Here is a 72,089-nt window from a genome sequence, read left to right as displayed (position 1 = left end):
AGTTGGGATGTAAAATAGTTGTCCCTCTCGGACTTGTTTTGTCAGTGTGAGATCACCTTCTGGCCTCAGTTCATCGGGATGATCTTACACTGTAACACCGCGTCCTCATGGGATAGCTATTATTTACATGTTACTCTATCACTAAATTATCTGAATTGGACTATGATTAGTATTGTACAACTTTGCCCCCCAGCAGAGCTATAGAAAAACTGTACATTAACGAGTGTTACACGGACACTTTTTATGAATAGAGTCACTCGTGCATTCAGTGAGTTCATAGGCACTTTGTCGTACACCTTGTGACCTAATTACGTGATCTTATAAATATAATTCATATGAAAAGTGTTCATAAAAGTTATATCTATAAAAAGTTAATTATGTCCCAAAATGCTGAAATCAAATAAAGTGACTACGAATTTACTGACTGCAAGAGTAACTGTAATCATAAAATGTTTCCATTTACAAAACTCTCTTCGGTTTGCTTAGTGGTTAAACTGAAATCTTCCGAATCGTCTATATTTAACTTTACGGAAGATTATCTTCCTCTTCAACGAATACGTTCAAGTCGAATTGTAAAAGCGCAAAATCAGTTTTAAATTCAAAAAAACTATCACCCATTTTGGACATTGGATAGGTAAATTAAGAACATACTTACAAGTTCTCGTTCAATCAAATTGCTTGAATTTGCCTTCTAATTTTCATAGTACATACTTTTCCGTGTACTAAGTAACTACGCATGCATGAACACAAGGGTAATAAGATTTCATTGTATCGTAATAAAGATATTAAAACAAAAACCACCTGGCTATTTTGAAATAAAATGATGTGTTCCAAATTAAATTAAATAGTTTGTAATTAGTTTTCACATTGATTTTTGAATATCCTGCTATTAAATCTTTGGATCTAAAGAATATTTTTGACAATTGCAAGGTTCTTTCATTCAAAAAAAAAGAATGCAATACAGTAATTATAATCAACTTTATATATTACTATATAGTATATACTCTTTATGAGCCCCGGATACAATGTTTAAATATGTTAAATTAACAGAGAGTTTGTATCTAGTCATCCTGGTGTTGGGATATGATTCGTGGCTTCATATGCTTAAGGTCTTGAGTTTGATTCCCCGCATAGACACTGGAAATTTAGTGGAATTTTTTCTACATAAATTTTGAAAATTAGTCTTTATTCCGAATAAATATTTCTAAGTTTTATTGTGTGTCCAACATTCCCGCCAAAATGTTACAGAACAAAAAAAAGCATGCGGAACAAAGAAACTCAAGTTGGGGTGATCTGGTAGGGATGATCCGACTCAGATCACCCCTGTTAGAACAAAGGAGTTGGGATGTAAACAAGACAGTAGTACAATATATAAAAACAAGTTTTGATGTTGTATATTATCAATATAATACTTCAATGGGCAGACTTAGAATTTGTTCGCCAGATATGGAAGTATTTTTATACTGGACATTACTTCATGGTCAGAGTAAAAGTTTAACATCGACAAATTTTTGGAATAGCAAACGGGTGCTTATTGCGGAGGTGTAATTTTTTTTCTGTTATGAATTTTGTTTTCAATGAAAATCCTCAAAAAGCGAAAAATCAAACATTCAGACAAATAAATAGACATATTGCATTTTTGGAAGGTCTTTAATGGGCTTCCGTATAGGATGAACAATCATACGACTAAGATGCTTGCTTAACAGATTATCTTAATTATGAAAATAAGCCCTACCCTACATTCCCAAAGACTACTTTTTTGTCTTTTTCTACATTTCCGACCACTTCATCATCTAAGTTAAATATATGGGTTCATGTGTCAATTAGTCCTAACATTTTCTCATTTTGTTGACTAAAGATTCACAACATTTAATAAAATAAATCAACCAAATATTTACTTAAAGAGTTCTTTTGAAGATAAAAGGAAATGCATTCGCGTATTCATAATTTCGCATGAAAAAAAAAATTCAAAAATACTATCATATGTTACACCACGATAGAACGACATGATATCACGATAATAGGTGTAAAATTATAAAACCTCTAAAGTGGTGGGATTTCTTCAGTGGGAATCTTTTTAAATACTCTTAAATATTTTAATCGTAGAACCTTTTTTACGTATTTATTCATAGTTTGAATTGCTTTTTACACTCAAAATGTTAAATGTTTGCAAAATTTCTATAACAACGATGAAATGAAAACAACATGTCATGTAGCTTGGTCACTATGTATTTTGTAATAAACAAAGGTTTGACAATAATTTGTCATTTTTATGGGAAAACAAATGATATTAATGAAGTCAGGACGAAAGGGGTAATATAAGGAGATTGTTTTCTCTAAAGTGGAAGATTTCAACTCTCTATCAGGAGTGGTATTTAAAGAGGATTTTTTTTTTTTTGGTAAAAATATCCATTTCTAGTTTATTATTGATTGATATATGGAGAGTTGACACCTATGAGAAATCGTCACTCTTAAAACACAATTCAACAGTCAATAAAGTAGATTTAAAGTAGTACATTGAAAAACTGTCGGTAGCTTCCAATTGGCAATTCAGTAAGGTATGAGTTCCTGATAGGAAAGGAAACAAAAATACAAAAAAGGAAATATTTTCACAAACACAAATGCATAAGATCCAATAGAAACGACTGAATATCCCACAAGAGCAAGAAAAAATATGTATGTTGATTTGCATGCATAGAATAATGAAATCATGAACATAATAGTAGATCGAAGATTTCTATTAGGTCAAAAGGGTTTTATCCCTCGAAAATTCCCCTATTATTTCATATAGTACACATGTTTAATTTAAAGTCATATGAAATGAGTTTATTTTAATTGTAATGCTATCGAAAGTATTGAAACAATGCATGCATATATACTTAACTAAGTTCTATATGCATTAAAAAAAAATTATTACGAATGTATAACGCAATATCGACATATAATATTTCATTCAGTGATTGTTGATCGCAAGCTAATTATCTCTCGAGTTTGTTGTCGAAGTTTACCGGATCATCACATTGATAAACAATCAATACAGAGCATGTGGAGCACATAAAGAATAAGAGAATTGATAGAGTCATGATATTTCATTTCTATATTTTCCCTGCGTTCCCATTTTATTTAATAGTTGTTCAAAGATTTAGTGTATTTAATTTTTTCTGTAAAAATAAGTTTTTACTATTAAACTTCCAGTACACGTTAGTTTACATTCTTTCATCACGGTATACCCCCTCGCACTTGCGAGGTGGGCAAACGGTGGGGTGGTTAAATTCTTACGAGAGTTCATGTAGTTAAAGTATACATTTTCTCTCACAGTTGCAGACGGAAACAAACTGTCAATCATCCATTCTAAAAAATGTTTGGATGTATTTGTAATTACTGAGAGCGGCAAGGGGCCAATGGAATAGAGTCTAGGAAAACAGAATGCCCGTAAATCGATAAGATCATCTTCTAAATTATAATTTTGCACAATCCTATAAATTGACTTTGGTTTATTTATCCCTTTGATTTCACAAATTTGGCATGATTGATCAGTTTTAACAGTCACCCTTGTCTGTATCTAAACACACTAAAATTGCAAAGTACTTCTAATCTGATAAAAAAAATGAAAAAAAAGGCAAATTACCCCTGTGTTTGTTTAACCCACAAAATCAGAAAAAGATTCTACATATTTCGATAGTCTGGGTTCCCGACACAATATTCTCAATACCGTAAGCGGACATCTGAGTTGAATATAGTTATATTTTGAGTGAAGCTCTCGAAATTGAAAATATTTTACCAGGACGCCAGGTCACTTGTTTTCATAGAATCAAAGTCATATTTAGGACTACATAGCATTGTTGTAACCGATTTGTGTACGTTTTAACGAAGTTTACATGTTTTGATATATCAGGGACAAAGGATGTCTTTATACATATGAATTAAGTAAACTTTTTTCTGCAAGACACTATTTAATTTTTCTTTTCTTAGTATCAAAAAAATATTAATTGTGGTTAAGAATGATATTTCCCATTTGTTTACTAAACTTTTACTTAATAGTTGTTCAAAGATTTTGTGTATTTAATTTGTTCTGTAAAAATAAGTTTTTACTATTAAACTTCCAGTGCACGTTTGTTTACATTCTTTCATAATTTACCAAATAATATAACAATTCTATAATATTAAAAATATAACAAAAAGGTCATGGAAGACATATGGAGCGAAATCATATTCAAAAATATTTTTTTATGCTTAAAAATTATTTCTGTAAGCACATAACTCGTTTTATGCATATAACGGAAATCAAAAGGCTTAAATTATGCAAAAATAGTTACATATATGCATAAATCGGAATATAAATGTATATAGTTACAGAAGTTATCATTTCGATATCTAAATAGTTTCTGTATTTACATATGTACGTTATGCGATTTACGTTGTTTGGTAATATTCGTCGAAACTGTCGAAAACTTATTGATTAAAATTGCTAAATGTTTGTCCGTTAATCATCAGTCAGAGGAATTTGAATTTCTGTTGTGCTAAAAATTTAGATTCATTTTCTTACTGAGGATAAGTATAGTATATAGCTTATAATTTCTCTTTAGTTTAGTTGATTATTTGAAATCATTTATTTTTAGTCTTGTTTCAATTTTCTTCTTTAAACATGTATATTTAAAATTCTAAATTCAAGTCAAGTGAAATATACATAAAAACGAAAACCTATAAAACCAACACCAATTGCATACTTCATCAGTAATCTTAGTACATTTTCTGCACTTTCCTACAGCAGTTACACTTTGTTTGTAAATATTGACCCTTGAAAATATGTAAGAATTGAAATAACTGTTGTGAATTATAAAAATATACAGGTGACACACTTGTAACAAAAGTGTCTTTTTGACATATAATCCCATATTATGAACTTTTGTTATTATTTATGGAAAGATTATAACACGAAATGGACAACATCTGAAGTGACGTGGTTATTGCTAACCAGAAGTTGTACTAATGAGTTTGATTTATTTACCTTTTCCTCATATCAACCCTTATGGGATGCGTTTGTACTCAACCTTCCCAATTATTTTGTTTAGGGATTAATTGACTAAGAATTACAATTGTGATCAGATGATGTAGCTCCATAAGTGTGTCAAGAGTTTTGTGGTTACTAATATGTATATAAAGTCGCAAACATAAGCTAAGGTCACTCCAGTTTTCTGTTGTCTTCAATACTAGTATATACGCTACAATATGAAAAATGTGTTTGTTCTTTTGGTGGCTGTCCTGGTAGCTACAGTTGCTGCTAAAAAGGGATGGAAACTCCGACAGCGACAACGTAAGTCTAAAGTTGAACAAGCATTTTAATTAGTTTAGTAAGCATTAGATTTTCAACTACTTTAACAACCATTTTAATAAGTTTAACAAGTATTCAAATTACTATAAGTTGCATTTCTATTATTTTAACAAGCATTTCAATTAGTTTAACAAGTATTCAAATTACTATAACTAGCATTTATAAGTTAAACAAGCATTTTAATTACCGAAATTACTACATTGTGCACAAGATGGTCAGTTCAGGGAAATAGGCAAGACTGTCTTTCATTACAATTTGTCAAATAATTCAATATCAAAAGCAGCTGTCCTTAAAAATATATAAAATAAAATACTATCAATAAAGAAAATATTCTGATTTGATTTTTCAGATGAACAATTAAAATAACACTTTATGAGTTTGAACGCTCAAACCAAAGGCTTAAAAAACATGAATACACGAGATGCTGTATGACCAAAAGGGGAATACAAAGAATGGTTTAATGTTTCATGAGTCATCATTGCTGGAGGGATTTTGGATATTTGTTTCTTAAAAGTTTCGAAATTTATTAACGGAAAATTTAAGAAAAGTAGGTTATACATTATGTCAGTACCGAAAAACTCCAATAAGAACTCATTTAATGCCAAAAAATAAGAAATGTATGTAAAATCCATTTTTTGCCTGATATGTAAAAGATCTGGTTAGAATTATTATAAAGGATAAACATCGACCATGTAGTATGTCAAAATATTAGTAATTAAACAAAATAGGACTTTTGTTTACTTATAGTTTATATATGAAACCTTGAAAATGAACAAAACAACTTTTCAGGATGCAAATATGATAAAAGTGCATGGAGTGAATGTGACACAACAACAAATACCGTCAGCCAAGTTTTGACTCTGAATAAAAAAAAACTTTAGGTTTGGAGCGTCCAGGAAGCTTTTCAGTAGTTAATCAAATTATAACAACTCAGCCATGTTGGTTTAAACTGTTTACATCTAGCATTTATAAGGTATTACATAAAATTACTTAAAACTATAACAATATAACTTTTTCACTACTTATGCTTAAGCAAATACAAAATCAAATGGTTTTAAAGTGGCGGCCAGTTTTTATTGGTGGAGGAAGCCGGAGTGCCCGGAGAAAACCACCGACCTTCGATAGGAAAACTGACAATCCTAGTCAATTAAGATTGATGTCGAGTGCACCCGCACGAGCGGGGTTCGAACTCACAACCCCAGTGTTGACTGGCTAGTGATTACAGTAGTAACTACTTAGACCACTCGGCCACCGAGGCCCCCTTTAAAGTAATGGCAACTTATGTTACTACATTACATTTATTTTGGACCTTATAATCTTCGTACTAGATCTGAGATTTGTGGTAATAAGCATTTGTATAAGTTTCATAACATTTGGTTAAGGCAAACTTAAGTTAGAGAACGGAAACGAAAAATTCAGCAATTTTTCCATTTACAAAGGGTCACAACTCTAGAATGGTAAAAGTGACATCACCAAAATTCAAACTTGATCTGAATTTTGTGGTAATAAGCATTGTCTATAAGACTCATAACATTTGGTTGATGCAAACTGAAGTAAGGATAGAACGGAAACGAAAAATTCAACAATTTTTCCATTTGAAAAGGGGCATTACTCAAGACAGGTAAAATTGATGCCACCCAAATTCAAACTTGATCTGTGGTTTGTGGTAATAAGCATATAAGTTTCATAACATTTGTTAGAGTTAGAGAACAGAAACCAATTTCGGGACGTATAGACGTACGGACGTAAACTTACGGACGTACAGACGGGCAAGGGTAAAACTTATTGCCCCCTCCGCCACGGCGGGGCATACAAAATTCTCTAAGGGCCACCTCTGTACCAGCTGGTTAACAAATTTTTAGATTTTCCTATCAAATTTTATGAACTGCAGGCTACTCGGTTCCTGTTCATATACATCCCTTAATGTCAGTAATGATCTGACAGAATTGATATAGTTACTTCAAACCTACCAAGTATGAGCTGTCATCTCTGTGGATTTGGAACTTATAGCATCCATTCATTCCTTCCAAGAGACCGAAGCCTTGCAAAGGAACTTTTGAAGTACCAGTTACAAATTGTAAGAATTGGACTCTGTCTACTTGATCAAAAGATCTCAAAGCTCTCCAAAACCACTGAACCTTAAAATATATTTTATGGTACAGTCATTTTCAAAGAAATGAAAATTATGTTTTCTATTCAAGATAGATAATTGCTTGAGTAACTGAAAAATTACTATTCTGTATACTGTGATTACTGAATTAAGATAATTTAAACTGTGGGCTTATAGTTTTTAGATTGGAAGAAATAAAGAAATGCTGACTTAACGCCCCTAAATTTGCTGTTGGTAGAGTTCCCTCAAGTGGATATGGATGGTATGCAGGGTTATTGAAAACAAATTTATTAAATACTGCTTAATTGACAACACTTTAGTAAATTGCTTTTATTGGTCGACAGGTTTAACTGATTAGACCGGCGTCTTCAGGCAAGGTATACAGAAATTAGAATCCCTGAAGTACAGAATTATGGCATCAAGTATGTGACTAATTTACAAGTTGTCCATTGTTCATGTTGTTTATATTGGACACATTTCATACCAAAATATTTCAACGAAAGTTATTGTGTCATTTTTGTTTAAATACTTACAAAAGCAAAGAATTTATTAACAAAGTGAGCCATTCAGAAATCTTGAAACAAACAATATTCATGATGTGTGTAAACAGTAATACTGTCACTGAAAAGCAATCGATCCATGATATTCATAATTAAAACAAACAAACACTATACATGCTATAGGAATGTAGGATTTAAATTAAAGGGGCATTAGCTGTCAGATGACCTCCGAAGACTGCCGACGGTCACATCACCCGATATAAACATAAACATAAATATAAATAGATTGCGACCACCTGCAATTGGATTTTTCTAGGTCTGTTTGAATTCATGTTATAAGTTAATAAAAAATGCTCCGCAGGGCGCAGCTTGATACGACAGCAGAGGTCGAACCCTGAACAGTTGGGGCAAGTATGGACACTACATTCAAACTTGATGCAGCTCTGAATTTGGATTGTGATTAAATATTTGACACAATATAGGTTTCTGATACAGAATAAATGTGGTGAATGAACTAAAAATTTTGAAATTGAACTTTAACTTTTATGGTCCAATATCCAAAATCTAATACACGATTAGATTCAGCATATCATAGAACCCCAATAATTTTAATTTTTGATGTAACCAAAAATAGTTATATTTTAGACCCTTTGGACCTCAATGTGATCCAATTTGATAACAGACCCTAAAATCAAAAATCTAGATACATGGTTAGATTCAGCATATCAAAAAACTTCATATAATCAATTTTTGTTAAAATCAAATAAAATTTAATTTTGGACCCCAATTTTGAACAACTTGAAAACTGGGCCCAAAATCAAAAACCTTAGTACATGTTAGATTCAGCATATCAAAGAACCCCTTGAATTCAATTATTGTTAAAATCAAACAAAGTTTAATTTTGGACTCTTTGAACTTTAATGAAGACCAATTTGAAAACCGGTCCGAAAATCAAAAATCTAAATACACGGTTAGATTCTACATATCAAAGAACCAATCTAACCATGTATCTAGATTTTTGATTTTAGGGTCTGTTATCAAATTGGATCACATTGAGGTCCAAAGGGTCCAAAATATAACTATGTTTGGTTACATCAAAAATTAAAATTCTTGGGGTTCTATGATATGCTGAATCTAATCGTGTATTAGATTTTGGATATTGGACCATAAAAGTTAAAGTTCAATTTCAAAATTTTTAGTTCATTCACCACATTTATTCTGTATCAGAAACCTATATTGTGTCAAATATTTAATCACAATCCAAATTCAGAGCTGCATCAAGTTTGAATGTAGTGTCCATACTTGCTCCAACTGTTCAGGGTTCGACCTCTGCTGTCGTATCAAGCTGCGCCCTGCGGAGCATTTTTTATTAACTTATAACATGAATTCAAACAGACCTAGAAAAATCCAATTGCAGGTGGTCGCAATCTATTTATATTTATGTTTATGTTTATATCGGGTGATGTGACCGTCGGCAGTCTTCGGAGGTCATCTGACAGCTAATGCCCCTTTAATTTAAATCCTACATTCCTATAGCATGTATAGTGTTTGTTTGTTTTAATTATGAATATCATGGATCGATTGCTTTTCAGTGACAGTATTACTGTTTACACACATCATGAATATTGTTTGTTTCAAGATTTCTGAATGGCTCACTTTGTTAATAAATTCTTTGCTTTTGTAAGTATTTAAACAAAAATGACACAATAACTTTCGTTGAAATATTTTGGTATGAAATGTGTCCAATATAAACAACATGAACAATGGACAACTTGTAAATTAGTCACATACTTGATGCCATAATTCTGTACTTCAGGGATTCTAATTTCTGTATACCTTGCCTGAAGACGCCGGTCTAATCAGTTAAACCTGTCGACCAATAAAAGCAATTTACTAAAGTGTTGTCAATTAAGCAGTATCTAATAAATTTGTTTTCAATAACCCTGCATACCATCCATATCCACTTGAGGGAACTCTACCAACAGCAAATTTAGGGGCGTTAAGTCAGCATTTCTTTATTTCTTCCAATCTAAAAACTATAAGCCCACAGTTTAAATTATCTTAATTCAGTAATCACAGTATACAGAATAGTAATTTTTCAGTTACTCAAGCAATTATCTATCTTGAATAGAAAACATAATTTTCATTTCTTTGAAAATGACTGTACCATAAAATATATTTTAAGGTTCAGTGGTTTTGGAGAGCTTTGAGATCTTTTGATCAAGTAGACAGAGTCCAATTCTTACAATTTGTAACTGGTACTTCAAAAGTTCCTTTGCAAGGCTTTGGTCTCTTGGAAGGAATGAATGGATGCTATAAGTTCCAAATCCACAGAGATGACAGCTCATACTTGGTAGGTTTGAAGTAACTATATCAATTCTGTCAGATCATTACTGACATTAAGGGATGTATATGAACAGGAACCGAGTAGCCTGCAGTTCATAAAATTTGATAGGAAAATCTAAAAATTTGTTAACCAGGTACAGAGGTGGCCCTTAGAGAATTTTGTATGCCCCCGCCGTGGCGGAGGGGGCAATAAGTTTTACCCTTGCCCGTTTGTACGTCCGTAAGTTTACGTCCGTACGTCTATACGTCCCGAAATTGGTTTCTGTTCTCTAACTCTAACAAATGTTATGAAACTTATATGCTTATTACCACAAACCACAGATCAAGTTTGAATTTGGGTGGCATCAATTTTACCTGTCTTGAGTAATGCCCCTTTTCAAATGGAAAAATTGTTGAATTTTTCGTTTCCGTTCTATCCTTACTTCAGTTTGCATCAACCAAATGTTTTGAGTCTTATAGACAATGCTTATTACCACAAAATTCAGATCAAGTTTGAATTTTGGTGATGTCACTTTTACCATTCTAGAGTTGTGACCCTTTGTAAATGGAAAAATTGCTGAATTTTTCGTTTCCGTTCTCTAACTTAAGTTTGCCTTAACCAAATGTTATGAAACTTATACACAATGCTTATTACCACAAATCTCAGATCTAGTACGAAGATTATAAGGTCCAAAATAAATGTAATTTAGTAACACAAGTTGCCATTACTTTAAAGGGGGCCTCGGTGGCCGAGTGGTCTAAGTAGTTACTACTGTAATCACTAGCCAGTCAACACTGAGGTTGTGAGTTCGAACCCCGCTCGTGCGGGTGCACTCGACATCAATCTTAATTGACTAGGATCGTCAGTTTTCCTATCGAAGGTCGGTGGTTTTCTCCGGGCACTCCGGCTTCCTCCACCAATAAAAACTGGCCGCCACTTTAAAACCATTTGATTTTGTATTTGCTTAAGCATAAGTAGTGAAAAAGTTATATTGTTATAGTTTTAAGTAATTCTATGTAATACCTTATAAATGCTAGATGTAAACAGTTTAAACCAACATGGCTGAGTTGTTATAATTTGATTAACTTATCAGGTTCTTCTCTTGAATATATTTATTGAAATGTGCTTATAGATCTGACAATAATGTTGTCAGTAGCAAACAAGGAAATTAAAAATTGTGATTTAATGGATAAGTTTCTTTTAAAATAAATGTTATCAGTGTTTTGTTTTGCTTTTTGTTTGTTTGTTTTTCTTTTCTTTTCAATTGATGAAATGCAATAACTAGTTACCTCTTGTATTACAAAATTTAAAAGAAAATATGTTTTCTTTTGTTATACAGTTTTAAACAGTTAGATCTACCTGCCTATGAAACAGACGACAAACTAAGAAAGATGCTATTGTTGGCAACCAATGAATGTTCTGAAGGATTTGGTATGGCGTAGAGGACAATAAGTGTCCCCTGAAGATTAGTTTGACATTCATGTAGAGGGCCATGATGTGTGCGTTACGAGTGAAGTTGTGGTTGACATGGAAACCACAAGAAGTACTTTTGTTAGTGAAATTCTTAACGATACCAGAATTCTGTCTGAACTAGTAAAATTAAATGGAACACTTTATATGTAAATATTTATATATTTGAACTTGTAAAAAGAAAAGTTATTCGTAGCATATGTGGAATACATATTTACGAACTTCAAAACATTGACATTACTCACTGTATGGAGTATAAAACTTTTTGTTACGTGTTACGTTACGTATGTAATTATATGTGTATACGAGTTATTTAAGGATGAATACTTTTATGCAGTAAATATTTTACCAGTATTTGAAAGGAATTTGACTTGAGTGTGGTGAAAGGGAAAGAAATAGAGTCAGACAAGAGAATTTTGCTTCATTAAAAATAAATTAATGGGCAAATGTTGCTATAGTTGTTATTGTAAAAGTTGTATCATGCACTGTCTTCTCAACAGAATGGTTACGTTTGCAGCAGAATTGTAAAGTTGATGTGTTTTATTTCACACACAGTGTATACTGATAAAATTCATCATGTTGTGTGAACAGTGCTAATTATCTCGTTTCTTTATTTCCTTTTACATTTATTTGCTTGGTCTTTGTAAGTGTCCACAGTATAAGGCATAATTTGTTAGGACTGATTTTTATGTGTGTATTGCATTATTTGTGGTGCAGTTGTAACTTATTTATTAAATTGCTGTTACATGCATAATGTTCCACATGATTGGATATGTAAAATGATGAGACTGTTTCATTTGTTTTTCAAATGGGACCATGCTTCTGAGAAATTGATTTAGTTGTTCAAAAATTAATATAGAAATATGTGTAAAAATGGGTCGTGTATTCCATAACTATTGAAGTGCTTTACATGGTTTGTTCAAACTGTTCTGGATTGGGCATTTGTTTTCCTTCTGTTTGATTCGTTGTTTATAATTTATTTTCTGTTATATAAATGTATACATGTATACCTTATATATAATTTGCTTGTAAAATAACAATTTTGTGTAGCGTGTTGTTAAATGTTCTTCAGACTTCTAAAAGTAAATAAAAAGTAAAAAATAAATTGCACGCTTTAAGTATGCTTATTGGTTATAAAGGTGACACAATATGCCCATATTTTTACCACTATTCTGTGTCTCTTTTCACAAAAAATTTTACAATCAAAATTGATTGTAAGTTATACTGAAATGTGTATGACTTATGAGTAATTTTACTCTTAAGATTTTTCGTGAAAAGAGCCGCAGGAATTTTTTGCTGTCTGACCATATGCCATGACATTGATGAAAGTTAATTCTTACACTTCCAGCTTTTTAAGATATACCTATCCCAGGAAATTAATACAGAATGACACTAATAGATGTTATTTTTTGATTTTGATTGAAATCATATGTTATTTATGTACATTTGATATCTAAATAATATCTAGTTTATTGCTGTTGCAGGTTGTTTTGATTTTGAAAACAAAATCATTGTATCTTTTTTTTTTTTGATTGGAAGCAGAAACCACTGTAGTTTTGGAATGGTAAAATTACTCATCTCAATTCTTTGTTATTAATTTTTGACAAGTTTGTGGGTTCTTATTGCTCTCACTTTAGTTTTGTGTCTTTTGTATATTGTGATATTTATTTTTCAATGTCTTGTGTTGTTTCTGTACGTAACTGCTCTTGTGAAAATCCTTTGTGATGAAACAAATTATACTATTTTTACAATTGGTCATATATGTTTGTTTTAGACTATACATGCGCTGATTATGTATAACGGTGGCCGAGTGGTCTAAGTAGTTACTGCTGTAATCACTAGCCAGTCAACACTTAGGTTGTGAGTTCGAACCCAGCTCGTGCGGGTGCACTCGACTCCAATCTTAATTGACTAGGATTGTCAGTTCATATCGAAGGTCGGTGGTTTTCTCAGGGTACTCCGGCTTCCTCCACCAATAAAAACTGACCGCCACGAAATAGCCCAAAAGCGGTGCTTAAAAGTGACGTTAAAACACCAAAAATCAAATCAATCAATTATGTATAAATTTTGATATGTATGAGGTTTCCACTTGAGTGTTTTAACGTCACTTTTAAGCACCGCTGATTGGATAAAAATGACAGGCTGTCACACGTCTCAATTTTTATACGACCGCAAAAAAATTTTTGTGGTCGTATATTGGTATGACGTTGGCGTCGTCGTCGTCGTCGTCGTCGTCGTCCGAAGACACATTAGTTTTCGCACTCTAACTTTAGTTTAAGTGAATGGATCTCAATGAAATTTTACCATAAGGTTCAATACCACAAAAGGAAGTAGAGGATTGATTTTGGGGGTTATGGTACCAACAGTTAAGGAATTAGGGGCCAAAAATAAGCATTTTTGTAACTTCCAGACATAACTTGTGTGTAAGTGTATGGATCTCTCTGACATTGTACCACAAGGTTCCATATCATAAAGGGAATGCTGGGATTGATTTTGGGGGTAATTGCCTCCAAATTTTAGGAATTAGGGGCCAAAAAGGGGCAAAAAACAAGCATTTTTCTAGTTTCATGACAATAACTTGTGTGTAAGTGTATGGATCTCTCTGACATTGTATCACAAGGTTCCATATCACAAAGGGAATGCTGGGATTGATTTTTGGGGTAATTGCCTCCAAAATTTAGGAATTAGGGGCCAAAAGGGGGCAAAAAACAAGCATTTTTCTAGTTTCATGACAATAACTTGTGTGTAAGTGTATGGATCTTTATGAAATTGTACTACAAGGTTCCATATCACAAAGGGAAGGCTGGGATTGATTTTGGGGTAATTGCCTCCAAATTTTAGGAAAAAGGGGCAAAAAACAAGCATTTTTCTACTTTCATGACAATAACCATGATAACTTGTGTGTAAGTGTATGGATCTCTCTGACATTGTATCACAAGGTTCCATATCACAAAGGGAATGCTGGGATTGATTTTGGGGGTAATTCCCTCAAAATTTTAGTAATAAGGGGCCATAAAAGGGCTAAAAAAACAAGAATTTTTCTAGTTTCAGGACAATAACTTGTGTGTAAGTGTATGGATCTTAATGAAATTGTACTGCAAGGTTCCATATCACAAAGGGAAATACTGGGTTTGAGTTTGGGGGTAATTGCCCTAAACGTTTAGGAATTAGGGGCCAAAAAACGCATTTTTCTAGTTTCCAGACAATAACTTGTGTTCAAGTGTATGGATCTCTCTGAAATTGTACTGCAAGGTACCATACCACATAGGGAAAGCTGGGATTGAGTTTGAGGGTGATGAATCATAAGGGGGTTCAAAAAATTTGGGGGGGATTTTTTTTCCTTTTTTTCCTTTAAAATTTTCCATTTTAAATTGTTTATTTCTGATTTATATATAAAAGCAAATAATAATGATATGGTTTGAATAGGTAAATTAAAAAAATTTAAGTTCTTAGACCACTTTCATTCTGTGTCAGAAACCTATGCTGTGTCAAATATTTAATTACAATCCAAATTCAGTGCTGTATCAAGCTTGAATTTTGTGTCCATACTTGCCCCAACTGTTCAGGGTTCGACCTCTGCGGTCGTATCAAGCTGCGCCCCAGCGGAGCATTTTATTACCTTTTGTATTTAAACTAGCCTTAAGTAATTTATTTTTATTGCCAAGGAAATTAAACCTTTCACTGTATCAGTTGATGTTAGTCAGTGTAATTTATAAAATAATTTTGGATAGCTATTGTATTTAATCAATGGGACAGTTCTTCCAAGAGGTAAAATATCCCAGCTGATATTTTTGAAAAGCTTTGTAACTTTTACAATACAATATGTTCTGAATGATTATTAGTTTACAGTTTCAATTGGCATTGCAAATGCAATGAAGCCACGGAAAATGTATTTAAACAACATTTTTAAAGATGACCTCTTTGACTGTTTAAACCAAACCATTAAGTTTTATTATCACAGGATTTTCTCACCTATTCTGAGTGAAAGGTAAACTTTAGCTGGTGTATGGACTCATTGAAAGGTCTGCATGTCTGTCATGTAAGATTCCCCAGATTTTGACCTCATTTAATGGTTGGAAAATTTTTGGTCAAGTAGGTTATTCAGATACTATAAGTTACAGGTCAACTATATTCAGTGTATGAAATGATTGTAAAGTACACATGTTAGCAAGAATAATCTGACCTTGACCTCATTTGTATGGTTTATTGGTCCAAGTTAAGTTTTCGTGGTAAGGTTTTTTCTCAAGATACTGTAAGCAGTATGTCAACTATATTTGGTGTATGAAATGTATGTGTACATGTCCATCTACTTGGGTTTGTCTTACCATGACCTAATTTTCATGAATCCTTAATAATCAAGTTTGTGTGACACCTATAGCATAAACACACGAAGACTCCACATAAAATTCAATCATGATCAGTAAAGCTGGTAAGACATTCCAGAATGTGCACACATTGTCTTCCTATTGGAGGTTTATATAAATATTTTATGTTTTCATTAAACCAGGGATTTACTTAACAAGATCTTATTAATCTGTGTTTAAACCTTTATTCATTTGAATTTTAAATTTTGCAAGTAAGATTGGGTTCATTTTCTTTAGACTTGTTATTTTGAACTTGGACATGCTATTCAAGGTTCCTATTGCCTATGTACATAGTTAAAATAGATACCACATAGTCACATGTGTAGATGCTATGCTATCAGCTGTGTAGGACTGGTGATTTTTTGGAACCCCTTTAGTGACTTAGTCTAAAGATTTCTTATAAAATAACCCACCTACATATTGTCTAACCTGAAATGAAGGTCGTTGAACAGTGCAAGACGAGTATCAAATCTAAATCTATGAAGTCATTAACCCAAAGTTGGTCACAAAATGAATCAACTTAATTCTGTGCTAGAACCTTTCCTGTTATGTTTAAACTGTTGTTCAAGTTTCAGCTGACCAATCAACATGATCGGTTGTGTTATTAATGGTTTAAACAGTCATTTGATTGCTATAAAAAGAAAAAAAATATAGACAACTCTCCACCAGAGACCAAATGAATTAGAATCTACTTTTGTTAACAGGCTCAGTTGAGACCATGCACTGTCTATGACAATGAGGGATATTGTGTCTTCTGGTATGTGCATCCGTTTGTTTTCGTCCCGTATCATGTTAAATGTTTTGGTTATTTAGTTCCAAATTTCACGATTCACTGAACATGGAAATGTGATGATTCTCAGCTTAAAGTTAGATCTAAGTTTAATGTTACTTTGTAGATAACCTCCAGGTCATGGTCAAATAAATTTTTGGTATGCATGTTTATTTTTATGTGTTTTAAGGGTTCACTCAACATGAAGGTACAAGCGGGCTAATAAGTCATGTGGACACATATTCTTTTTAGTAAATATTCTTTAATATTTCAACTTATTTTCCTTTATTTCATGTGTTCTTGATTTTTTCCATACAACATTGAAGAAAGAAGATTAAAGGGGCAACACGAGTAAACTATACAGTTATTTGAAATTTTATGGATAACAGCAAGCACACATAAAATAAGGGATCTTAAGTTGAAATGTTAAAGATAGACTAAGTTTAAAAAAAAACTTGTACACAAAACAAAATATCGAGATAACGAAAGTCCATACCCTAAGCGTCTGTTAATATTATAATGCAGCTTGCTGACATTGTTCGGCCTTGTTTTGTTGACACTGATATATTGCATCTACATGCTTGGAATAGTATACCATAGATAAACTACTCAGAATATTTCCCACTAAGTAGTCCCTTTGAAATATCAAAAGCACGGCTAAAATATGTAAGTGTATATATGAGAAAGCAATGAAAATTGAAAGGCTGTAAAAGTTGTTTAATTGAAATTTATTTGGAGAACATCGGTATACAAATAAGAAGGTTATGCTGCTGTTGAAAGAACGAAATAGATAAATCATAGAAATGGAAATACAATAAACTGCTTCGCCGAGCGCAGCTGGATACGACCGCAGAGGTCCAACCCTGAACAGTTGGGGCAAAAATGGACACAATATTCAAGCTTGATACAGGTCTGAATTTGGATTGTAATTAAATATTTGACACATTATAGGTTTCTGACACAGAATAAATGTAGTCAAAGAACTTGAAATTGGTTGTATGATTTTAATTTATATTCAATTGAATATTTCTTGCTGTTGTGCAATACACTGTGCTGTAGCCTGTTGCGCAATACTCAGTAAATCTGTTTTCAGACTATATACAAAGAATTAGCAAAATAAATTGTGACCCCCAATTTTTTTCTTTGGAAAATTGACAATTTCTTAAATCTTGTGGGAAAAAAAATTGACCCCCCCCCCCCCAAAAAAAAAAAAATATTTGAAGAGAATTTTCTTTTGAGGAAAAAAAATTGCCCCCCCCCTAAAAAAAAATTTACCCCCCCCCCCCTTTTCCAAAAAAAATAATTTTGAAGAAATTTTCTTTTTGTAAAATGTGGTACAAATGAAGAGACATCCATACACTTAAACACAAGTTATTGTCTGAAAACTAGAAAAATGCTTGTTTTAGACCCTTTTTGACCCCTACTTCCTGAACGGTTTGGGCAATTACCCCCAAAATGAATCCCAACCTTCTACTTGTGGTATTGAACCTTGTGGTACAACCCTGAATAGTTGGGTCAAAAATGGACACAATATTCAAGCTTGATACAGGTCTGAATTCGGATTGTAATTAAATATTTGACACATTATAGGTTTCTGACACAGAATAAATGTAATAAAAAAACTTGAAATTGGTTGTATGATTTGAATTTATATTCAATTGAAGATTTCTTGCTGTTGTGCAATACACTGTGCTGTTGTGCAATACTTAGTAAATCTGTTTTCAGACTATATACAAAGAATTAGCAAAAGAAATTGTGACCCCCAATTTTTTTCTTTGGTAAATTGACAAGTTCTTAAATCTTGAGGAAAAAAAAAATTGACCCCCCCCAAAATTTTTTTTTTTACCCCCCTCCAGAAAAAATAATATTTGAAGAGAATTTTCTTTTGAGATAAAAAATGCCCCCCCCCAAAAAAATTTTTTTTTTACCCCCCACCCCCCTTCCAAAAAAATTAATTTTGAAGAAATTTTTCTTTTTGTAAAATGTGGTACAAATTAAGAGACATCAGTGGCGGATCCAGTGGGGGGGGGAGGGTTCCGGGGGTTGGCACCCCCCTTTTTTTTGACGATCAATGCATTTGAATGGGGACATATAAATTAATTTTGAAGAAATTTTCTTTTTGTAAAATGTGGTACAAATGAAGAGACATCCATACACTTAAACACAAGTTATTGTCTGAAAACTAGAAAAATGCTTGTTTAGACGCTTTTTGACCCCTACTTCCTGAACGGTTTGGGCAATTACCCCCAAAATGAATCCCAACCTTCTACTTGTTTTATTGAACATTGTGGTACAATTTCAGAGCAATCAAAATACTTATACACAAGTTATTGTCCTGAAACTAGAAAAATGCTTGTTGTGGCCCCTAATTCCTAAACGGTTGGGACCATCACCCCCAAAAACATTCCCAACCTTCCTTTTGTGGTATTGAACCTTTTGGTTAAATTTCATAGAGATCCATACATTTTAACTAAAATTATTGTCCGGAAACCAATGTCTTCGGACGACGCCGACGACGACGCTGACGACGACGACAACGACGACGTGATCCAATATACGACCGCAAAAAATGTTTGCGGTCGTATAAAAAATGAAAGCCATACAAGAGCACTGTTTATAAATGATAATGATAGGCACAATAATAAGCTAGATGTTAAAGCACATGCAATAAAAGCTGATATAGCCAAACATTGGTAAACTTTGAATATAAGACTAAAGATGGGTATGATCTAAATTGGTAAAATACTTTGAATATAAGACTAAAGATGGGTATGATCTAAATTGGTAAAAATTTAACAAATGTATTACGGTATTTACATTGTAGGGTTGAGACCTAAAATCTAAAAGGTTAACTTAATGTGTTGTTGGTGTGCTGTCTCTTATTCCATTCATATGTATACGATTTTAAATAAAGAAACTAAATGTCATTCACCCAGATGACGTAAATGCAGTTTACTTTTCAAGATTTATACCCAGTCAGTATTTGTTGAGAGTACAAAGACCTAACACAAAGGATACTACGTTGTTATTAGGGTGTGTTTGGGGCTGAGGCGCTCACAAAGATATTACTCAGGGAAGGCGTTGCTGGCTTTAAATCGGAAAATATGTTTTTGCAAAAACAAATTTTGAAAAAAAATGAACAACAAAAGAACAAATGACAATTACACCAAAAACCTTTTTTTTATTAAGATCACTTTCCAATACAATAATTGTGTCACTCACCAAGACGGTTTCTTGAAAACAAAACTTTTAAATTGATTTTAACACTGCCAGCGTCAATATTTATTTCACAGCCATTTTTCTCATGTTTGGGTGGTCTCCTTTAGCACCAATTTGGTTGACAATGCTCGTTGTAAGTTTTGTTTTTGGAGCTTTTAGGTATTTATTTTTGAGAAAGATTTTTGATCTCGTCCGTCTTTGGATATAAAAATCCACATCTGTGTTGCTCTCATTCTTCCTAACATCATTTTCAGCTACAACGAAAATGAAAAAAAAATAAAATAACGCTTCTAACGCTTGATAGATCATGCCGCAATACGTGGACCGCAAGTAAAATAATTTTATTATCATAATTAGGAGAAATCGTTCATCTGATGACGTTGTTTTACTAAGTGTTGATGTGAAAGCCACAGATTGTTCCTTGGACAGAATAGTTAATTACGAATTTGATTAACAACCTAAACCTCATCCCGTGTACAAAGTGCAGATCGAAAACTTGCTTCATGAACTAAGGGGCTACACATTTTTTTTTTAATTTTCAGATGTCGTTGATAAGCGTTGTATTGTATTATATTCCTATACAGGCAATAATATCAGAATTTTCAATAAAAGACTAGTAAATCAACGCCGGTGAATATAAGACACAGAAAAAAGGAACACGTAACCACAAGTTAAAGAAATCAATCGTATGTCCGATTCGCACTTTGTTCGTAGTGATCCTTTTTTTTTCTTCAGAAAACGATGTAGTATCTTGAAATTAAATAACCGTAGGTGCTAGATTAAATCATATGTTTGTTAAATAAGTTTTTATACAGTTTGTAATTGTGTAAAATTTTTTTAACAAAAAAACATTTTCTGCATTGAATTGAGTAAAAAATGGGGAGTTATTAATAAAGGGTATTTTTACTATGAGTATATATAACATAAAAATACGAATTACATTTGTTTCCTTCCAATGTATTTATAAACAGTCTCAAACACATACGATCTCAAAAGTAAAATTGATTGTCAATGAGTACAATAAATATATATTAAGCACAAAAACAAGGATATTCACACTTACAATGCTTTGTTTTGAAAGAAAAAAAAAAGAAAGCATTGTTAACATGGGGAAATCGAGGGACAAAAATAATATTTGTCGGTACTAAACATGAAAAAAACGACAGCAATACGCAAAAAAACTATAAAATGAGCGACACGAACCTTGCAGAAAAAACAGGAAAGGGGGGTCGGGGGTATTCATGTGGTCCGGTTTAGAGCCTTCTCGTGGGGTTTTTGATTATGTGATTACTAGGCCGTTTTTATAGTGATTATTTGATTACCAGACCAAATATTTCATGATTATTTGATTATTTGATAATCTAGGACTGTATTTTTGATTATTTGATTATCTTGTTTCAAAAAATAATTAATGATTATGTGACTATATTGGCAAAAAATTTGTGATTATGTGATTAGGTAAACAATAACTGTCTCTTGCAAATAATGGAGGGGATATACAGTTATATATATAATGTTTATAAATGTGGTCAGATTATGTTTGTATGTTTATGTATAGTCAATGTTTATTGTCTTGGTAACAATCCTATAATTTTGGATTTTGAACCAATAAAATTATCTTATCTTATCTGCAAGACAACCGCCGAGTTAAAGTCAATTTCTGTGAACGAGGAAGAAAGAGGGGCGGGGGCCTTCGTCATACGGGAAAATAATGAATCAATATATTTTTTTCATGTATAGTAGGTGAATACGTCTGATTGATTTCTTGATCGCCGGATATTTCATGGCAATGAATTTAGATATTATAACTATATTAATTCATTTTTGCAAGTAAAATATATAATATTTGGATCATAATTCTCTAATAATTCATTGAAAAAAGGTGGGAATCCCAAAGAACAAAAAAAACAAAATTTAAAATTGCTTGCATGCTTGTTATATCTTCATGTGCGCTCATTCAGTATATTTAATAGTGTTGTATTTGAAATAAAACCGACTGCGGTGTACTCGATATGGTTGAATCTTTTTCTGCAACGTGAACCTAATGAGAAATAAAACCCAGAAGGAATAAGGAAGTGATAGGAGAGGGCTTATCACATTTTAAGATATATATAAAACTTGCCATTATTAGCTGCTATAACTAAATCCTCCTCGATTACCGCACAGCAATCGTTAATATTTGAACACAGATTTGAATTTAATCCAAAGTTTGAAACAACAAAATAACTATATTCGACATCCCTATCTTCTTGTCGTAAAGAATTTTGCATTGAGAATACTTTCATCGTCTTAATCCATTTTTAGACACCAAATGCATGTGAAGGAATTCACGGATAATATATATAATGTATTTTTAGCGCACGCAAAAAGCATGATACATATGTACTAGGTTTTTATGTACATGTAGCTATACATTTAGTATACTTTCAACTATACTCTATCTTTTTCTATTGTTATGATGAGCTATTGTTTAAAGGGGCCAACATGTAGGATGATATTAATAATGTTTATCCAGAACAATTTACAGACTTGATAAAAATAAATCTTTACAAAGTTTGTATTTGTTTACTTTTTTTACCTTCTTTGACAAGTTAAACAATGTTTTAAGTAAGATATAAGCCTCTAACAGTCCATTCTGTCAAATATTGAACAGAATGGACTGTTATCGGCTTATATCCTTTACTTTATAAAAATAAGGAGTTGTGGTATGATTTCCAATGAGACAACTATCCACCAAAGTTCAAATGAAGTGGATATAAGCAATTATAGGCAACCGTATGGCCTTCAACAATGAGAAAAACCCATACCGTATGGTCGGCTATAAAAGGCCCAATTTACGAAAAACAAATATGACTTACATGAACCAACGACAACCACTGAACTACAGGCCCCTGACTTGGGACAGGCACATAAAGAATGTGGCGGGGTTAAACATGTTTGTGAGCGCTCAACACCCCCACCCCCCCCCCTAACCTGGGACAGTGGTGTAACAGTACAACATAAGAACAAACTATAAAAATCAGTTGTAAAAGGCTGCAACTCATCAGATGGATACAAATAGAAATGCATCTAAAAAAAACACAGAGTGGACGTGGACGGGTACTTATACATCCCAAAAACACAAAAAGACACTAAGTACATATCTGAGAGTATTCGCAGTTACTGACAGCTAGTTCAAAGCCAATAAAAACTAATGGAAAAAAAATCATGTATCTAAGACTAAAATATCAATCAGTACACATCCAACATCCAAGGGATTTAGTGTAAAGACGTCATTAACAATCAGAGAAAAACATGACCTTGTGCAATGCCAAAGGTCCAATGGAGGCAATTTTAGCGGAGGGGGCATTAAGTTTTACCCTTGTCTGTCCGTCCGTACGTACGTACGTCCCAAAATTGGTTTCCATTCTCTAACTTTAGTTTGTCTCAACCAAATGTTATGAAACTTATACACAATGCTTATTACCACAAAACTCAGATCAAGTACAAATTTGGGTACCGTTCTTGAGTTATGACCCTTTATAACGTTATATACAAGCGGGGGGCATCATCTGTGTCCCATGGGCACATTCCCGATTTATTTATTTATCATACCTGAACTCGGATGTTGTCCATCCACTGCAACTGTATCACTACCAATCGTTTTTTATACATATATAAAAGAGAGGCGAAAGATACCAAAGGAACATTTAAACTCGTAAGTCGAAAATAAACTGACAACGCCATGGCAAAAAAAAAGAGAAAAAGACCAAAAGATAAACAATAGTAAACAAAACACAACATTTTAAATGAAAGACTGAGCAACACGAACTCAACCAAAAACCTGGGATGCTCTCAGGTGCCCCGGAAGCGTAAGCATGATCCTGCTCCACATGTGGCACCCGTCGTGTTGCTCATGTACATTTGTAAATACAAACCCAGTGCATATGTCTAATTCGGTAGGTCACATTCAGGAAAAAGAGAATAGGGTTGTGGTAACTACAGTATTCCATAACGGTCAACCAACTGGTGATGATGTCCGTAAAATTTTCGCAGGGATGATTGAACTTCACTAATTTCTTGGTTTAATAGCTTCCTTGTGAACATCAACCCTCTATCAAGGAAATCATGATAGGAAATGCAAGCCCTGGAATATCGTACCAACTGGAAGATATATACTACATATGCAGGCGCTGCTGGAATGTTGCTACATAGAAATTGGATGTTAAAAATTGGGAAGCTGAAATCATCTCTTTGTGGTAAACTCTCATATCGTCAATTTCTATATGTAGGTCAAGATTCGAAGTATAAAGAATTATTAATATTTCTGGTACCTTGGGTTGATCATTTACTACCTGTCTATCTTCACACAGTTTTATATTATTAGTGGTAAATTTAGGAGATAGCTGTATTGCATTTTAAACTTGGCCTTTCGTAAAACATAGATTTTACTGTCGCAAATTGAGTTTACCTCGCGACGCGTAGTCAAGTTTTACGAAGGCTAAGCTTAAAATACAATACAGTGATCTCCATTCTTATGCCACATATTAAAATAAATTTTATTTAAGTAAATGTTTTGGCTTGAAAATGCCACAAATGAAAAAAGTCCGCGAAACTGTTACATCATCTTTGGCATCTAAACAATGTGACATCATAGGTGTACTCCCGATGTCAAACATTTATATATAAACCCCATAGACGTATTTATACTTTTCGTACGTTTATGAATTATTTAAATATTGACAAAAAGAAGATTTTGACACAGAAAAATGTGACTTTTTTGTTTATTTTTTTGAGAAATAACATACCAACAAAATTCGGAATTCAAAATGGTGGCTTTCCTTAGTTACGGACTGGTAGAACGTGGAATCTAACCCTTCAAAATCTTTGTCAACGTCCAATGAAAATTATCGTTCCAAACGAATTGCATTAGAATGTTAGATTTTGTATCTTTATTCGACAAATATGGTCAGATACCCGTAAACATGTTTAACCCCGCCACATTCTGTATGTGCCTGTCCCAAGTTAGGAGCCTGTAATTCAGTGGTTATCGTTTGTTGTTGTTTATCATATTTGTTTTTCGTTCATTGTTTTGTACATAAATCAGGCTGTTAGTTTTCTCGTTTGAATTGTTTTACATTTGTCATTTCGGGGCCTTTTATAGCTGATTATGCGGTATGAGTTTTGTTCATTGTTGAAGGATGTACGATGACTTATAGTTGTTTTAAAAACTTCTATGTCATTTGGTTTCTAGTGGAGAGTTGTTTAATTGGCATTCATACCACATCTTCATATTTTTATATATCATAGCTAGCAAAAAATCATCGGATTTTGGTCCCACAATAAATTAAAAAAAAAAAATAAAGCTGTATTTGTCCCAGATTGTTTTAGATTTAAATTTTATTAAACACATTATGTAACTTTCTCTTCTTGAAGATTTCTTTACGTAAGGTTTTGTTCTTGAAATGGGTGGGGTGGTGCTGATTTCCTTTATCATTGGAATATGTTTGTTTACGATTAAAAAAAGGGACTTTTAAAATTCTCAAAAGTACTTTCTATACATTTTCATATTCTGGGGCTGCTTTTGAATCGCTTTTAAATTTAATAGCTTGATGACACCGGAAGGGGGGGGGGGGGGGGTCTCTTCCTATAGAAAGACCGGTATTCACAGACGTGTCTTGGCATTGATTGAAAATATCTAGTTTTCATGTAACTTATATAAGTTGTAAAACCAGTTTTAATTTTAAGTATAGTACCTATAATCATTTCAGATACTGTGGCATCAATAAACAATATACAAAATTTAATGATATTGTTTTATCTTTTTCGTATATATCTTTTATCACTATCTTTGCAAAAATCTTTAGACTTATGTATATCTATAAAATTTCTAGATTTTTACGCCTTGAAAAGTAGTTAGTCAAGTTATAATCTTTGACACTGTTTACTGAGAAACAACGTACAAGGAAGTAATACACGTGACCACTTTGTTTTTTCACTTGCAGTAATGGCGACATCAATGAAATCATCAAGTATTAGAAAAGCCCAAGTGCCAGTTTCATGCTATTTCTGCAAAGGACAAGAAATAAAATGGAGATGTGAAGAATGCAATGTTCGCATGTGTAACTCCTGTAAAGTTACCGTCCACCAAGGACTTCCGTCTACACAAGATCATGACGTTATTTCTATTCAGGATATCAGCACCAGGTCATCACCAGGTTCCCAGGAGGTAACATCAATAGTCATTTCATCAGTGTTCAATTCATACACAACCACTTTGCCTGCTGTTAATACTTTACTTTGCACGAATGACGATTTACTAATCTTCAACTATTGCGGTAATACGTGTGCCAAACATCAAGTTATGAGCGGAAAATTATTAAAATCATCAATAAAGATATTGCAGACGTTAAAGAAAAGTATATTTGACTTTGCAACAAATAAAGACGGCGAAATACTTTTCATTGAATATGATACCAACAAAATTCAACTTTTATCACCTGCGGGTGAAGTCAATACTGTTTTAGATATTTCTCCAATGAAACCGTTGGCCATACATGTCAACAAAGATAATGAAGAAATAGTTGGAATCAGAGAACAAGGACCACCGTTTCCGGTCCAAGATTTTTCGGTCAGACAAGTTATAATTTTCGGCAGTGATTATCAACGGAAAATAACATTAGAATTTGACAAAAAAGGGAATAAATTGTTCAGATATGCATTACGCATTCACACTGATTCTAGAAATGTTGTTTATGTTATTGACCGTTTTGACAATGACAACAACGGTAGAATAGTAGCTGTAGATAGAAACGGCCGATTGAAGTTTACCTACGACGGGAAAAAGGATTTAGGAAAATTCACACCAGATGGAATTACTATTACGCCAAGTGATAACATTGTAGTTGCAGAATGCAATAACGATACACTACATGTTATAAATTCGAAAGGAGATTTACTTGGACTGCAGTTCATTTTCAAAGACTTGGGCATCAATAATCCATGTAGTTTATGCTTTGACAGCGAAGGATATTTATTAATTGGATGTGCTTATGGCGAAAATGAAGCATACGGAAAAATTCATGTCGTTAAAATGGTAGATAGTCTGATGTAATAAAAGCTCTGTTGCAAATGTTGTACGAGACAAAATTTATAAAATATGTTTAAAGTAGTATTTTGCTTGTTTCCTCAAATTCCCCCACTCATTTACTCCGTCAACTCCGGATGGGTTGTATGTTCATACAAGAATTTATTAATTTGGCTCGTTTAATTTTCATAAAATTTTGACAAAATATTTACTTTGACCCTTTGACAAAAACATTAAAATTTCAAAAAACTTTATCTGAAAAATTTCAATGGATATATAGCAGTTTGACAAAAACTTATTTTGATCATTAAGAAGCTTTATATTTCCTTAACAATAGAACGTGATTAAAACCTTCAGCTGATTTTTACAGAGTTATTTCCCTGTAGTGTTATTTACCACCTTAAAAAGCACTAAAAGCAAATATATTTTCTTTTCTATAAATAATTTTTATCGTCTTTTATGTTACCAAAAACCCACATGTGTTGGAATGAAAGTGTTCAATTCTTATGATTTATATGAACGGAAAACGTATAGTTTTGTTTTCGATCAAAACAATCGGAGTTACCGAGTGGTTTCAATACAACGAAAGTTACTAGTCATAACATTTTAGTTTTCTTTTATCTTTATCAGGTACAACAAATCTACAATTGTTGCTTATAAGCAGTATCGAACTGTAAACAATTATATCCCTAACTGGTTATTTTTTCAATTAGATTTCTGTTTTTTGCTTGCTATATGGAAGTGCAGACATAATGAGGAAATATTTCAGTTTATAATTCTATAATTTAATTTTGGATGTAACGCGTCTTCTGATTGGCTGACGTTGTTTTGTTTATCAGCTCATAGACATAATTTTGTCATGTGACCGTGACGTCAACAACGTTTTTTCATGGTTTACGCCGGTTTAAAATGGAGTTTAGAATTAAATTATAAGAAATGACTGTAATATTTTTTCTGTCTATTCGAAATAACATAAAAAATGTGGTGCACACTTTAAAATAACCCGCTACGAGGGTTATTCAGTGTGCACCACATTTTTTATGTTATTTCTTCATAGACAGAAAAAATATTACAGTCATTCCTTAAATGCAATATTTACCGTGAAAAAATTACCGCTCAAAAAATCATATTGAGAATTTTCTTTTATCCAGAAATAATAAACAATGTTTCTTAATTATGCCTGAAAAGATTTAGACTGCATATATTCATGAAGAAACTTAAATTTCTTTTGAAAAATGTAAAAGGGAAATCATTTGATTTTTTCGATCTGACTTATATAGCCCAATGGAGCTATATAAGTACAGAAGACTTTATATGCGCATTATACCACAGATGATTGGTGCATTAGAATTCAATAGCACTTCATCATTATTTCAGCTTATTGAACTTAATTTAATTTGTTCTTTTTTTTTTTATTGTATATATACTTTATTGATAATTTTGACATTTGTTAGTAGGATTAAAAAAATACCGGTACCTTATCCCGGACTCGTTAAAAGGGGTCGCCCCGCTATTCCGACATCCCATTGGTCCGACACCCCATTAGTTCGACACCCCATTTGTCCGACACCCCATTAGTTCGACAACCCGATAGTCTGACAAATGTGCAGGTCGTAATTGAAAATCTAGTTTATAGAATCGATAGACGTGGTATTTGAACTTGTTTACGTCTACCCTCCCTTTAGAATTAAATGTAAAAGACAGCACTTCCCGTCTGGTATGTAAGAAAAACCATAATATGTTTTAATTATAAGGCAATCTTCAACCTTGCAATATTTTGATTTACTACTACAAAGTGTGACCTAGCTGTTTCATAAAAAAAAAACAATCCGCTAAAGAGTGAATTTGATTAATTGATCGCTTTTTGCTTTACGTCCAGTGGCAAATATTTCATGCATGTTCAGGACGAGAAATAGATTAACAATTAATACAATTGTAGGTCTTGAAATAGGATATTGCCCGAATTAAAGAGAGACAAAATTGGACTGCTTTTGGAAAATGGGGGTATATTGAACAGAATTCTGACCGGACGTGTCTGTTTTTTTATGCTTTTTTATACATCCTGCAAAGCCAAAGGGACGCTCCACATTTGCAAGGATTTTTACTGCCTTCCAAAAAATACCACTCAAAAGTGAGCATATTTCTATACAATTATCCCAGTTACCCTTGGGGTGAAGAGAATTTAAAGAAGCGTCTTAAAGAAAAATGTTCAGACCACAATATTCTCCCCAAATCGGTCAAAACTGATTTGCAATGAAAACACTTCTTTTATCCAAGCATGTTGGTTTCCATTCATCCACAGTGCACTTGAATTCAAAGATCAAGAAATTAAATGAAACACAAAATATCCATAGTAAAAGTGTACAAGCGATATTGCATATTCATTCAAAATCAAACTCTTAAAATCAAAATAATACTTTATTGGTGCTCTGTTCTTTAATGAAATTAACGTTTGTATGCGTATAGAAATGAACATACACAATACGTTTTATGCATTTTAACGTGGTAGTGATAACGGGCATATTATTTACCAGTCTTTGTTCTTGTTTGGGATAGAAGTAGTAAATATCAAAGTCATTTATTTGAACCGACCGAATATCGACCTGACGTACTCCAGTACTATGCAAGACGAGCAAGACACCACTGATACGGTAGTTTACGGAAATATTCTGGACCATGAATAGGACAAGGTAGCCAGAGAAACCACAAAAAACTAGAGTCATGTCTGTCTCCTATTCAGGCAAGAACGATATTTAGTAGGGTGTCCAGTGTCCAAAAAGTCCTCTAGTTAACAAGTTTAAGTTAACGGAATAACACACGGCTACATTGTTTTGCAAACTATAGGAAAATCATTATATTTTACAATCATGATTATCGTCGTAAGTTCCCGTGGTCGCGATTTTTTAAATTTCGGGTTTTTACAGGGTACCCACGGATACCGTATTGTACGGGGAAGGGAATCTTTAACATGAAATATAAAATTATTGCGCTCTTTGTTGGTTGTTAAAATAGTACTCATAATAAAGTTTTTATACAAAATATATCACATAACGAAAGCGGAAAGTATTTAAGTGATTTTAATATAAGTATTTCAGCATTTTAGTACGACTAAAATTATACCCGAAATTTACCACATTTTCATCAAAAGCAAAATTATTACGTGTATCATCACGATATTTTTGTACTCTGATTAAAGCAATAAGACACAGTGCATGTGTGTGCCAAATTTCAAGGATGAAATAAAACTCGTTTTGAAGAAATTAACAATTAAAAACACAAATTAAGTCAACATTTTGGCATTGATTAAACACGGATTATCTCGTGCCATTAATCATTTTGTTGCTTACACTATAAGGTCATTAACAAGGACAGTGGTCACTCAATATATTTTTCATTTTTGCATTTTGTGTGATTGATTTATTTGTTTTAAATAGCCAGCTAACTTTGTAGATTGTAATTTTCTTTGGAGGAATATGTTTTGTGTCTGTTTTTCAGAACTTTAAACTTTTTTATTAATAGATATTTTTGTTATAATTGTAGTATAAGAATCAAATCGATCGGTTTCGTTTCACACCCGGAATATGGCACATCAAGTTTATGTTATGGTTTTGCATGGTGTTTTCGACCTAAATCCCCCTTTGTGTGAACGACAACAAAAATGTACCACCGTTCGTGCTATAAATTATACACCAGCAGACACAACTGCAGTAATTTCAAAGCTGAAAACCACTGAAGCCAATGACTAATATGTGCCCAGCATGCATGTTCAATCTATCTACTATGTTTCAAATTGGAATGGTTTTTTTTCTATGAAAATAATATAAGTGAAAAAAAAAGATCGGTAGTTTAAAATTATATGATCAGCTATAAAAGCCTCCGACAAGACAAATTGTGAAACAACCAAAACGAAAAAACTAACGGTCTCATTTATGACCAAAAGAAAACAGATACAACAGACAGCGACCAACGACAACAACTGAATTGCAGGCTCCTAATTTTGAATTGACACATACAGAATTTGGCGGGGTTAAACATGTTTGTGATCCTTCGACCCTCCCCTTACCTGAACAATGATATAACAACACAACACAATAACAATCTGCAAAAAAACAATTGGAAATGGCTTGATTCATCAAATCGGTATGAAGCACAAAAACAACTAACATAAAGACAAAAGACACAAAGTACCGATCTAATAGCACTCGCCGCTATGGTACGAACATTTTATATTCAGAGAAAAAGGGGTTGGGGGATGGCGACAGGAGGATTTTTTTTCCGGATTGACCATTTATTTTCACCTGTTGCTACGCATGCTTATTTTTTTCCGCCACTTTGCTGCGCGAAAATTTATTTTTACTTTTGTGCACATTTGTATCCTCAACTATCCTGCATTCCATATTGCTGAGTATTTATTTTCAACCCGTCTTGTGCAAAGTCATTTATTTTCAGTTCATACTAGGCCAAGTTATTCATTGTCAAAATCCTCCTCCCCTCCCCCCTTTGAAATCAAACGGTCATCCCCTTACAGAAAGCTAATGAAAGGACGTCATCAATAGTCTGAGAAAAGTTTGATCATAAAAATCATTAGTGTAAAAACTAAGATTATACTGGTAAAGCATGCTTTACTAACTGACAGTCTTAGAGAAAAGGATTATACATTCTTTATATGCCTGTCCTAAGTCAGGAACGAGCGGGTATTTGAGTGATTGTTGTTGGTTCATGTCTGCCATATTTTTTGGGTTTAAATTGTTTTGTTATAAATTAGACCGTTAGTTTTCTCAAATGAATGGTTTCAAATTTTTCATATCGGGGCCTTTAATAGCCGACCGTACGGTGTGGGTTTTTCTCATTATTGATGGCTGTACGGTTGCCTATAATTGCTTACTTCCACTTCATTTGAACTTTGATAGACAGTTGTCAAATTCATACCACATCTCCTTATTTTTATATTATACAACAAGTATTATATAAAATTAACATTATCAATGTTCCATGTAAATGCGGTAAGGTCAGATGAACTCTGCCACAAAGACATGTACACCTTGCTATCATTCCATACACCAAATATATTTGACCCACTACTTATAGTATCTGAGATACAGACTTGACCACTGAAACTTAACCTTGTTCACTGATCCATGAAATGAGGTCGAGGTCAGGTGAATCATGTTTGGCGGACATGTAGACCGTGCAAGGATACCTTATGTTAGTATCCAAATATAGTTATCCTAGAACTCATGATAAGTGAGACATACACATGACGAAAAAAAGCTATACAGTTTTTTAACAGTCGCTGAACCATGAAAATGAGGTTAAGGACAATGATTATATGACTGACGGGAACTTTGTACTTGCGTCGAATGCGATTTATAAAAGAACAACTGTATTTAGCTATCTAACCTAGACCTGGTCGGTGAGCTTTAAACTTAACAGTAGACAATGAAACGTAATAGCTACTTCTAGTTTCGGCGGTTTTTCCATGTTGTTTTAATCTGATTAAAATTCTGATATATATTAACTGGTGTACTCGTATATATAAGCTCATATGTGGATAACGAAACAGAGATCTATATTTTGATTAGATTGATGTTGTTTAGAAGTGTTTGTAAACAATCTAATTAAAATATAGATCTCGGATTTCGTTATACTACGTTATACTACATACGAAGATCTAACAACTACCCGTATAAGGTTTCACTTCTGAAGGATTTTGCATGTGACTTTTTCAACCAATCAGAATTCTAGTTATCCAATCTGAACAGCGCACGCGGAACATATTTACTTGAATGAGGTTCATAGAAAGGTCCCGAGGGTATCCAAAAATAAAAACAATGGGACTTAAAATTTATCGCTTCGATTGTTAATCGTTTGGAAATAGTTTTTAAATTTCTTTCGTCGTCATATTGTAACTATAGCCATGAATATTTGAAATATGTGACGTTTGTCAAAGTTTTCAGATGTGCCTCATATGCTTTATGACTTGAGGTCGGATCGTAATCGTGGAAATTAAAGAGTACAGTAAACACTGTTAAACTGTACACTATAGCACTGCCAGTGGCGGATCCAGGGGGGGGGGGTGTGGCTTCCGGGGGTTGGAATCCCCCTTTTTTTGCGGATCAATGCATTTGAATGGGGACATATAGTTGGAACCCCCCCTCTTTATCCTGGGTTAGGAACCCCTCCCCCCTTTTATAAATGGCTGGATCCTCCCCTGACTGCTTCCCTCTGCCAGACGTGGATCAAGGATTTTGATAAGGGGGTGCAAACAATGCATAGTTTGAATGGGACATGTAAAAAGTCTAAGCATTGATAAACCATACATATATATGTTTAGCGCCACAAGCACCCCCCTCGGCTTGCATACAAGAAAAAAAAAACTGTCCTCTATTAGCTGCTCTGGTGAAGTTTTTTTTAGCTCAGTTGGTCGAGTCTACTAGAGAGGTGCCTTACTGTACGAATTTTTGTCAGGGGTGGGGGCTCTTTTATTTTGTATCTAGTAAGAAAAAAATCTTAGGTAGTAGGCTATATATTTAAATACATGTGTATTTCCTATACAATTCCCATGCTGTAGCAGATACATATATACAAAAAACCAATCCTAGTCTATCATTGACATAATAATTGATAAATAAAATTCGAACTTGATCTGTAACTTGTCATGATAAAACAATACACCAAAAATCAAATCAATATCTTCAAGCACGAAGAAAAAAAGTGTGGAAAACTGATTTGCCAGACTGACGGATGGACAGACAGACGGACGGACGGAGTGCAAACCTACTTTGACGGTAGGGGACTAATAACCAGGCATTTTGTAATATCAATATATGATTTAGATAGCTGCAATCCAAGTTAATTTGAAAAAAGTTATATAGGGAGCTACCATTTGATTTTTAGGGGGGGGGGGGGGGGGGGGGGGCGGGGCTAGGATGAAATTTGAAAAAAATAGGCAGGACAGGAGTTTTGAGTAAAACAAAGGCAGGATGAGACACTTGCAAAAAAAAAAAGTCAAGCCACACTTAAAAATATTTTGGTTTGCCCAAACCCTACCCAAAGGTAGAGACAGTGGGTAGGTAGGTAGGCATTTTCTTTTTTTTCTCTAAAGAGTAATTGAAGTGTCAGATGATTTTTAGTCTTCATGCCTATCTGATTAAAAAAAAAACTTTTTCACATCAGGACAGTAAAAGATTTTGAGTAGGCAGCTATTATATGGGTAGATAGGGTTAAGGCAAACAAACATATTCTTTTTTATGGCCTCAGGATGACAATTTAGGTAAAAAAAAAAATCAGGATAAACTTAAAAAAAAAGGCAGGACCGAATAGAGTGAAAAATAAAAAGGCAGGACAGATATTACAACTAAAAAAAATGCAGGACAAAATTTTTCATCCTAGCCCCCCCCCCCCCCCCCCCCATAAAAATCAAATGGTAGCTCCCTTAGTCCAAAATGAAATTTTAGCTTTTTTTACCTTTTAATCAAATTTTTAAATTTGAAAGCAATAAACTAAATTATCAATAACCTGTCATTTTTTAAGATCAATATATACTTGACATAGAAGGGCTGCAGAAGTCCATATGCAGAATATAGTGGCCCTATTGCTTCAAAGTGTCTGCAAAATAGACCAAAATCACAAATAATAAATCATGAAAAAGGTCAAGGTCAGAAAAAAATGCCTGTGTCGGACATGTTCACCTTAAAATCATTCCATACACCAAATGTAGAGGCCTTATTGCTAGTTTGAGAAATAGACTTAACCACAACAACTAAAGAATGAACCATGAAAAAGAGGTCAAGGTTCGATAAAAACTGCTAGTCCAAAATGCACATGTACATCTAACAATTATTCTATACACCAAATATAGTTGACCTATTGCTTATAGAAATCTGAGATAATACATTTGTAAAGTGAAAAATTTCAAATGAGAAAAAAAAGCATAATTTTTAATCAAGCAGTCACTGAACCATAAAAATTAGGTCAAGGACAATGGACATTTGTTGGACAGAAACTTAGTGACTACACATATAAGGTACACAAAAATGTATCTGTGTACAAGGTATAAAACATCCAGGTCATCTATCTTCTGAAATATCAAACTTTATTCAAATAGTTTATGCTGCTGCACGATTATGCTGATTGTAATCCCTAAGTGTCACATTTTGCAACAATGGTCTCAGGTGACACAAAAACTATTTCATTAAATTCAATCACATTTCATGTGCCTGTACCAAGTATAAACCCTGTTGTATACTTGTAGTACATGTTGCATGGCTTATAGTTTTTATTTTTTTATTTTTAGAATTGTGTATTAAATGCATATGACAGATCTATATAAAATAGATGTGGTACATTTTTGTACATGCAGTGATGTGATGTACATGTACATGAATGATTATCACAGACACAATGAACAAGATATTTCTGCTGAATTTGTTCACTACTTTTATAGACACATTAAAGAGTAGAGCTTGACATATTGCATAGACAATTGCCTTTCCTTCTATTGAAGCCTTATATATACATGTAGGTTTCATTCTAGATGTCATTTAGTTATTTTTTGCTATTTTAGTTGCTGTTGGTCTATAACAAAGCAGGGTTATTATTCACATCACATAAACATATTCTTGTCCTGAATATGCATATTAATTTGCCACTAGACTGTAAGCAGCTATCCATCATCATTAACATATATATAAACGTTTCATGTATAGTATCTCTTCTTGTTCATATGTAAACTTTGACCTACTGCTTTATATACATTGTGTAGAATCTGAGAAATGGAATTAACCACAATATATATTAATTTGCACAAAAAAATAACCTTAATCACTGATGGGTAAAATGAGGTTGGGGTCACATGAACACCGTCTTTTGTTTGATTTTATTTTTACCTAATGTATATACCTTAATTTTTTATTTAGATATCTGTAGACTTATAAGTTGAAACAAGAGTGCACACGCTGAAATGTCTCACCTACTATACTGACCATTGATTTTATGTTGATAGTCCTACTTATAAAGTTTTACTACAAGTATCACATTAACATTTATGATCCAAGAAAATGAGGTCAAGGTCAGATAAACCAAGGCAGAAATACATGTACACCTTTAATACAATCATTCCATACACAGAATATAGATGACCTATTGCTTGTAGTATAAAACAAACAGACCAAACCATGGAAATTCCATATGGACCAATGAACCATGAAAATGAAGTCAAGGTCAGATGATACCTACCAGACATACATACATGCATACACCTTACAATCATTCCTTACACCAAATATAGTTGACATATTGCTTAAAGTTTAAGAGAAACAGACCAAAACACAAAAGCTTAACATTGAGCAATGAACCGTGAAAATTAGGTCAAGGTCAAATAATACCTGCCAGACTGATATGTACATTGTAAAATATTTCCATACACCAAATATAGTTGACCTACTGCATACAGTATTAGATCAAAGCACGAAAGCGCTGTAAAGGCAGTTAATTACAGGTTGTGTGTATTTTAAGTCCAGTTATATCATTATCTTGCATAGTACAGGTAGCTTTCAGTATTTTAGATTTAGAGTTCTCTAATGATATTGAAAAAGTTTTATGAATGTCATATTCTGAGCACTATATGAAGGCGATTGTTCTCACTTGTTTATGAACTAGTGCATTATGTCCAGTTTGTACCTTTTTTATCTATGTTTATAGTCAAATTAGTTATCAAAGGTACCAGGATTATAATTTAATACGCCAGACGTGTGTTTCGTCTACATAAGACTCATCAGTGACGTTCAGATCAAAATAGTAACAAAGCCAAACAAGTACAAAGTTGAAGAGCATTGAGGACCCAAAATTACAAAAAGTTGTGCCAAATACGGCTAAGGTAATCTATTCCTTGGATAAGAAAATCCTTAGTTTTTTCATTGGCAATCATAACACATCTCCTTATTTATATAATGATCTATATTCAACGACCTCAGGTACAAAAAAAATGTATGTAACTAAACTATGATGGGAAACCTTTGACTTCTTTCTTTATATAATCTTTTGATTTGGTACCATAGAACTATGTAGAGTAAATGTACATTGCAACGTGTCAACTCTTTCAACTCCAAGCAAAATTATATTTCCAAGCATAAAGTAATTTATGAATGAAATAAAATGCTCCGCTGGGGCGCAGCTTGATACGACCGCAGAGGTCGAACCCTGAACAGTTGGGGCAAGTATGAACACAACATTCAAGCTTGATTCAGCACTGAATTTGGATTGTAATTAAATATTTGACACAGCATAGGTTTCTGACACAGAATGAAAGTGGTCTAAGATACTTAAAAAAATTTAATTTACCTATTCAAACCATATCATTATTATTTGCTTTTATATATAAATCAGAAATAACCAATTTAAAATGGAAAATTTTAAAGAAAAAAAAGGAAAAAGAATCCCCCCCCCCCAAATTTTTTGAACCCCCTTATGATTCATCACCCCAAAACTCAATCCCAGCCTTCCCTTTGTGGTATGGTACCTTGCAGTACAATTTCAGAGAGATCCATACACTTGAACACAAGTTATTGTCTGGAAACTAGAAAAATGCTTGTTTTTTGGCCCCTTTTTGGTCCCAAATTCCTAAACGTTTAGGGCAATTACCCCCAAACTCAAACCCAGCTTTCCCTTTGTGATATGGAACCTTGTAGTACAATTTGATAAAGATCCATACACTTACACACAAGTTATTGCCATGAAACTAGAAAAATGCTTGTTTTTTGCCCCTTTTTGGCCCCTAATTCCTAAAATTTGGAGGCAATTACCCCCAAAATCAATCCCAGCATTCCCTTTGTGATATGGAACCATGTGATACAATGTCAGAGAGATCCATAGACTTACACACAAGTTATTGTCATGAAACTAGAAAAATGCTTGTTTTTTGCCCCTTTTTGGCCCCTAATTCCTAAAATTTGGAGGCAATTACCCCCAAAATCAATCTCAGCATTCCCTTTGTGGTATGGTACCTTGCAGTACAATTTCAGAGAGATCCATACACTTGAACACAAGTTATTGTCTGGAAACTAGAAAAATGCTTATTTTTGGCCCCTTATTCCTAAACTTTTTGGGCATTTACCCCCAAACTCAATTCCAGCTTTCCCTTTGTGATATGGAACCTTGTAGTACAATTTCATAAAGATCCATACACTTACACACAAGTTATTGCCATGAAACTAGAAAAATGCTTGTTTTGTGCCCCTTTTTGGCCCCTAATTCCTAAAATTTGGAGGCAATTACCCCCAAATTCAATCCCAGCATTCCCTTTGTGATATGGAACCTTGTGATACAATGTCAGAGAGATCCATAGACTTGCACACAAGTTATTGTCATGAAACTAGAAAAATGCTTGTTTTTTGCCCCTTTTTGGCCCCTAATTCCTAAAATTTGGAGGCAATTACCCCCAAAAATCAATCCCAGCATTCCCTTTGTGATATGGAACCTTGTGGTACAATGTCAGAGAGATCCATACACTTACACACAAGTTATGTCTGGAAGTTACAAAAATGCTTATTTTTGGCCCCTAATTCCTTAACTGTTGGTACCATAACCCCCAAAATCAATCCCCACTTTCCTTTTGTGGTATTGAACCTTATTTTAAAATTTCATTGAGATCCATTCACTTAAACTAAAGTTAGAGTTTGATGCGAAATTCCAACTACATTGAAAATCGACTAACAAATGACTAAAGTTAGAGTGCGAAAACTAATGTGTCTTCGGACGACAACGTCATACCAATATACGACCACAAAAATGTTTTTGCGGTCGTATAAAAAGGAGTTCTTAATTAAGAAATAAACTGATTCGCTGGGCAGAGCTGGATACACCCGCAGAGGTACTACCCTGAACAGCTGGGGCAAAAATGGACACAATATTCAAGCTTGATACAGGTCTGAATTTGGATTGTAATTAAATATTTGACATATTATAGTTTCTGAATAAATGTAGTCAATGAACTTGAAATCGGTTATATGAATTGAATTTATATTCAATTAAAGATTTCTTGCTGTTGTGCAATACACTATGCTGTTGTGCAATACTTAATAAATCTGTTGCCAGACTATAAACAAATAAAGTTCAATTTCTTCTCAATGTCATATTTGAAATTGATGAAAATCAATAGGGAGATTACATCAATAGCTATAAATAATTCACCACGGTTTCATGTGAACTGCTTAAAGCATTTTTGAGTTGTTGTCCAAAGACTGGAAAATCCCCCTTTTTTAATGAATAAAACCCCATAACTCAGAAATGTAAAATCTAAAATTTATAAAATTCTAAAGGGAGCTTACGGATTGATTATTTAGTCTTAGATGCAAGATTTTTTTATCAGTTGTTAGTGGCTTTGAACTAGCTGTCAGTAACTGCGAGTACTCTCAGATTTGTACTTAGTGTCTTTTTGTTGTTTGGATGTACAACTACCCGACCACGTCCACTTGTATTTGTATTTATCCATCTGATGAGTTTAGCCTCTTTCAACTGATTTTTATAGTTCTTTCTTATATTGTACTGTTACATCACTGTCCCAGGTTAGGGGAGGGTTGGGATCCCGCTAACATGTTTAAGCCCGCCACATTCTGTTTGTACATGTATGTGCCTGTCCCAAGTCAGGAGCCTATAAAAGTGTAATTCAGAGGTTGTCGTTTGTTTATGTGTTGCATATTTGTTATATTTGTTCATTTTTTTACATAAAATAGGCCGTTAGTTTTCTTGTTTGAATTGTTTTACATTGTCATTTCTGGGCCTTTTATAGCTGACTGTGCGGTATGGGCTTTGCTCATTGTTGAAGGCCGTACTGTGACCTATAGCTGTTAATTTCTGTGTCATTTGGTCTCTTGTGCATGTGTGGAGAGTTGTCTCATTGGCAATCATACCACATCTTCTTTTTTATATTTACATCAACAGATATAAAAAATTCACCAAAGTCAAGGTGAGACAACAAAACTTAGTTGTAAGATCTCTGAAATTTTTTACAGGGTACGAGTTTTTCTCATTGTTGGAGATTGTACGGTGACAGTAACACCTGTAACTGCTTAAACCCATTTCTTATGCACTTTAGTTTGATAAACTCACTGAATATCATACCACATCTCCTTATTTTTATATGCATTACAATTTACATGTGCATGTAATTGTAAATATATATATATCAGAACAAAATTCATTGCGTCACTTTTATTTATGCATCCTTTGGCACAATACAAGTTCTAAAATTACACAACATAAAACAACTAAATGTTATTTCAGATGAAAGTTTTGTTTCAGTTCCATTCATAGGATTTATTAGAATTTTGTATGTTTTGCCAAGTCCAATAATTCGCTCTATGTGACATAGAGACATAGTTGACTAAACCACCAGGTGTCGAACATTCAAGAATTTTCAGTGTTTCTGTTTTTATTTGATGAAAAGGTTGCCTGAGCTCTAGGAGCTTTAGGTTTTATCACGGGATATTCTGTGCTGTCAATAATAATCCAAGTCGTAGGAAACTTTAATTTGAAGTTGGATGGTGAAAAATACCTGACTAAACCACTAGATGGCCAAGTGTTAGCCTCACACCACTGTTTAGACATAAAAACAATCCATGTATACACAATATTCTTAACACTAGATTCAATCTAGAATCTAGACAGTTCAAAGTTGGTTGTATGATGCCTCAATTTCATCAAAGTCATAAAAAAACTGATTTTCAACTGACACCCTATCAATTTGAAAATATATGTATCTCAAACAATGTGCTGCTGGACCAAGTGTGGTCAAAACAAATAAAAATTTAGTATACAACTCTAAACCGGTATAAAAATGCATGGCTGTGTCACGTGTCTTCATTTCAAAATTCTCTGCTGAAAACATAGGCATTGATGGTGTTTGCGTAATTCCATCTGTGAAGCTCAACATTAGCTCGGCAGTTGGTGGTGGACAGTCATAAATCCTTTCTGCAGTATGAATGACTTCTTCAGGAAAACCAACTTTACAATTAAAACTTTCCTCTAGATTTCTACTACAATATTCATCAAGTTTAGTTCTTTTGTTTTCACAGGAAACTGCCCTGATTTTTCTTTTTGTGGACGATTCAGTCTCTTGCTTGGTCCAGGAAAATAGGCTGGGAATTGCAGTAGACTTAAGTCTCTGTATGGTGGGTTTGCGCCCTGAAAAAGGTTATAAAACATTAGTTTTTTTATAATTAAATGAAATTCCATTACAACGTATACTTTGTACTACCTGGCGAAATATTAACTAGATTTATTCATTACAATCTGGATAAAACTATGTTTGCCTGATTCAATGTATGTTATGTCAATCCAAAGGACAAACAATGAGAGACTTATGCAACAAACGTACATTGTTTGTACCTAAATAACTATAATATAGATGAGAGCATGTCATTATTTTGTTCCTGTTAACATTGTCATTGATATTTTTCAAGAAAGTCTATGAGGCATAGCTTATGCATTCCTGTCATTACTACATTAGCATAATTACTGCTAAAATAATTCTCAGTATGATATACCTCTTGTAAGAAATCATTATAATTGTAGCAATCACCAAAAAATCTCAAACAGATCACATTGAATCGTAATCCAAAAAATTATGACGTCTTGAATTACCCACCCCCTTTTATTCTAAAACGATAATTGCGGTTGTAAACAGACTTTGGTTTATTCGCATGGCGATTACATATATAACTATATATTTCACAAGGAAAATAGAGTTTTACCATGAATAGTTTCCTGCACGTAGTCTTTTTCAGTAAAACGTGCCTTGCAAACAACAGCTGATTGAGATGGACTCCACGATATCATCGTGTTCTCGTCCAATCTGCGTATGGGCCATGGCGTTGATCCAACTTTTCCTTCTTTTTAAGTCATTTGGAAATGCATGTCCTCCTCTTAAATGACATCCAGGTACACAACAACAAGTACTTGGCATCGTTAATTAAAAATATAACTGAAATAGTTGCACAGTGCAGAAACCGGAAGTAGAGGAACAGGATCCGCTACCACGGCGCCACCTATTCAGGAACGATAATTTGCTACTTTATATAACTGCGAAAATAACGTTAGACGGGTTCACGTGCATAAACAGAAATGCGCTTTAAATTGTATAATATAATTCATGTTCAGTCGACCTTTAATTATTATATCAACGACTGAAATGATTTATAAACATCTAGATTGCAGATAACACTCGAAATTAACCCGAGCTCTTTCTTCACGGAATTCAAATAATTCTTGTTTGTCAATCGGTTGACTGCTTATAATGCAAAATACTAATATATCAAAAGTTTTTAAAACTAACAAAACACAATGATCGTTTCTCTATTTCCCAATGTAAATGAAATGAAACAAAAAACATTTTATATCGCAATAAGAAGAGGAGAGAATTCAACATTTCCGGATCTACTTGGAGTCTAATGACCCCCCACGTAGATAAGTTGGATATCGCGGAAGGAAGGATTAACCCGGCAACTAGAAAGGCATTAAAGCACTGCCTTTAAAAAACAGACCAAAACACAAAAACTAAACTAGTACCACTGAACCATGAAAATGAGGTCAAGGTCAGATGACACCTGCCAGCTGGACATGTACACCTTACAATCATTACATACATGTACGCCAAATATAGTAGACCTATTGCTTATAGTATCTGAGATATGGACTTGACCATGAAAACTTAACCTTATTCACTGATCCATGAAACGAGGTCGAGGTCAAATGAAAACTGTCTGACAGGCATTAGGACCTTGCAAGGTACGCACATACCAAATATAGTTATCCAATTACTCATAATAAGAGAGAAATTAACATTACATGTACAAAAATTCTGAACTTTTTTTTCAAGTAGTCACTGAACCATGAAAATGAGGTCAATGACAATAGACATATGACAGACGGAAACTTCATATCATAAGGCATCTATATACAAAGTATGAAGCATCCAGATCTTCTACCTTCTGCAATATTAAGCTTTTAAGAAGTGAGTTAACGCCGCCGCATCACTATCCCTAATTACACAAAATTTAGATTATTTTTTAACTTTTGTGATAAAATGGTGATATACATGTATGTGCTCAGTTGATACAACATTTTACAATTTTCATGCATCTTGGGACTCGCAAGTTTTGAAAATGATGAGTCCAGACTGATTATGATGAGTCCAGGACTCGCCTTAATGAAAACCCGGGGCTCGACAAAAAATTGAGAGACAAGTTGAACCCCGTCTGACAACACATGTAAACCTTTGATCCCATACATGTATACCAAATATCGTATTACTTATAATATGCCACAAATTCACTTGATAAAATCACTACACATGTAGTTTTTTAAGGAGCACTGAACAATGAAAATGGAATAAGGACAATGGACATACGTCTTGACAGAAACTTCTAAACATAAGGATTCCTTATACATTATCATGATTATGATTTTAAGTATGACAAATCCATGATTTCTACCCTCTGAAATATAAAACTTCATATAAATAGTAAATGTTGTTGTCCGATTAGCATTTCATGTCTTGCATGTCTTGTATTCTGAAACTTTTGTCACAGACAGGACATAACTGGAGACCTTGGAGGAATTAAGCCTACTTAAACATGTTATAAGCCTCATGGTGATAGTCAGTAATTTATCTGGAGGAAAATGAACAAGGAAGATACAAAAAGTGAAGGTAGTCTTCAGTTCCAGAACAGACATAGTTGTCAGAAATTTTTTTTTTAATTATCTGGTTTATCCGTTCAAATAAAGACAGAAGAAATCTATCTATTACTAAAAATATAACTGTTCTGAACTGCATTTTATTTAATAGACGTATAGCACTGTCAACATGTACAATGTACCTGACAACAACCAAGCAACAATCTTTTAGTTCACAAGTACAACAGCTTGATCCATATGTGATCCAAAATGTGCAGAATGCTATTATGGTGGGAGGTTCAAATTCACTTTATACCCCGTACTTTTCAACTTTGAATATTATATCCTATATCACCTTCATTGCTGGTGATCATCATGTCATGTACATGTAGAACTTATTTTTAAACTTCTATAAATGGAAACCAGATTGGTCAAATATGTCTTCATAACGAGTTGAAAATATGGAATGTCTTGGACTAGGTACTGTGGCTTCCAAAGGTTTAAAGATTGTCTGATGGTCTTAAATCTGTATTGTATATGACTGTTACATGTATAAATGAAAAAGGCTTTTATATCTTTGCTTTTGTACAGACATCATTGACATTTATATTAGCAAACAATTTGCGTTTCCTGGCATATCTATTTGTTTGGCGGCTGAACATTTCCAAATGCATGTTTCATGTTTTTCACATCCTTTTTAGTTTTCTGATGAAAATGCTGTTGCTTCCAGTTGATACAGATTCTATAGCTGAGCCTGTGTCTGGCCATTTCTTTATGTCTAGCATGTGTGTGAATTATTCACAGTGACTCTCAATTTCATTTCCCCAAACTTTCTGTGTCTGATTCCTTTCAATGAAGCTATATAGACCAGGGAAGAATGTCTGCTCCTGAAACATGTGAAATATCAATTTAAATATATTTATGGAATATTCTGATTTCAAAACAATGCTGACTCCATTATAAAGCTTATTTAAGATTATTTAACATCCGTTTCAGAGGAACTAATTTAATTTTTTTCTTTAATAATTATTACTAGCTTTTCCAGACTAAAAGATGAAGAAAAAATGTACATGCATGTTTGTTTAGGTTTTCCCTACCTACATGTACATACCCTGTTACTTAATACTAGTGTTTATTCAAACACATTTTAATTGATATGTTCCTCTGGTTAATGACAGAATGTTTTATTAAATAAATGTTACTTACAGATATACATGTAAGTTATCTAAAAGTAAATTTATAAATTGACACTGTGAATCCATTTCTAGGATCCACATCTTCTTATCTTTGAACATTTTTTGGGGAAATAAAAACACTGGCCCTTGAGTAATCCTTTTTGGGATTAGTCCTTGAGGTGTGGATTCCCTAATCAAATTTGTACGTACATGTATTTATTATCAGAATCTGTACACAAATCTTTAAACTTGTATTTCATTTCATTTCACATTTTTTACTTTTTGTTTAGCATCATCATTTCCAGACATTAATCTTATAAGATACCTATTGATTTTGTTTGATGGTTGGTTGTTTTCTGAACAATTTAACATACATGTATGTACTATGATAGAGATAGCCTCGTCTGTCTTGTTCTATATATTGATCAAGTATATGTATTAGACATGTTGAATTTAAAGATAGAGTATTCTATCAGTCAAGAGCATAATTACTTAATCAAGTCTTCAAAATTATTTATACTAGTAATGTTACAAATGAAAACAAAGCAGTGGCGGACCCAGAAATTTTCTTCATTATGGGGGCCTGTACAGCCATGCTTCAGTGATTCCCTATATAAACAACCAAATTTTTCCAAAAAAGGGGGCCTGAGCCCCCCCTCTAAATCCGCCTCTGCAAAGTTACTCAATCCTGTAGTTAAAGCTAAATATTTGAGTATAAAAGACTACAATAAATGGGGAATGTGTCCATAGGACACAGATGATGCCCACTCTTGCAGATCATATAAAGTTATAAAACGACATAACTGAAGAATGGTAAAAGTGATGCTACCCAAATTTGTGCTTGATCTGAGTTTTTTTGGTAATAAGTATATATTGTGTATAAGTTTCATAACATTTGGTTGAGGCAAACTAAAGTTAGAGAATGGAAACGAAAAATTCAGCAATTATACCATTTGTTCTGGAACGGTTAAAGTAACACTTTTTGCCTCTTTCAACTGATTTTTATAGTTCGTTCTTATATTGTACTGTTACACCACTGTCCCAGGTTAGGGGGAGGGTTGGGATCCCGCTAACATGTTTAACCCTGCCACATTCTGTATGTATGTGCCTGTCCCAAGTCAGGAGCCTGTAATTCAGTGGTTGTTGTTTGTTTATGTGTTACATACTTGTTATTCGTTCGTTTTTTTTGTACATAAATTAGGCCGTTAGTTTTTCTCGTTTGATTGTTTTACATTGTCATTTCGGGGCCTTTTATAGCTGACTGTGCGATATGGGCTTTGCTCATTGTTGAAGGCTGTACGGTGACCTATAGTTGTTAATTTCTGTGTCATTTGGTCTCTTGTGGAGAGTTGTCTCATTGGCAATAATACCACATCTTTTTTATATGTACATAAACAGGATGAAGTTATTTTTCTCACAAAGCATTAAACTAATATTTAATGAACACTGAAACACTAATTGCCATTCTGACCCACTGTAGCCAGTCCAAGAATAGTGAACAATTAATTTCTTTCTTGGCAGAAAATTTCCCCTAACAATTATCTGGAGCACCACATGATATCAACATGTGTCAGTGTGTGACAGAAGTAAAAAAAGTATGCTGATATTAAAACTTCTTCTGCATGTGCTGGCATAAGTATACATGTATATCTTTGCAAGTACACAGTAGAATATCATTAATAAGATGACATTATGATTTATATACTATTACCAATGAATTTAGATTGATCTGATCCCATATCTTCATTGACTTTGTAAATTATAATTGTTTGGTAGGAGAATTAGGAGAATGAAGACTTGCCATGCATTTTCTGGGATATTGTCATGTTTTTTTAAAGTACACTGTGAATCCTCCACAAAGATTTTTTTTAATTAACACTCGAGAAGTTGCCCAATGATAGAAAAATGTCAACCTTTAATACTCTATTTTCGAGAATTTACCTTTGAATGCAGACTTGATTATCGGGTAGCAGATATCTGGTATGTAAACTCTTTCCATAGCCCGTTTGAAGCATGTTGGAAGCCTGACCATGCAATCTTTGATTTCCAAAATTTGTCTCTTCTCAAATTTCAATTCTTTCACTTTGTACTAAGGCAAAATTTCAGTTAATGCATTTTCTATGTTGTTTTTCCATTTCTACGTCGCCATCTTCAACATGTTCCTAGGTCGCGTTTATAAGGAGCATTCTGATTGGTCGATATAAATACTTTCTGGGGTCAAATATTACGTTATATAAGGTCACAAAAGTGAAACCTTGTAGGGTACTTGTTAGATCTTCGTATGTAGTATAACGTAGTATAACGAAATCCGAGATCTATATTTTAATTAGATTGGTTTGTAAACTACATCGATGCCTGTACATAGCCCTCTTTTTGTACATAATCTTTAACTTCATGTCAATTTTAGGCCAATTGATGGTCAATAAGTTATATAAGTGTGATTAACCTGTTTCTAATTGTCATTTTGTTTCATATTTTTAACAGACAACCCTCCCCCTTTTTCACCGTTTGCAGTATTTCTTATTCCTACAAAGCAAAGATGTACTCAGACCTGCTAATTCGATCCATTCTGCGTTAATATTACACCAGTTTTGGAACTAAGTACAATTTGATGTGCTTCCACACTCACCAAAAGAAATTTGGATATTTACCCAGAAAATCATAACGAACATCTTCTATCGAAAAGACGGAAAAATAACATTTTGGGAGGGCAACTTATTAATGTTAATATATAAAAAACATCTCTAGAGATAACTTGTATCGAATCTTATGTAAATATTCCGAATTTGGAAATTTTAATAGGTCAAGGTCACTGTTATTTAACAGCTGAATGAAAATTGTAAATGTGCACCCTATAAGTACAAATGGCAATCTTGAACCATATTTGGCAACAGAAATATCAAATTAGTCCTAAATATAGAAATTATAGTTAAATTCCTTTGAATTATTCGAATTTATTTTTGCTATAAACGCATTTATGTAGGGGCGACCAGCTGTATAAACGTGACCCTGCGTTAATCCTGAAATTTTAGCTTTGACCTTTGACCCAAATTTAAGAAAATCGTGACCACTGTAGACTACGATGACATCAATATTTCGATGAGGCTTGTTCTCCTCTTTCCAGTGATATAAAATTCAGCCGTGTGTTATTCCTTTAACCCAAATTGATCAAATTCGTTGACTGGGCACCCTACTAATTGTTTCACACTAAATTCTTCCTCTTCATTTTTGTATGTTTCATAACTTTTTTTATATCTTTTGATGCAGAGTTAGGTTTTGGCATGCAGGTATATAGCCACAAGAAATGTTTTGCTTGTGATTACATATATATCTTTTGCATAGCCTTCAACTTTTACATTGTGTAAAATCATTATTTTGTTTGGCAAGAGTCTGACCGGTCCATTCTATAAAATTATTAATATTTTTGGCAAGTAATCTTGGTCGGGCCTGTACAAATAACGTTCATCTGAATTTTGAATTCCGAATGTTTTAATTCCAAAATAATATTAACCATTGCTTGATATCATTCGATTTTCTTTTTAGTTTTCTCTGACCCCAAGCGTGACTGAGTATAGAAATATGGTCATCTCATTGTCTTCTTCCGACCAACAGTATAACCCTTTTCAAAGTGGGCCGTCCGTTTGGATGTGCTGGATGTTTGAATTCACCACGTCCGGTCAGAATGGGGACGTACAATCCGATGCCTCGTGTAACGAGAGTGCCACACTCTTTGCATTTTTTTTAAAAAGAACCATTAAAACAGCTCTTTCGGGTTACGTATGCGACCTGGTGTAAGGTAAAAAAAATGTCCTTATCCAATGTACCCTCATTTTCCAGCGGCATTCCAAAGTCCTTCATTCTGGTCGATCCCTATTCCAGGACTTACCGCTAATTGTATTTATTGTTGATTAGTTCTCATCCTAAACATTTTTGAAATATTAGCCACTGAACGTAAAGCAAACAACAATCAATCAGTAGTAGTTCTTTGTTTAACTTCTCTGCTCCAGCTAACATTGGCATGTTTCTGTGATAAAGACAGCCATAAAAGAAATAAATAGTGGTTCTGAATTGCTTTCATAGCAAAGAACCATACAAAACTCCAATTACCTTATGATCTCATCGTTTGTCATGTTGAGGAAAATTATAAAACCATTTATATCATAGCCCTATTGTATTGTTATTTTTCCCCTACATGTATTTCTTTATATACCAGAATATATTTTGTAAACTCATATAGTCAATAGACTCCTTACGGCGAACGAGTCAAACACGGAACAGTATTACTTGGAAGGGGGATAATCATTGAACCAGTTTACTCACTGTTTGATTAAAGAGCGAAATTACGACAGAATACTTCAAGACAATGTTTCTGCCTTTATTTCATTCTTTTTTGTGCGCCTATATATTGGTGAGGTTTTGTATTTAATTCATGCTTTGAGATGGTCCCTGTACGCGTTGTGGGTGTAGTATTTTTTTAACATTAAACCTACCGACCGTGCAATGGCTGTATAGCCAGTCAAGGTCGTTAAAAACTTCCATATATAACAATAAACCTGGGAATAGTTTATCTAATATATAATGTCCCAGAATAAATTGATTATTTCTGAACGTTTATCACGTGATATTTTGTATTTCAATCATAGCCTCGGAAAATGTCAGGAAGCATGAAAAAAGATTCAAAACGATATTTCTGTTATAAATATTTATCTTAGGTCAGAAACACAGTGGTCGGAAAGCAGAAAGATTATTAAACAAAACGATTTTTTCTGTAAAAAATATTAAATTTCATTAATAGATACTATCGGACCAAGAGAGCATTCATTAAAATTATTAAGCTTAAACTGAGACTAAATTTATCCTTAACAGAATATAATTTAAAATGTTATATATACGTGTAATATATTCCACAGGTTTGAACAGTGAATACATTTATGAAAATTATATGTAACATATGAGCACCAATGAGCGTGCGTACACATAAGTTAGTATCTAAATTACAAACGGTAGTGAATGAAAAAATACTTTCATGATTTCAATTCACAAGGATTTTAAATCCTTGCATCTCACAAAAAACGTAATTAATATTTTACCATAGTTGTAAAAAAAATAATCACTACGTTTAACTTAATGATTTTATAGTTTTAGTATGGATTTATAAGTATCTGCTTATATTTTGTATAGCAACATATTCATATAGTGGAAAGTTAAACTTTAAGAGGAGATTGATATTTAATAAATAAAATGTTCATCAGTAATACTTGACGTTTGTGTTTATTAATATTATATTCTAAATTTTCGGAAAATATTCATTAACAGGAATGTATGTTAATTATTTAATTTCAATTCTTTTTGTTTTTGTTTTTAAAAGTTCAACCTTACAGCATCTAAATCTTTGCATTATGGTACGATTTTGAAAATTGTATTCATTGTGTTGACCAGCTATCCTACACGTCTTGGTTCATGTACATTATTTATCACCCTGTTCACAAGACACACTATAGGTTTGCGTTCACACAAATTTCGGATTAAATGGCAATAAATCCGGAGTCAAAGCACTCGAGGTAGGCAGTTTGACATCCGAATTCAACTATTAAACATTAGATTTGAGCCTAGATTAATATATGTGATGACACAAATGCGTATTCTTATCCAGAGTATCAGTGCGTATGCTTTCTATTTACTATTTCTTGCGCAAAAAAACTCACGTTCATGCATAAATATTAATTTCACTCGCGAATGTGAACTTTCGCTTTTCTTCTCTAAAGTCAGGACACTGCAGTATAAGAGCTTGGCGCATGGCCATCATTATTTAAGGTATTCCGACCTCTAGCTAAGGATTTCTACCCCAGGAATAGATTACCTTAGATGTATTCGGCAAAAGCTTTGTTTCGAAATTTTGGGTCCTTAATTCCTTTCAACTTCGTACTTAATTTTGCCTTTTTAAATTTTTTTTTATTTTAGCGTCACTGATGAGTCTTTTGTAGGTCACTGTACTCGCGTCTGGCGTACAACATTTTAATCCTGGCATCTTTTTATATCTACATATCTTTTTATTTAAATTGGTTCTTTTGAAAGTATGTTCAGGTATTTATAAAACTTATGAAAATAAGATATTCTTCAAAACCAAGTTTTCCTGTAGAATATTTGGATTGATAAAAGCAACTTCAGAAAATCCTTAAAATTTGTGATGTTTTATGAGACCAAAATAATTGTCAGTATATTAGAGGTCCGAATGAAGCTGATGTGTTAAAATCAATAAAAATATACGAAACCTTCTTCTTATAAGTTGCATGCCACAGGGTTTTACTTTACATGGAAATTGGACTTTAAGTTTATCTATACAACATCTACCATGAGTACAGACAGCTTCAATAACGAGTATAAGAATAATTGAAGGCATCCAGGAAACAAAATATGAAGATATGACAGATAAAATAAATGCATCCAGATTATAAAGCAAACTGAGTGCTTAAATTTATATTGCGATTGGTTTGTACATTTGCATTAGGCATCCGGTTTGCAGAAACTGGGATTATGAAAAAAATGATGTACACTCCAAAGTAATAAATTAAATAGTCAAGCATTAATATGTAAATTCTAATAGTAGCTGTATATATATATATATATATATATAAACTTTTCCATTCACAACTATCCAACATTGCTCTTAATTGATTTGTGCTAGAATCAACCCACAATTACATATTTTCAATAAAGGTGTTTTAACATCATCATTATCCTATTCCATTCACAGTCAATTATTTCAAATAAGAAGCAAACAAAAATTCAGCAACATTTTTTTGGTAACCAGTCAGCGGCCTTGGATTCACGTATTGCTTTTCTTTTTTTAAAGAAAACAACTTGTTTTAGTATTGGTGCCCATGTAGACAAACTAGACTGTATGGTGTTCTTCAAATAATGGCATTACTGTTAAATTTTAGAAAACAATCTATAAAATCAGAAGTTTTAATTGAGTTAACCATTATTACTTTTTATCGCGTTAGTTATACCAGAAAAAACGTGTCTGTCTTATTCACTCAAGCCATATGCACACATATAATGGTTTAATCAGCAAAGCTCCATTGATTCCTGTATTTTCTTACTGCGTCCCCTTTAATCTGTACCTGAGGAAAGTGTATCCAGAGATGTCTACGTAATTTGATAACACTTTACAAAGTATGTTAACTTTGTGCTTATAGTTACGCTGATGACGAAATTTTGCTACTTCAGCACTAAACATGTACCTATCTTGGTAACTTGCATCACAAGATCACACAAGGGATAAGGTCCTCCTCTAAATATCGAACAAACGTTTTCTTTTGCTTTCTAATATAGAAATAAATACTTTTTTTTTAAGTATTCCGATGTCGGACTAATATGGTGTCGAACTAGTGGGTGTCGGACCAAGGGGGTGAAGGACCACGGGGGTGTCGGACTATTGGGGCTTTTTTCATTTTGGACAATTTCTCGGTGATCCCTCATGATAACTGAGAAATATTTTCTATGTAATCGTGCTCTGGAAATGTTGCACACATTCAGCTTGTCATGTTTATGCCTGATTGCCAGAGATTAGTGATGCATACCCCCGCTTCCAACATGTACTAAAACCAAATATTTACCTTTATCTACAAGAATTATCGACAAAAACATTATATTTGATTTTTAGCTATGCAATATTATATGACAAGACATTTTTGGGAAAGTTTTGTTAACATGTCTTTTTTAAAGAACATAGGAGCAATACGTACTGTAAAGTTAACACTCGGTCCTTGATTCAAGGAAAAAAATCTGAAAATCTTTATTGGTTAATTATACCCAAAACAATGGTGGAACTATAAAAATAGTCCTGATGCATAAATTTCAGCATGAACATGATATCATACGACTATTGTTTTTATGTAAATAGGTCAATCAGTACAAGAGCAATTATTATAGCATATTGAAAATTTGTGTCCTCCTTTTTATAAAACAACACAAACAATGGAATATATAGCAGACTCTTGACTCAAACCGATTTGAAAGCATGATATATATTTAAATTACAAACAAACATGATTCACAGAGATTAAGGTGTATCAAGCTTTCGAACAATAAGCCAGCGAACAAGAAGAAAAACGCACCAAACTGATCATGCCTAAAAACCGAAGACTTGCAATAACATGAATCTGATGAATAAGTTTTTTGGTGGAGTTTGTGTTGCTCAGACTTAAGGTTTTATTTTTGTACAGTCAAGTGTTTGTGAACCCGTTCAATGGCATAATATTAGACTGAAAAGAGTTTGTGTGTATATTTGGAGGGGGCAAATTTCTCTGAAAGTGAAAAGCAAAACAAAACCATTTCTACAGTCAAATAGTCTAGAAGTTAGTTAAATTTGCCCTACGCTCCTTAATTTTAGCACTATATTCCAATTTCTGAATTTCGTGTGGATTTAAGGAATGGAGAGTTTTTCCTGCTCTGTTTTGCCTTTGCAAAAGAAATGGAACAGATTCTTTGTAATATATGATGATGTTAAACTGATAATAGTAATAATTTGAAAAAAAGAACCATGATATAAGCTTCTTTTTGGCAAATAATTAAAAAAATATATCGTTTTTAAATTGAACCACCTTAAGTAGTAAAACTATTTTAAAAAATAAAAATGATTGCAGTAACTGCGAAATGCTATGATAGTAAGATAAGTGCAGATAAACTAAGATAACAAAAGCGGACAATTATGGTAAAATATGTTGATTGACACAATATTATTACACTATGACCAAGAAGTTATAAACAATTGACAAAACATTTACAAGTCGAAAATTATACAGAAAGTGAAAAGACAAGAAACACAATATACCTGGATATTAAATTGAGTAACCCTGAAAAAATGATTAGTATATATGGAAGCTAGTTGCTACCGGAGGGTAAATATAAGATGTCCTTACAGCAACGAGAAGACAGTCAATATTGACACTTAACACAAATATAATAGCTAACATAAATTATCCAAACCAAACACGAAATGAGTTTTGAAATTGAAACGTGAAAAATCTTTTAAAAAAATGTACGACTTTCATATTGGCCTTTTAAATGAGCACTATTATAAGTTAAATGGTTTTTATATGCACAATAATAAAGAAGATGTTAAAACCAGATGTAACTAAAACTGATATGGCTAGACATAATTATGTAAGATATATTGAACAACATATGGGTATGATATAAATTGGTAAACATTTAACATGTACCTTTTGTTAGTTAACTGATCCAGATTAAACGGGTAGGGTTGAGATCTAAAATTTCAAATTTTACCTCAATGTGTTGTTTGTTTGCTGTATCATTTTCCATTCATAAATTGGTAAACATTTAACCTGTACATTTACATGTAGCTTTTGTTAGTTAACTGATCCAGATTAAACGGGTAGTGTTGAAACCTAAAATTTTTAACTTAATGTGTTGTTGGTTTGCTGTCTCATTTTCCATATATATGTATAAGATTTTGAATAAAGAAACTAAATGCCTTTCACCCAGATTACAGTAACGCTGTTTTCTTTTTAAAGTCAGTAGTGTTGAATGTATAAAGATCTTATATAAAGGATACTATTTTGTTCCTATGTTTGGGGGCGGGGGCGGTCAAAACATGTTTAACCCCGCCACATATATAGTGTACCTGTCCCAAGCCGAGAGCCTGTGAGAGTAGTTGTCATTGCTTGCTGTCTTTCATGTTTTTTTATATCGTTTAAGCGTTAGTTTTGTTTCACATTTTGTCATTCCAGAGTCTTTTATAGCTTAGTATTCGGTATTGGGTTTTGCTCATTGTGGAAGTCCGTATGACGACCGATGGCTGTTTACATCCACATTGTTTGTCACTGGTGGATAGTTGTATCTTGCGCAATCATATCACATCTTCTTTTGTTTTTATACTTCAACATCAATAAGGTAATATTGTAAAAGGGATTACACAGTATTTTCATAATGTATTATTGCATTTCATTCAGAAAACTTTAAAAAAAATTCGCACTTCTTAATAGTATTTAAGATTTTTTTTTCAAAAGTTTTTATAACTTTACAACGCATTATTTTTACTTTCAAGGGATGCAATTTTGATTTTCCTAGCATCAAATCATCAAATTTTCAAATGGACCTGCAATTGAATCAGCAGTAGGAGCTATAGTAGATTATCTTCAAGTTAGACCACATATCACATTAGAAACCCCATTTTTCTGTTCTACGCACAGCATTCCTTTACATCGGTCATATTTTGATAAAATTTTACACAAATGTTTGCAGTCATGTGGATTAGACAGCTCTAGATATAAAGGTCATAGTTTCGGGATAGGAGCAGCTACATATACAGCTGAACGAGGCATGTCTTATTCACAAATTCGTACTATGGGTCGTTGGAAATCCAATTCTTTCCAGAAGTACATAAGACCGCATTCCAATTGACAGAATGTTATTGATATTTGCTTGGGCCGATATCAATTATCAATGCTAATATCTTTTTAACATGTTACTACATGTTTGGACACATTAATAAACATTGCTGTTTGGTGACCAAATTAACAGATTTTTTTCAATTGAAGGCATTTTGGAAAAGAGGGACGAAAGATACCAGAGGGACAGTCAAACTCATAGATCGAAAATAAACTGACAACGCCATGGCCAAAAATAAAAAGACAAACAAAAACTGGGGGTGATCTCACGACAGATGCTCCGGAAGGGTAAGCAGATCCTGTTCCACATGTGGCACCCACCTATGTTATTACAAATCCGGTAAATAGTCGAGTTCGGTAGGTCACATTCGTGAAAAGGGAAGGGTATTGTATTAACGACATAAGGAGCATATCCGATATTATCTGTGAAACGGTTATTCCATAACGGTCAACCAACTCGTGATGGCGTACGTAAAATTTACGAAGGGATGATTTCAACTTCACCATTTTATGTATGCTTTGTTTCTTTTTATGTAAAACTTAACTGCTTGGGCCGTTAAGTATTTTTATGATAAATTTAACATGTGTATTCATGTTCTTATTTTGATTATAGTTTTTATGTTTAAGGATATCATAGCATATCTTTCCATAGTAGCTTTGTTATGTCTTTATTTTATTAGTGTTTGTTTTAACAATTTACCTCTTTTTAGATTACTAGAATCTATTACTCTGCTTTGGCTGGGGCATATATGACCCCATTCTAGGCCAAGAGTTTATGTTACATAATGGTGTGTAACAATTTTATTGTTATGTAATTTACTTATGTTAATTAAGGACATTTTTCACTTATCTTTTATATGTTGTGCATAGTGTAAAGTTTTGTAATACTTTCTGTAATACTTTATGTTTTGACAATTTTACTTTGATAAGTAATAATTCACAATCTCATATTATGTGTTTGTTGTGATTTACATTTATAACTTAATTCCTTGTAAAAAGCTCTAACTACCCAAAGCGGTAGTTCAGTTTAGCGGTTGTTGTGGTTTGAAAGAGGCGGGGATAAATACTATTACAACAAGAAATTGATTTAAGAACTTCTATTAGTTGATTAAGAACATTTAAATTGTCACTAAATATCGTCGTATATTTTTGGGGGTAAAGACTTGGTGGACAATCAGCACGTGGCAATTGTTTATCTTACATTAGAAATTGCGCATGTGTGAGAATTAAGAGGCATATTTTTTCTCCGAGTGAAAATTTTGAAAAAATTGGATTAATTGACACTATTTTGAACTATGTGAAGATCTCTTTTGCTACATAAAATGATAAGATCAGTGTAATACATGAATTCGAAGAAAAATGGTAAATCTGGGAAGAAACGAAAAAAATCGAAAGGACACAATGACAGTGGAGAAAAACCAAGTAAGTTAACGACGAACAGTGCTCACGCTAGACACAAAAATACAAACAATATAAATGAAGCAAAAACAGTAAATAAATCAAAGTCTGAGGGAAAACCCACTTCTGTTGACAAACTTCCTACAAAAAAGATGAATATGAATACCTATTGTATGTCACCGAATGTGCAACAGATGCAAATACCACAGTCTAGTATGCAGCTATTCAATCAAAGATCTCCAGAATTTTATACTGGCACTACTTCAAGCCCTTTCCCTAATATGATGCAACCTGTTATGCAATCTACTATGAATCAAGGTACCGATACTCAGGGAAAACTAGAGGCCCTCGTACTTAAAGTAGATAAGATTTTTGAAAAACTCACAACCCTTGATAAAGTTAATGAAAAACTATGTAAATTTGAATCAAGTATGAATAACCTCGTCAAAAATGTTGATAAAGTTTCTAAACGAATGGACGATGTGGAAAAAAGCATGGAATTTGTCAACGAACAGTTTGAAATAAGTAAAACAAATCATACTACACTCACCTCTTCAGTCTCACAGTTACAAGCTGAATATAATGATATGTCACTTGATGTCGATCATTTAAAATCTGATCTCAGTAACCTACATGATAAACACTTAGATCTGCAAACAAGATCTATGAGGGAAAATTTGGTGTTTACTGGACTACCCCTGACCAATGATACAGAGGATACGGAGGACATAATCAAACAATTCATGAGAAATGAGATGAAAATGGATTCAGTGGTTGAGTTTCATAGGGCACACAGATTTGGAAAGGAATCTTTTGTAAAAGACAGTCAAAATCGAAATTTGTACACTACTAGACCGATAGTTTGTCGTTTCAAAAGTTTCAAAGACAGGGAGCTAGTACGATACGCAGCTTCAGCGTTGAAAGGGACCCGTTTCGGAGTGAATGAACAATATCCAAAAGAAATAAATGACAGGAGAAAGTTACTGTGGCCCTACTTCAAAGAAGCCAAAAGTCAAAAACGGAAAGTTCACCTAAAAAAGATCGGTTATTTATTGACGGGGCTGAATTCATCCCACCCGACAGAAACGACGAGGCAAGAATGGAGACAAATGAAAGACAATTATATATTGGACGAGGGGCACGCCCGAAAACTACCACCTATGGTCCAAATAACCAAACAAGAAACACTGGTCGAGACCCCCGTAAATTGCAAACCCAAAGTTAAAGAGGTCAAGGAGGATTAAAGGACAGCTATTGTCAACCGAAGTACTCGAGTGGAACAGATTTTCACCGTAGTAAAAGTGGTAATACTATTCACACTGACTTTACTTATAAAGAAAACAATAAATTACAATTATTGATACTAAATGTATGTGGTTTAAAATCCAAACTTGTATATCCAGAATTTAGAAATTTATTACAAGACCATGATATTGTTTGTTTCTCAGAGACCAAATTAGATGACTTAGATGATATATCTTTGGAAAACTTCACTTTTTATTGTAAAAATAGAAAAAAATTCTCAAATTATAGATCAGGTGGTTTAGCTTTTGGCCATAAAAGTGTTTTTAAAAATTATATCACTCCGATAGATACAAATTGTCCTTTTGTCTTTTGGTTTAAAATTTGTAAGAAATTAGTACAGCTACCACAAGATCTAATATGTGGTGTGATCTATATTCCACCTATTAATACATTATATACAGCAGATGATGCTATATCTGAGATAGAGATAGAATTGCATAATATGTATAAAGATTCACAATATGTCTGCTTATTTGGCGATTTTAATAGCCGAACTGGTACCTTAGCTGATTATTATGATAAGGATGATTTTGATGATACATTTGTGAATGAATTGATTGATTTTAATGAGTTCTCTGAAATAGGCATTTTAGACGACCTTGGTATACCGAGGAAAAGAAACTCTCAAGATCAAACAGTAAATACATATGGCAGAAAACTTGTTAGTTTTTGTAAAAATAATAACATATTTATATTGAACGGTCGATTTTTATCTGACAAAGTTGGTAAGCCAACAAGTCGTAACTCAAGCGTAGTTGACTACGCATTGGGCTCTGCAAATATGTTTCACAAAATTGTTGATTTTGAAATTATGCAATTTAGCAATTTATATTCGGATATTCATACGCCAATCTTTTTACAACTAGATTGCAATGTAAAATCGGACATGCTAAAAGTAAATACATGTATTAGAAATAATGACAAATACATAGGTAAATGGAAACATGAAAAGAGTACTGATTTTACAAGTAACATAAACAGAGATGAGGTTAATGAATTATTGTCACATATCTTAGAAATACATGATGATATCAGTAAAGTGGATCAAAGTAGTGTAAATGAAATTGTTACCAATGTTACTAAGATTTTGCTTGATTCAGCAGAAAAAACTTTTGGTGTATTTACGAAAGATTGTAGTAATTCAAAAGAAGATTATAACAATAAAGAATGGTTTAATCCCGATTGTAAAAATAGTAGAAAAGATTATAGAAAGTCATTAAGATTGTATAAACATTATGGGTCTAATATTTTCAAAGTTAGACTACGAAATAGTGAAAAAATATATAAAAAAACTATGGATGATAGCATTCGTCTCTTTAATCATGATTTGAAGAAGAAAATGAAAGCATTACGTAAGAAAAGTCCACGTGATTTTTGGAAAATTTTCAATAAGTTTAAACGTACAGTAAATAATGACATTGATATCAAACAGTTTTATGATTTTTTTAAAGAATTGAATAAAGATAATCTTAATAAAGCGAATATTGAACTAGATAACAATTTTGATACTGATAGATCAAATTATTTCTTGAATAAAACAATAACAAGAGACGAGGTTATCAAAGGTATACAAAGTGTTAAAAATAATAAGTCACCTGGTGACGACTTAATAATAAATGAATATATTTTATCATCTTCTGAATTGATGTTAGATATATATGTATATATGTTCAATTTAATTTTCGATACAGGTTTCTTACCTGAAATATGGCTTTTAGGAAATGTTATTCCAGTGTTTAAAAACAAAGGCAGTAAAAGGGAACCGAAAAACTATCGGCCAATAACGTTACTATCCAGTTTAGGTAAAATATTTACTTCCATTTTAAACAATAGACTTTGTGATTATTTAGATGAGTTTTTAATTTTACAAGAAAATCAAGCAGGTTTTAGACCAGGATACAGCACAAATGATCATATTTTTGCTCTTTATGCCTTTTTTGAACTCTTGAAATTAAAGAAGAAAAAGTTTTATTGTGCGTTTATTGATTTTCAGAGAGCTTTTGATTCTATTCAAAGAAATCCCCTTTTATTTAAACTTTTGAACAATAATATTAACGGAAAGTTTTTCCGAATTATACAAAATATGTATAAAGATATAAAATCCCGTATTGTCTTCAATAATGAGAAATCTGACTTCTTCCCTTGTGAAATTGGTGTACGACAAGGTGAAAATTTATCTCCTGCTTTGTTTTCTGTATATCTGAATGATTTACAAGCATTTTTAGAAGAGTTAGATACAAAAGGTTTACAGTCAATAAGTGCAGACCTAGAAAATGAACTAGATGTGTATCTGAAGATTTTCTTATTGTTATATGCTGATGACACTGTTTTATTAGCAGATAGTAACACTGAATTACAAAATATGTTAAACAAATTTGCCATATATTGTAACAAATGGCAACTTGAGGTAAATGTTGATAAAACAAAAGTTCTTGTTTTTGCTAATGGTAGAATTCCACAAAATTTGAATTTCTCTATTAATGATACTGAAATTGAGATTGTTAAAAATTATAAATATTTAGGAATATTTTTTTCAAAAAGTGGTTCATTTTTACAAACTAGAAAATATTTAAGAGACCAAGGAATAAAGGCTATGTATTCTATATTGAAGAAGAGTAGAATTAATAATTTATCTATTGAATGTCAACTAGATCTCTTTGATAAGGCTGTTGTACCTATTTTGTTATATGGGTCAGAGATTTGGGGTTTTGAAAACTTTGACTTATTAGAGCGGGTGCACCTAAAATTTTGCAAACTCATTTTACATTTAAAGCAATCAACCCCAGACTGTATAGTTTATGCTGAACTAGGCAGATTCCCAATACTTCTTTATGCAAAAGTTCGTATGATAAATTTTTGGGGCAGAATTATAAACGGTAAAGAGTGTAAAATTTCTCATGTTCTTTATAAATTATTACATATAAATTTAAATAACTATGGTTTCGAAAGTAAATGGTTGATTTATATAAAAAATGTTTTAGATAATTGTGGAATGTCTAATATTTGGAATATGCAGTTTGCTGACAAATGGGTATCAAAAAGTGTGGAACAAAAACTTAAAGATCAGTTCACACAATTATGTTTGTCACATATAGATAGCTTACCTAAATGCCTATGTTATAGAATTTTTAAGACTAATTTGAAATTTGAGAATTATCTCAACATATTGCCTAATAATTTATTATTTGTATACTGCAAATTTAGATGTGGAAGTCACCGGTTACCAATTGAGACGGGAAGATGGCGAGGCTTGTCACGAAACGACAGACTTTGTCATCTCTGCGATTCAAGTGGTATTGGTGACGAATATCATTACATCATGACTTGTAAATCTTTGGATGTAGAGAGAAAGAAATTTTTACCTGAATATTGCTGTAAAAATCCAAATACATACAAATTTAATGGTTTATTTAATTCAGACAATACTATCATTTTAGAAAAATTATGTAAGTTTATAAAAATAATACAGGTGAAAGTCAGTCCTCCAAGTTAAGTTACGTTTGTTCACACATGTGCATGCTTATATATACATATATGCAATTGTAGATATATATTTTCTCTGTAACTATGACATGTAGTTTTGTGAGAATAAAGTTCATTCATAAACATTTTCTACATTTACACGTGATCATGTTAAAGGTCAGTTTTGATTGGATGCAGCCAGTTACGACTGCGACCAATGGAAAGCATCACCTCGTGGATCCGAAATTCTCTCTTAATCCGCCAAGGGTGGATAGGAGGGGACTGGATCGTAACACTTGGCTAGCGAAGATGCATGTGTGTCAACCATGCCTACTCTGCATATAATCGATTCATTCATTTATACACTAAACTGTAAACTGAAAGTATGTCTATTTAAACATGCATATCCTTGATAACCAAAAAAAAAAAAAAAAAAAAAAAAACGATTTCTAGAACAAATGAACAAATGTTTATGTTCTTCTCTCAGTATCATGAAATAATGAAAATCCGCGTATATTTAAAATAAAACCACATACACTTTAGTGCATGTTTCTATATCTATTTATTTCATTTATTTCAAATAATAATTATTTGAATATCTTGACGCTAAATTTATCTTCTTGTCGTTAAATTATGCTTCTTAACCCTTCTTCTCGCTTCTTGTCGCTGCTTGTCGTTTTTGACGCTTCTTGTCCCTAATTAGTGAGACCCCAGTTCTGCACAGGATAAATTATAATCATTTTATATAAATCTTAGAGCTCGTTCATATATTTTCTCGATTCAAGCTGTATTTTCAAACCGTAGAAGTGCCATGCAATGTATGATTAATTAAAATTTGACAATATAAATGAATAATATACAGTTAATCTACTTATTTTTTTTAGTTTTCTAACAATCCTTTTCGGTTCATTAATAATTGTCTTGACTATGTTTTTTTGTTTTTTTTTTGTCTTTTTTGTCTAAGATACTCGATTTCTTAATAAGTGAATTAGCTTTCAGTAACTGGCAGTACTTTCAGATCGGTACTTTGTGACTTTAGCGTTTTTGTTAGTTGTTTTTACCTGCTTCTCCGAAGGCGGAAGCAGGTCTAGTTTCCGATCTACTCCGTCCGTCCGTCCGTCCGTCCGTCCGTCCGTCCGTCCGTCCGTCCGTCCGAAGAAAAATAAAACTTTCGTCAAAGTTTTCTTGGCACCTATGAAAGGAAATGATTTAAATTTGGTCTGCAGCTTGATAATGTCAAATTGTAGAGAGTAAGCAATTTTTACATCTGCCGTGTAGCCACTTCCTGTTTGCCGATAATTTGAAATTTTACATTAATCATTGTACAAGGAAAACTTTAGTCAAAGTTTTCTTGGTTTCTATGAAAGGGAATGATTTGATATTCGGTCTGCAGCTTGGTAATGTAATGTAGTAGCCAGTAAGCAATTTTTACACCTGTCGGGTAACAATTGTTTGTCGATAGTTTGATATGTTACACACTCATTGTAGAAGGAAAATTTTCGTCAAACCTTTCTTGGCTCCGTTTGAAGTGAATGATTTTAATAATTGGTCCGGTTATAATCAGTTATGCTCCAGTAGCGACGCAGGTCCAAACCCTGTATTGGTCTTATTGTGCTTTGTTTCGATTTGGTAAGTCAAGTCCTTTTAAACCGATTTTAACAGTTTGTCCTTATGTTGTGTTGTATAACCACTGTTCTACAAAATGTAGGTTAGGGAAAGTGTTAGGCGCCCGTTGTTTAATCCCGCCAAATTCCGTATGCTCCAGTGCAAAGTCAGGAGCATATAATTCAGTGGTGTCGTTTGTTGCTGTTTATCATTGTTTTCGTTTTTCGTTTTTCGTTTGTTGTTTGTACATTTATCAGGCCGTTAGTTTTCTCCTTTGAGTTGTTATGGATATGGGTTTTAGTCATTGTTGATGGCCGTACGGTACCATAGTTGCTACTATCTACGCCATTTGGTCTCTGGTGGGTATTTGTCTCATTGGAAAACATACCACATCGTCATATTTTCATATATCATAATGTTTTTGTTATTTGAGCTTAAGTGTTTATTACAGATCTTTGGTATTTCCTGACGGTTCTGAGCTTGCCATATTGTATATATACCTGTCTAAGGATGAAGGCCGTATGTCGAAATCTAGATTTTTAGAGTTTTTTTTGTGTTCTTTGGTCGCTGACTCATTAACATATCATTCCCCATCCACCTTTAATCATATACATAGACTTGTAAATGTAGAGACATAACAGAGCAATTTAACTGCTAAAAAATCTAGACAAAACCTACAACATGTTATATGTCTGCCCTCTACATGCTCTAGTCTTGGAACTCGTCAGTGGTGGTCCTTACCAATTTTATACCCTTGTCCCGTTTTTTGAAGCGAGTGGTACATGTAAATGATGATAGGGGCGTCCGTTCGTTCATCCATTCGTCCTTCCGTCCTGCTATGATAGCCGCTTTTGCCTTTGAACCGCTTGACCGAATTTTGTGAAACTTTCAGAGAACTTAACTCACATAATGTACTTTTGTACCTCAACTTTCATTTTTTAATGATTTCTTTGGTATCACTGAAATATTCGCACACTACAGTACAATTTTATAGCCACGTCTACTCCTAAACCCCTAATGAGAATTTAATGATACTTTCTCAGAATCTTTCCCATATAATGCCACTGATCACCTCTTTTTAAATCTTTTATCATGAATCATTTCATGCGCACTTCGACTATGCATGATCTTTTGTACCGTTTATTTCATAAAGATTGTTAGTCCTTTTTGTGTTATACAACCTTAATAATGATATACACAAAACAGAAGATCCTGCATTTTCTTGAGTTTTCATGTCATGCTTTATGTTTTAGTACGTTATATTGCAAAGACAAACTTACTCCCTTTAGTGTTGTTAGTCTCGTTGGTGAAAGATGTTCGCCTTGAGTGCGAGAGGTCGTAGATGGTAGGTTGGTCGCCTGGAGCGCGAGAGGTCGTAAGTTCGATCCCGACCGGGTAAGACTTGAAAATTGGGTTTTCTTGTTCTTGCCTAAGTTTGCGGCAAATAGGAGTAAGAGCAAAGATTAGTCGTTATACAGTCATAATAATTTAATCGGCCTAGGTGTCTTCTTGTGGTCTTATAACTTATGTCCTAGCACGTTAAAAAACCGGCTCAGCGTGTCGGTCTTGTACAAAGCAGGTTTTACATTCATATCCCATTACATGTTCTCGTTCTGAAGTGCATGCACTATTTACAATTGGACGCGTTAGACATCGATTCGTTCATCCATCCGTCCATTCATCTTTTGAATGTTTTTTCGAAACAAACCCTAGCTGTCATTGGACTTCCGTAATATTGTTATTTGTATTCAATTGAAATCTCGTTATTCTTGAATCCTTTAAAGTGTTCCTCGAGTTTTCCCAAGTTGTGCTCTTTGATATAGGTTCCAACCTATACTACTGTGCACCAGTTGGCAAAAATTCCACTATTTCTTTTTTTGGAGTAGCATCAACTTTAAATTAAGGATAATACTGATACAGTTAATTTTGCCTCATATCTTTTCTTACATCTAGAAATTATAACGAGGGATGATTGAGAACAAAATTTTACCACAAAAGAGACTTTCAGCTTCCCAATTGTGAATTTTCATTTTCTTTGTAACAACATTCCAGCACCCGGTTCGTCGTTGGGTTGCTGTCTTATTGACGTATTCACACTTTCTTTTTCCATTCATTTAAGAATTAAATGCTTTTTCTTTAATTTTATTGTGGTGTTAAAGCGTTGACCGAAGCACATTTTGTATGAAGCGTTTCATATTAGAAATGTGCGCACGATCAACGCTTTTATACACCGAAAATATCACAAAAAAGTATTCAATTCTTATAATTACATTATTATGCTACGACAATGAAATTACAAGTTATATCAAGTTTTTGTTTAATTTCCTGTGCATTGTTGTGACTTTGTTATGGAAAGCACTTGTTGTCATCAATGTTGCAATTCATTTTACATTACAGGTATTTTTAATAAGAATTCGTACTTTTAATTGGCTGAAAGCAAATGCAAGGCATTCCAATATCATTTTTTTCTCTCTCAATATAATTCAAAATGCATGACACCACGTGCTTCTCATCACGTCACAACAATGCATAGGAAAAACAAACGAAAAAATCAAAAACAAAATCGTAATTTCAGGGTTGAGGCATACAAATATAATTATAAGAATTGAATGCTTCATTTTGTATTTATATAGGTTTGTAAAAGCCTTGATCGTGCTGACATTTTTAGTATGAAGCTTCTATGTCGTTGGTCTCTGGTAGAGAGTTTCTCACTGGCAATCATGCCATATCTTCTTATTTTTATAAAGCACATGTTTTTAAAGACTGTAATCATGGTAAAACATCAACAAACGTAAAATAGATCAGCAAAAAAAATTGAATACACCTTATACACAAGCATATATATAGTACAAGTAGACAAATAACATTGACTCATTGGTTTAAAGTAAAAGCATAACATTGACTCATATGTTTAAAGTAAAAGCATAACATTGACACATATGTTTAAAGTAAAAGCATAACATTGACTTATATGTTTAAAGTAAAAGCATAACATTGATTCATATGTTTAAAGTAAAAACATAACATTAATTCATATGTTTAAAGTAAAAGCATAATATTGACTGATATGTTTAAAGTAAAAGCATAACATTAATTCATATGTTTAAAGTAAAAATCATACCATTGACTCATATGTTTAAAGTAAAAGCTTAACATTGATTCATATGTTTAAAGTAAAAGCATACCATTGAACCATATGTTTGAAGTAAAAGAATAACATTGATGCATATGTTTAAAGTAAAAACTTAACATTGATTCATATGTTTAAAATAAAAGAATAACATTGATTCATATATGTTTAAAGTAAAAGCATACCATTGACTCATATATTTAAAGTAAAAGAATAACATTGATGCATATGTTTAAAGTAAAAGAATAACATTGATTCATATGTTTAAAGTAAAAGCATAATATTGACTGATATGTTTAAAGTAAAAGCATAACATTGACTTATATGTTTAAAGTAAAAGCATAACATTGATTAATATGTTTAAAATAAAAACATAACATTAATTCATATGTTTAAAGTAAAAAGCATACCATTGACTCATATGTTCAAAGTAAAAGCTTAACATTGATTGATATGTTTAAAGTAAAAGAATAACATTGATTCATATGTTTAAAGTAAAAGCATAACATTGAACCATATGTTTAAAGTAAAAGAATAACATTGATGCATATGTTTAAAGTAAAAACTTAACATTGATTCATATGTTTAAAATAAAAGAATAACATTGACTGATATGTTTAAAGTAAAAGCATACCATTGACTCATATGTTTAAAGTAAAAGAATAACATTGATGCATATGTTTAAAGTAAAAGAATAACATTGATTCATATGTTTAAAGTTAAAGCATAATATTGACTGATATGTTTAAAGTAAAAGAATAACATTGATGCATATGTTTAAAGTAAAAGCATACCATTGACTCATATGTTTAAAGTCAAAGCATAACATTGATTCATATGTTTAAAGTAAAAGAATAACATTGATTCATATGTTTAAAGTAAAAGCATAACATTGATTCATATGTTTTAAGTAAAAGCATAACATTGATTCATATGTTTAAAGTAAGCATAAAATTGATTCATATGTTTAAAGTAAAAGAATAACATTGATTCATATGTTTAAAGTAAAAGCATAACATTGATTCATATGTTTAAAGTAAAAGCTAAACATTGACTCATATGTTTAAAGTAAAAACATAACATTGACTCATATGTTTAAAGTAAAAGCATAACATGGACTCATATGTTTAAAGTAAATGCATAACATTGATTCATATGTTTAAATTAAGCATACCATTGATTCATATGTATTAAGTAAGCATAACATTACAAGATAACTACGAAAAGTTCTCTTCCTGCATTTTAAAAAGATAAGCTTGACAATTTACTTTAAAAACATGGCTAAGTTTTACTATTTAAAAAATCCTCTTTTTTATCAACAGTCTTCAGAAATGTACTGCTATTGAATTATTGTCGTATTCAGTGACCTTAACCATGACACCCTTCGTTAGAACTTCAACAATCGCACATAGCAAGTGCGATGGAAAACCGTGATGAAAGAAAATGCAAACAAACGTGAAAAGAAGATAGTATAACATATACCGATACTGAAATTAAAAAAAAAAATACACAAATCATTTAACAACTGTTATGACAAAGTTTACTTAACAAATGGGTACGCATGAAATACATAAAAAAATAGACACATCACACTATCGTCTCACTACTTTTCAACGTGTTCAATGATTCTATGTTGATTATTTATCAAAAGGTAACGATCAGTAAACTTCGGCACCAAAACCCGAAATTTAACTTGCAGGTGAAAATTTCAGCAATCACAGGATGAAATATTTGATATAGATTATACAGTATGGATTTGTATTAAAGGTGAAAGAAGACTCCGTTTAATATATATGCATGCACTAGTTCAATAATTTCCTCAACATGATAATTACCAGAAACTCGTTTCATATGACTTTAAGACCTGCAAAAAATTGAACTATAAATAAATTGTTCATTGAGGTAAGTTAAGTATAAACCTTTGACACGGTTTGCTTAATAACAAAAAGCAGGACGTAATAAGCAATACTATTTGTTTTAAAAATGTCAAAATGGCGAAATCAATGGAATATACAAGTATTAGAAAAACGCAAGTGCCAGTTTCATGCTATTTTTGCAAAATACAAGAAATTAAATGGGAATGTGAAGATTGCGATGTTCGCATGTGTAATTCCTGTAAAGTCACTTTTCACCAAGGACTTCAATCTGCACAAGATCATGACGTTGTTTCCATTCAGGATAAAAGCAGGTCATCACTCGGTTCCCAGGAGGTAACGCTTGCAATTTTTTGTCAGTTTTGAATTCATTCTCAACTACTTTGCCAGCTGTTCATACATTACTTAGCTCGGGTGACAATTTGCTTTACTTTAGCTCTAACCTTCAAAAGTATGAAGACAATCAATTTATGAAAGGAAAACTTTTAAAACAATCAATACAGATTTTGCAGACGTTAAACGAAAAAATGTGTGACATTGCAATAAATAAAGGCGGTGACATATTTCTTATTGAACACCATGACAACAAGATTCAAATGTTATTACCTGTGAGGGAAATAAAGACTGTTTTAAATACTTCTCCAATGATATCTTTGGCCATACATGTAAACAAAGATGATGAAGTAATAATTGGAATTAGAGAACAAGGGCCACCGTTTCCAGTCTAGGATTTTTCAGTCAGACAAGTTATAATTTTCAATAGTGATTATCAACGGAAAGTTACATTAGAATTCGACAAAAAGGGGAACAAGTTGTTCAGTTATGCATTACGCATTCGCACTGATTCTAGAAATGTTGTCTATGTTATTGATCGTGTAGACAATGACAACAACGGTAGAATAGTAGCTGTACATAAAAATGGCCGCTTGAAGTTTACCTATTATGGACAACTGTATTCAGAAATATTTAAACCACAGGGAATTACTGTTACGCCAAGTGATAACATTGTAGTTTCTGATTCAGGTAAAAATGCACTACATGTTATAAATTCGAATGGAGATTTACTTGCTGTGCAGTTAGTTAAGAACGATTTTGGAATTCAATGTCCACTCAGTCTATGCTTTGACGCTGAAGGATGTTTATTAATTGGATGTCATAAAGGAAAAAATGAAGACTACGGAAAAATTCATGCTGTTAAAATGGTAGACAGTCTTATGTAATATGAAGTGTGAAAAAAAGTTATAAAATGCAACCCATTTTCTATGGCGTATAACATGTATAATGAACCTATTCTATTCTAAATAGTATAGGTAGTCTAATTTATCTGTTAAGTACACCACACCACAGTTGCTTGATGCATATACCCCTTTATATGTGTTTTGAATATTTTTCATAGAACTTCAATATCATTTCAGCTTATTCTAGTTTTTTTAATGTGTTCTTGATATAACTGAATCAATTATACATTGAGAACATGTCACTCCTGTAATCTTTTTTTTCCAGACTTGAGTTATTTAACTGTAGTGAAGCAGTACATATAAACTGCTATCAAATATGAAATATTATGTTAGAAATAGAAATGGAAAGAACACATTAGATAAATTAAAATTAGCTGATATAATGAAGAGGTTTTTGAAATTAAATGTATCACAGAAAAATACAATTCATATGGTTAGCTCCCGTGCATCAAGATACAAATAAGGAGGTGTGGTATGATTGATCAACGAAACAACTATGCAACAAAGACGAAAGTAATGGATGTAACGAACGAATGGCATTCAACAAGGAGGAAAAACCTATACCAAGCATTCACCTATGAAATCCCGAGCATGACAAAATGTGACATTTTGAACGAGAAATCAGCGGTTAGATTTGTGGTAAAACAGTAAACGAATAACAAATATGACAGACAGCAATCAAAGACAACAACTGATTAACAAGTTCATGAAGCTCTTGACTTGGGACAGGAACATAACAAATGTGGCGGTGTTAAACATGTTTGTGAGGGCTCATTTGGAAAGGGATTGATTGTTCAGGATGGTTCTAAGCACAACACAACTAACAGAAACACAAACGAGACAACATGTTGATTCAAGAGTGACCTCACTTATTAAAGAACCAATTAATCTAAAGGAGAAAAGCATGAACTTGCGCAATTCCAAAATATCAGAATCAAAAGTTTGTAGTACCATAGATGGCCAAAACATTTTCGCCGTTTAATTATGGAAAATTTGTTATTTAAGCAAAATGTAAGGGGCTCACTTGCTCGTAATAGCAATACTTACCGTCTGACGATAAATTCTACTGTCGAAACGTAAATAAATATTGTCAACCAAGATTTTAGAGATGAATAAAGCATATAAATTAACAAAAACATACAAAGAAAATAATTCATTACAGAAAATCGCTTCAGATGCACAACATGTATAAACTTTTTTTTCCATTTACTAACACTCTGACGGTGGACTGTAGTCCCCATGGGTATAGTCAAATCGGTTGTTAGTGCTTCGGTACTGACATAATTTATAACATACATTTCTAAAATTCCATGTTGATAAATTATCTAGAAACTAAGGTTTCAATTCCCTCATGCAAATTCTTTACATTAATTTGGATATTTTTTATGTCCTATTTGGTCATAAAGCTACTAACGTTTCTATGACATTTTACATCATTGGCTTTCAGATGTGTAGGTATGAGAGTTCCTCATGAAGGAAACCAAGAAAAGTGGTTCGAACGCACGTTATTTACAAAGTGTTATCATGTTTATTTCCACTATTGTGTATGCTCTATTTCAAAATTTTAAAAGTACTTTATCAAGTCAGGAAACAAGTTTAAAGGATAAAACAGTAAGTTGTAGAACAGTTAAATGTTACGAGGAAAATTCAAGTTAAAATGTGGTAATTTATTGATTGTCTGATATCTGCAGTATAGTGTTTAGGTCATACCACTCCTGCACCTCGATGTTCGCTGCTTTGTCGTCTGATATTCACATAAAGCATGTTCCGATAAATTGAAGTCTAATTCTAATCTTGGATCTGGAGTATGTATTGAAAATTACAAAAGGAACCTTGTAAATATCATATGCAAATATCTGCAATATTCATACGTTTATTATTTTAAAACAAGTGATTTTATATCGGATTTCTCCAGTTACACCATTTGTTGCATTTGGATAAAAAAAAGCATGTATATTGCACTTTATTATCAATGGTGTCCGATAGTTTGATCCTTTCTTCCAGAAAAAGTATAACATCTCGGTCTTGAAGGATGTTAAGGTATCCTGTATACCAGCTTTTTATGGCCATGTTTAATTAATTTTTATTTAATTTTTAATGATGTATAAATTAAAAAGAACTTAATCATGGCGATCTGCAGTAATATCTTTTTTTAAATAGATACATTTTAGTTTTAGGTGTCTTTTAAAGGATTGGAGGCTTTCGACAGAGTATCATCAATTTATTTGTCATGAGAGATTTTTAATTTATCCACTTATTCAGTATATATTTTGATTAATATCTTAATTCGAATCACATTTGACAAATTTTCCGTTTTACTGTTTTCGTCGATATTTGATAACAATCTTGTAGTTTATTCCTAAAATACTTATTTCTGGTTACAAAATTTTGTCAATTTCCTAATACAATCATATTTGTGATGTTTTGAATAGAGTTACATTTGACAAAATTTCCGGTTTCTTGTTCCCTGAGATCTGATGATAAAAATCTTAGTTTTTGTAAAATTATATTTGTTTCTTGTCATTAAAATTTATCTATTTCCTTATACAATCATGGTTGTGATGTTTCAAATCAAGTTACATTAGACAAATGTTCCGGTTTCAAGTTTTCAGGGATTTGATGATACAAATCTTAGTTTTTGTGTCAAAATACTAGTAACA

General features: G+C 32.8%; 1 protein-coding gene and 2 long non-coding RNA genes across 3 annotated transcripts; all 3 read right to left on the bottom strand.

Moving 5' to 3' along the window:
* Nucleotides 1–18,061: 18,061 nt before the first annotated feature.
* LOC127704677 (uncharacterized) lies at nt 18,062–19,409 on the bottom strand. Its single transcript, XR_007983461.1, has 2 exons — nt 19,156–19,409; nt 18,062–18,359 (listed from the first exon to the last, which is right to left on the bottom strand). It is a non-coding gene; the product is annotated as an uncharacterized LOC127704677 (long non-coding RNA).
* Nucleotides 19,410–40,350: 20,941 nt separating this feature from the next.
* LOC127704504 (uncharacterized) lies at nt 40,351–42,689 on the bottom strand. The gene is made up of 2 exons (XM_052208599.1): nt 41,907–42,689; nt 40,351–41,337 (listed from the first exon to the last, which is right to left on the bottom strand). The coding sequence occupies exons 1-2, from the start codon at nt 41,989–41,991 to the stop codon at nt 40,823–40,825; spliced, it is 600 nt and encodes a 199-aa protein (XP_052064559.1). The 5' UTR covers nt 41,992–42,689; the 3' UTR covers nt 40,351–40,822.
* Nucleotides 42,690–43,968: 1,279 nt separating this feature from the next.
* Nucleotides 43,969–47,330, bottom strand: LOC127704570 (uncharacterized). The gene is made up of 2 exons (XR_007983368.1): nt 46,944–47,330; nt 43,969–44,714 (listed from the first exon to the last, which is right to left on the bottom strand). It is a non-coding gene; the product is annotated as an uncharacterized LOC127704570 (long non-coding RNA).
* Nucleotides 47,331–72,089: the final 24,759 nt, after the last annotated feature.

Source organism: Mytilus californianus, unplaced genomic scaffold (genome assembly GCF_021869535.1).
Source record: "Mytilus californianus isolate M0D057914Y unplaced genomic scaffold, xbMytCali1.0.p SCAF_1, whole genome shotgun sequence".
Lineage (NCBI taxonomy): Eukaryota > Metazoa > Mollusca > Bivalvia > Mytilida > Mytilidae > Mytilus > Mytilus californianus.
This window is presented reverse-complemented; position numbering and strand designations above follow the sequence as displayed.

Excerpts from the sequence above, each read along its gene's own strand:
- LOC127704504 (XM_052208599.1), bottom strand. The coding sequence starts at position 41,991 with ATGATATCGTGGAGTCCATCTCAATCAGCTGTTGTTTGCAAGGCACGT. Across the intron at positions 41,338-41,906 it reads CGTGCAGGAAACTATTCATG|GGCGCAAACCCACCATACAG; the intron begins GTAAAACTCTAT and ends AACCTTTTTCAG.